Here is a 72089-nt window from a genome sequence, read left to right on the forward strand (position 1 = left end):
CTTTCTTCAATATTCCCTTACTTCCTGTAAGTCAGGCGATTTTTACCTTTGAATGCATAAACGTTAAAAGTGGATTTTCTAGACAGTTAATGTGAACACCTCCCCCAGAAGTTTAAAAATTCCCCAATCCAGTTTGATGAGGTGTAAATCCAGGACCTCCAACAGTTCAGACTGCAGCACCCAGCTATAAACCTTTTACAGTATGTAGATGACCTACTCATAGCTGCCACCTTTACTGCTAAGTGTAGGGAGACCACGGAAAATCTCTTGAGCACCTTAGAAGAACTGGGGTATCGAGTATCAACCAAGAAGGCTCAGTTGTGTCCCAGTCAAACCACGTAGCTGGGGTATGTACTTAAAGAAGGAAGTTGAGCCCTCTCAATACAGCAAGCAGCAGGTGTCCTCCAGATCCTGACCCCCACAACCAAAAAACAGGTACGTGAATTTTTGGGAGCCGTTGGGTACTACAGACTATAGATTCTAGCTTTTGGCAAGATAACAAAACCCCTTTATGCAGCCACGGCTAGGGGAAACCCCCTTGAAATGAACTGAAATGGAGCAAAAGCATCTGAAACTTAAAAACACATTCAAGTCTCTACTCCTGCACTAACTCTCCCTGACATCACCAAGCCTTTCCACCTCTTTATAGCAGAGAAACAAAAGATTCCCAAAGGCGTTTTGATCCAAAACCTAGACCCCTGGAAAAGGCCAGTGGCCTACTTCTCAAAACAGTTAGACCTGGTAGTCACGGGGTAGCTCTCATACCTCAGGGCCATAGCAGCCACTGCCTCCCTAAAAAAGGAGGCAGATAAGTTAACATTGGACTAGAACTGATTAATAACAACTCCCCATAGAGGGAAACCCCAGACCAGTGACTGTCAAATGCTCATCTAACCCAATACCAGGCTTTACTACTAAACCTCCCCTTCATGAAAGATGGGGGACTATGTGTAACCTTTGGAGAAAAATGCTGTTTTTATACAAACCAGTCTGAAGTCATTACAAAAACTCTATCTCCGGTTCCTAAAAATTAAAAAAAGAAGTATTACCACCAGGAAGAGAATAAAAACTGATACCAGTCTCTATTCTCCTGGTCCCCGTGACTCACAGCCCTACTCACAACTGCAGTGGGGCCACTCATCCTCCTTATCCTCCTTCTGGCGGTAGGACCCTGTATCTTAAATCAAACTACTATATGTGTTAAAAAGCAAATAAGCACTGTCAAACTGATGATAATTAAAAACAAATATGAACTATACCTGCCACTAAGTCAGTGGTTTGACCCAGTCTCCAAAAACAAAACAAAACAAACAAACAAACAAAAAACAGTGGGGAGTATTAGGCCTAGTGGATCTAAGCTGAGGTAGAAAAAATACCAGTTAGCTCCTGGCAAATTTCTGGACTACAAGCTTTCGAAAATGAAGTAAGTCTAGTTCACTCCCAAGATAGATGAGAAAGTACTAACTGATTTCTTGCCTCTAGTTCACTCCCTATTTCTTGTTTGGCTAACTCCCTGGGAAAGGACCGGGAGGTACCAACTGTCCCCAGATTCACCTTTAAATAATACCTGGTGGGAAAAGTACTAAAACTAAAATGTATAGCTAACTAACGGCAAAATTCTACTTCTGTACAGTGTTTGCTTGCTACCCTACCTGAATGCACCTGGGCAGTCTGCGCACCAACCAGGATGCAAACCAAGCCTTAAAACTCTGACCACGTAAGCACTCAGGGCTGCTCTCTGAAACCCCTCATTGAAACAGTGAGGCAGTCACTGGCTGGCTCTTCAATAAAGGATTCCTTTGCAAATTCAGCTTGTCTGGTTGTGTGGTCTCTGTGGAACTACTGAACATAACACAATATTTGTCTTTTCTAAGCATTTGAAAATTAGAACATCAATATAGACAATTTTAACACTAAATATTGTCCTCACACGCAACATATATACACGTGTCAATCACCTGCTTCATTCCACATCCTGAAATCTGGGCAAGGTTTTAAATACTTCTATGAGAGAATTGAGTCAGGAATCCCATGGGAAGGAAACCATTGCATTTTTTTTCTTTTGTGTCTCATGTCTTTCATGCGCTGCTTCACAACACTGTAACAGCACTCAGTTTGTAGGTCCCCAGGGCAATCACCACCTTAGCCTTTCTTACTGAAGTCATGAAGAGTAGTAGAAAGGAAAAATGTGTTCAGTATACCTACTTATAAAAGACCACTCCAGGGTGGCGCCTGTGGCTCAAGGAGTAGGGCGCCAGTCCCATATGCCGGAGGTGGCGGGTTCAAACCCAGCCCCGGCCAAAAACCACAAAAAAAAAAAAAAAAAAAAAAAAAAGACCACTCCAGCAGGGCCACAAACATGCTGAATCTGGACGTGTAAGGGAGGGAACTTTTCTTTTCAGCTTCAACATGAAATTGGGGGCAGCGCCTGTGGCTCAAAGGAGTAGAATGCCTGCCCGATATACGAGAGGTGTCAGGTTCAAATCAAGCCCTGTTCCCCTCCAAAAATATGAAATTCAGAGGTGAAGACCCAGATATCGTCTGCCTCTGTATGCAATTCCCCACTGACCTACATCCTTTACAACAGACCTCAGTGGCTATGGCGCCAGCCTCATATACCGAGGGTGGCGGGTTCAAACCTGGCCCCAGCTGAACTTCAACAAAAAAATAGCCGGGTATTGTGGTAAGCACCTGTGATCCCAGCTACTTGGGAGGCTGAGGCAAGAGAATCGCCTAAGCCCAGGAGTTGAAGGTTTTTGTGAGCAGTGTGATGCCATGGCACTCTACTGAGGGCGATGAAGTGACACTCTATCTCTACAACAAACAAACAAACAAAAAAATAGACTTTTTTTTTTACAGAAAAAGGCCCAGATAAACACAATTGATCATATGAAGGAATCAATAAGACACTATTATTTTTCCAGTAATAACCACATCCAAATTTAGATGAGACCTTGGACTCTTCATATGGAGGTTGAAAGGAGGGTGAGAGTCAGAGGTCCTGAGTCTGTGTGTCTTTGGTAGTCTTTCCTTCTTAGATTGGAAATAAGAAATGGCTTATATCTGTCAAGGAGCTTTGAGGAATGCAGGAGTGATCCCCTGGATGAGAAATTTTCCTATTTCCTTTGATACAACTGAACTGATTCAGTTGAGAAATTAACCCACAAACATCTCCCAGAGATAGACTATGAGCTCTGGGCTTCATGACAAAGGAGTCTTCTAATCGTTTTCTTTTTTTTTTTTTTTTTTTTTTGAGACAGCGTCTCATAAAGTCTCCCAACCTTGGCAGAGTTCCTTGGCATTACAGCTCACAACAACCTTGAACTCCTGGAATTAAGAGATTCTCTTGCCTCAGCCTTCCAAGTAGCTTGGACTACAGGTGCTGCCACAACAATTGGCTTTTTTTTTTTCTTTGCAGTTGTCATTGTTGTTTAGGTGGCCAGGGCCGGGTTCAAACCCATCACCCTCTGTGTATGTGGCTGGCGCTGCAACCACTGAGTTATGGGCGCTGAGCATTCTTTTCCTTTTTTTTTTTTTTTTTTAAGATATAGTCTCACTTTGTCACCCTCGGTAGAGTGATGTGACATCACAGGTCACAGCAACCTCTGGCTCTTGGGCTTAGGCAATTCTGTTGCCTCAGCCTCCTCAGTAGCTGGGACTACAGGCACCTGCCATAATGCCCGGCTATTTTTGTTGTTTAGCAGTTTGGCCGGGGCTAGGTTCGAACTTACCACCCTCAGTATATGGGGCCAGTGCCCTACTCACTGAGCCACAGGTGCTGCCCAGTTGCTGAGCATTCTAATCTTACTTTTGCACCAGAATTAGAGCTCACTGCACATGATAAAGAGAATTCCAAATATCAAAGCTCAAAGCCAAAAACAGCTCTGCTACACCAGATAAGATTTGATTCTTCAATGTGAGAGGTAACAGGGGAAGGATTAACCCAGTATTCCCTGGCCAGGGAACTGGGAGCTTCTTGACAGGACTCTGGAAAAGGAAGAATCAATTTTAGGTAACATCTTCAGCTCCTGATTATCCAGCATAGACTAGGGCTTCTAAGGTGTTCACTTAGAGGTGCTCATTCGCTCATTTTATTCACAGAATCTGATTTTAGCTGAGATGGGGGAATTCCTGGAAAAAGAAAAATCATTTCCGTGAGCAGCTTACAAGATAAAGCAGCAGGTAGAATTTTGCTTTTTTGGCGCAAGAAAAAGACATACAGGTAACTTATACAGGGCTTTGGCAGAAAGTGGGTGTCTCAATGGTGAGAAGATTTTAGCATTCTGCATTCAGAGAACATTGGGGGATCAGCGTTGGGGAGTATGATGGAATCAGGGAGGAGTAGGAGAGACAAGTGGCTCAAAGGAGTGGGGCGCCGACCCCATATACCAGAGGTGGCGGGTTCAAAGACATATACCAGCCCTGGCCAAAATCTTCAAAAAAAAAAAAGGAAAAAAGAAAAAGAAAAAGAAATCAATGGTCTCAGGGGGCACCTGCGGCTCAAGGAGTAGGGCGGCGGCCTTATATGTCAGCGGTGGCAAGTTCAATCCAGGCCTCGTACTAAAACTGCAAAAAAAACAATGGTCTATGATAGTGTACAGAAGTGAAATGGAGAAGGACTGTGATGTCTGTGATAGGGATACCCTAAGGTCCTACACTGGGTACAGCAAGCGGCCCTGATTACAGTTCCAAATCACCCAGATTGAAGTTCCCAAAATATCACCTACTGTGTTGCCAAAGGAATGGTGACCTCCCCCAGTGCTATGTCTGAGGCCATTTATCAAGACATAGCCTGGGTGAGGACACAGGAGATACATTTTCTCCTAATCTGAGAGCAGCTCTCTTAGCTCACCTGGTGCAGGAGCCTGTGATCTCTGCAGTGCAGAGCTATGCCATGGCCACCCAGGTGGAATTTCTCTTTTCTCCTGAGGGCTGTTCCCCTACACTGCCTGACCCTAGGGATCCAGCCCTGGGTGGAGAAACAGCTCCAACTGGGAAAGACATGGGCAAGCCACATCCCTGGACAGGAGATCGCAGCCTGTCAGTGAATCAGATGAGACTTGAGTTGCAGGATTCCTGACCCTACTCAGCAGAGGATGTAGCTCTGTGCGAGGACAAAGTCTTCTTCTTATATTTTTCCAGATGATGAGCTTCACAATTTTGGACACACACTAAAAAAAAATGACGGAACTAGTGGAGGTCTTAATACAAGAATTTGGACAATATAATCAGAAAGCTGAACTGTTAGTTTCCTTGAGGACTATGATGACTGACAAATTTTATAATCATGTAACACGGTTTATATTTTTGGATGTTTTGTGACAGTCATGCCATTCTTTACAATTAAAAACATATGAGGGTTTCATTTCATTATTCATTTGCCTCTGTATATTATAAGCAGCAAATTGAATATATATTGTTATTCTATTTCTTCGATTCAGAAAAAGGAGATCTTCTCTCTTCTAGTCTCTGTACATAGAGGACTGTAATCCACTAAGCTTTGATAGCACTTTCTAGTGAGAAATGTTTATATTTCTTTCTCTTTTGAGAAATTATCTTGTTATCGTCATTTACTTTAGATTTTCTTTGCATAAAATCGCAGAAAAGGTATATTAAATGCTTATTGATAATACATATTCCCTCTATATTTATTTTTTATTTTTTTAATTTATTGTTGCGGATCATTGAGAGTACAACAAAACAGATTTCTTTTCCTTCATTTTTTTTTTCTGTTCAACCAACTTTTATTATTCATTAGCCAAGTGTATACTGACCTTTATTGGGACAGAATAAAAGATACCAAAGGAAAAAGAGACAAGAACCTTGCCCTAAAAAAAAATTAAAATCAACTTGATACACACTACACAAGATAGTAATACTTAAAGATATTTACTGGGTAGCATTTGAGTAGTGCAAAATAGCACAGAACAGAGTAAACACACACAAGGGGACACCATCAGCAACTATGACAGGGATTTAAGGAGAGCAATTGGGGGATACATCCTGGAAGGTGGAAAAGCATCAGACATGTGTTCTCATCCCCCAGATACCAGTGGCAAGAAACCAGATTTATGTACTCTGATTGCATTTGTTAGGTAAAGACGCTCTTACAATCGTGTCTTGGCCCCCAAAGGTGTGGCACACACCAAGACCCCACCCCCTCGCTCCTTCCCTCTCTTTGCTCTCTTTTCCCATCCCTCCCTCCTTCTTTCTCTCTCTGCTCTCCCCTTTCCCTACCCCACAGTGCCATTAATTGTCCTCATATCAAAATTGAGTACGTAGAATTCATGATGCTTCTCCATTCTTGTGATGCTTTACTAAGAATAAGGTGTTCCACTTCCATCCAGGTTAATACAAAGAATGTGAAGTCTCCATCTCTCTTAATGGCTGAATAGTATTCTATATTGTACATATACCACTGCTTGTTAATCCATTCCTGGGTTGGTGGGCATTTAGGCTGTTTCCACATTTTGGTGATTGTAAATTGAGCTGCAATGAACCGTCTAGGTCAAGTGTCCTTATGATAAAAGGATTTTTTTCCTTCTGTGTAAAGGCCCACTAATGGGATTGCAGGATCACATGGGAGGTCTAGCCTGAGTTCTTTGAGGGTTCTCCATACTTCCTTCCAAAAAGGTTGTATTAGTTTGCAGTCCCATCAGCAGTGTAAAAGTGTTCCCTTCTCTCCACGTCCACTCCAGGATCTGCAGTTTTGAGATTTTGGGATGTGGGCCATTCTCTCTGTGGTTAGATGGTAGGGATTTGAGGGTGGTTTTGATTGGCATTTCCTAATAATTAGGGTTGATGGGCATTTTTTTATATGTTCGTTAGCCATTCATCTGTCTTCTTTAGAGAGGGTTCTATTCATGTCTCTTCCCATTGATATATGAGATTGTTGGCTTTTTTCATGTGGATTAATTTGAGTTCTCTATAGATCCTAGTTATCAAGCTTTTGTCTGATTCAAAATATGCAAATATCCTTTCCCATTGTGTAGGTTGTCAATTTACTTTGGTTATTGTCTCCTTAGCTGTACAGAAGCTTTTCAGTTTAATTAAATCCCACTTGTTTATTTTTGTTGTTGCTGAAATTGCCAGGGCAGTCTTCTTCATGAAGTTTTTCCCTAGTCTGATATCTTCCAGTGTTTTTCCTATGCTTTCTTTGAGGATTTTTACTGTTTCATGCCTTACATGTAAGTCCTTTATTCGCCTTGAATCAATTTTTGTGAGTGGAGAAATGTGTGGGTCCATCTTCAGTCTTTTACATGTGGGTATCCAGTTCTCCCAGCACCATTTATTGAATAGGGTGTCTTTCCCCCAAGGTATGTTCTTGTTTCGTCTATCAAAGATTAGGTGATTGTAAGATGTTAGTTTCATTTCCTGGTTTTCTATTCATTTTGAAATGTCTATGTCTCATTTTTGTGCCAGTACCATGTTGTCTTGAACACTATGGCTTTGTAGTACAGCCTAAAATCTGGTATTTTGATGCCCGTAGCTTTGTTTTTATTACTAAGAACTGCCTTACCTACACAGGTTTTTATTTTCTGGTTCCATACAAGACCCAGAATCATTTTTCTCCAAATTCTGAAAGTACAGTGGTGTTATCTTAATAGGGATGGTGGTGAATAGGTAGATTTTTGGGGAACTATAAATATTTTAACAATGTTGATTCTTCCCAGCCATGAGAATGGTATGTTCTTCCATTTGTTAATATCCTTTGCTATTTCCTTTCTGAGGATTTCATAATTTTCATTATATAAGTCCTTCACCTCCTTTGTTAGGTATATTCCTAGGTATCTCATTTTCTTTGAAGCTATGGTGAAGGGAGTTGTGTCCTTAATTAGCATCTCATCTTGACAGTTATTGGTGTATACAAAGGCTACTGACTTGTGGACATTGATTTTATATCCGGAGACATTACTGTATTTTTTTGACTCCCAGGAGTCTTGCAATTGTGTCTTTGGTGTTCTCTAGGTATAAGATCATATAGTCAGCAAAGAGGAAGTGTTTGACCTCCTCTCCTCCCACTGAGATGCCCTTTATTTCCTTGTCTTGCCTAATTGTATTGGCTAGAATTTCCAGCACTATGTTGAATAGTAATGGTGACAGAGCACAGGCTTGTCTGGTTTCAGTTGTAAGTGGAAAAGGTTTCAGTTTTTCTCCATTCAGTAAAATATTAGCTGTGGGTTTGCCATAGATAGCTTTGATCATTTTCAGAAATGTGTCATGTGTGCCTATACGCTTCAGTATTCTAATTAGAAAAGGATGCTGGATTTTATCTCCGATCTGGATAGTTTTTGCATGGTATCACACAGTTCTTGGCGAAGTTGTCTCAAAACTGCCTGGTAAGATATTTTTGTTGCAGATATTATAAACACTTTATTATTAGGATGTGTTAATAATATTTAACTTTAACATATATACCTTGAAGATTATCATCACATACATTGCATTGACTCACCTTCTTTTCCTCCTGTGTACACATTCCTGTTGACCACTAAATTTGGCTAAGGACACTAAGGAAAGTGTACCTCCCCGCCAAGTCAGTATTCTACTGCTCAGACAACAGATTCAGTCCTCTATTCATTCCTCCCCTCATGAATGTGAAATGCATAAGGACCAACTGAAGGCTTAAAAGGAATGTGAAATGCATAACAAAAGATTCATATGCATGTGGATGAGATAGTGGTGGCAAATTCTACCCTGTAAAATGGTTTCTTTCTTTTTGATTAGAAGCTCAGATCAGCCTCAAAGTTTTGCTTTATCTGCATCTATTGAGAGGATCATATGGTCTTTGTTTTTGCTTCCATTAATATTGTGGATAACAAGTTTATGGACTTGCATATGTTAAACCAGCCTTGCATCCCTGGGATGAAACCTACTTGATTATGTATGACTTTTTTGATGATTAGCTGTCATCTTTTGGCTAGGATTTTGTTGAAAATTTTTGCATCTATATTCATTAGTGAAATTGGTCTGTTTTCCTTATCAGTTGGGTCTTTTCCTGGTTTTGATATCAGGGTGATGTTTGCCTTTGTAGAATGTACTGGGGAAGATTTCTTCCTCCTCAATTTTTTGGAATAATTCCTGCAGTATGGAAATGAGCTCTTCCTTGAAGGTTTGATAGAATTCTGGTGTGAAGTCATATGAAACAGGGCAGTTTTTTGGTTGGGAGATTTTTTATTGTTTATTTAATCTGAGTGTTTGAAATTGTTCTCTTCAGGAGCTCTATTTCTTCCTAGCTAATTCTAGGGAGAGGGTGTGATTCCAAATACTGATCATTTTCCTTCACATTGTTAAATTTCTAGACATAAAGTTTCGGGTAGTATTCAGAGATGATCTTTTGTATTTCTGTGGCATCAGTTGTAATTTATCCTTTATCAATTCTGATTGAGGTTACTAAAGGTTTTACTTTTCTATTTCTAGTTAGTCTGGCCAAAGATTTATCTATTTTCTCTATTTTTTCAAAAAAACACAACTCCTGGTTTTATTACTTTTCTGAATGATTCTTTTGTTTTACAATTTCATTGATCTCTGATTTAACTTGAGATATTTCTTTTCCTTTACTGGGTTTAGGCTTAGATTGTTCTTCTTTTTTCAATTGCATAAGGTGGCTGGTGAGTATGTTGATAAACTCTCTTTCTGTTTTTTTAATATAGGCATCTAAAGCAATAAATTTTCCTATCAGAACTGCTTTTGCACTATCCCACAGGTTTTGGTAGCTTGTGTATTCATTGTTGCTATGGTCAAGCAAGTTAATGATTTCCTGTTTTACTTCTTGCTGCACCCAACTGTCATTCAACAGAAGGTAGTTTAATTTCCGTGCCTTTGTGTGACATTGAACGTTTTTGTTAGAGTTGAGTTCCACCTTTAATGCCTTATGGTCTGAGAGGATACAAGGTAAAATTTCAATTCTTTTGATTCTGTTGAGGTTTGTTTTATGTCCTAGGATATGATCAATTTTGCAGAATGTTCCATGGGGCAATGAGAAGAATGTATATTCTTTATCATTGGAATGGAGCATTCCAATGGAGCATTCTTTATCATTGGATGGAGCATATATATATATATATATATATATATATATGTCTCAAGGTTGTTCTAGGGTCTCATTTAAGTTTCTTATATTTTTGTTTAATTTCTGTTTAGATGATCTGTCCAGCTCTGTAAGAGGAGATTAAGTCCCCTGTTATGATATTGTCAGATATCATATTGCTCAGACTGAGTAAGGTCTGTTTCAAGAATCTGGGAGCATTTAAATTGGGTGCATACATATTTAGAATTGAAATGACTTTTTGCTGTATTTTTCCCTTGACCAATATAAAGTGACCATCTGGCTTTTTTTACTTTAGTTGTTTTAAATCCACATGTATCTGAAAATAAGATTGCAACTACTCTTTTCTTCTGAATTCCATTTGCCTCAAAAATTCTCTTCCAACCCTTAACTCGGAGTTTTAATTTGTCTTTTGAAGCTAGGTGTGTTTCCTTCAGACAGCAAATGGATGGTTTGTGTTTTTTAATCCAGTAAGCCAATCAATGCCTCTTCAGTGGGGAATTTAAGCCATTAACATTTATTGAGGTAATTGATAAGTGTGGTAGTGTTCTATTCATCTTATTTTGTGAGAGTCCATTCCTTAGTTTTATCTTTTGCATCAGTGTGGAAGTTAGGTTCTGTCCTTGAATTACTGAGTTCTTACCTTGGTGTTGATCCATTGTGATGGTCACTATGTAGAACAGGTTGAATTATTTCCTGTAGAGCTGGTCTTGTTGTGGCAAATTTCTTCAATGTTTATATATCAGTAAATTATTTGATTTCTCTGTCAATTTTAAAGCTTAGCTTAGCAGGATATAGAATTCTGGGCTGGAAATTGTTCTGTTTAAGTACATTAAAGGTAGATGATGACCATTGTCTTCTTCCTTGGAAAGTTTCACTAGAGAAGACTGCAGTCACCCTGATGTATTTGCCCCTGTAGGTCACCTGGCACTTACTCTTGGCAGCTTGCAGAATATTTTCTTTTCTCTTGCCTTTGGACAGGTTCATCACAATGTGTCTTGGAGAAGTTAGATTAGAGTTGAGGCGTCTTAGGGTCCAATATTCCCCTGAAAGGAGTGTGTCAGAATCTTTGGTGATATTTGGGAAATTTTCATTTATTCTCTAGTATGGCTTCCATTCCCTTGGGGCATTCTTCTTCCCCTTCTGAGATTCCTGTAACTTGTATGTTTGAACGCTTCATATAGTCCCATAATTCTGTTAGTGGACATTCTGCTTTCTCTCTGTTCTTTTCTGCCTCTTTAACTATCTGAGTTATTTCAAGATCTTTGTCCTCTACCTTCGAAATTCTTTCTTCTGTATGGTCTAATCTGTTGTTGATACTTTCTATTGCATCTTTAAGTTCCCTAATTGACTGCTTTAGTCCTTCAGCTCTGCTATATTTTTCATATTGTTTATGTCTTATTTGATTCTGTTTTTGGATTTCTTTTTGGTTATAATCCACTTTATCAGCAGTTCCCTTCATTGTTTTCATTGTCTGTATTCGAAATTCTCTTTATTTTATTTATTTACTTTTTTTTGTAGAGACAGGTTTTCAATTTATGGCCCTCGGTAGAGTGCCGTGTCTTCACACCGCTCACAGCAACCTCCAACTCCTGGGCTTAAGTGATTCTCTTGCCTCCGCCTCCCGAGCAGCTGGGACTACAGGCACCCACCACAATGCCCAGCTACTCTTTCTGTTATTTCTAACATTTCTTTATAGGTGAAATCCTTTGCAGTAGCTACCTCACAGTCCCCGGGGGGTGAGGGGGGTTGCTCTGGACTAGTTTCTCCTGCTGACATGAGTTTTCTACTGATTCTTACACATGAGTGATTTCTTTTATCTGTTTCCTTGCCCTAGTTTTTCTTTCACTTCCTCTTGATCTTTAAGTTGCCATGCCTCTGGAGTAGGGTTTTGATGAGTCCTTTTGGTACCAGAAGAATGAAAAGATTGAAGAGCAAGAATGGAAAAAAGAAAGAGAAAAAAAGAAAAAGGAGAGGGGGTGGGTAAAAGAAAATGCTGACAAAAAAATAAAAAAGACAACCACATAAAGAGGGAGATAGGAGCAATATAGGTGTACATTAGGGTAGTTTGACCCACCTTAAAAAACCCCAACGTCGGGGGTTGCCAGGTTGGGTGGTTCCCTTGAGGTCAGCAGCTCTTTGGTAGCCTGTTCAGACACAGTACCAAATCTCTACCAAGTAGAGATGAAAGGCTAAAATGGTATAAATGAAACCAAACAAAGCAAACAGAAAACTTTATGGGATAAAATTGTGGAAAAAAACAAATAATAGTGGTAGAAACACTAGCAAAAATGAAGTTCTAATTGTTGAAAAAAACAACAATGGGAAATTGTATTTAAAGTAGAAAAAAGAAGAAAGAAAAGAAAGATAAAAAAAGAAAAGAAGGGCGGCGCCAGTGGCTCAGTCAGTAAGGCGCCGGCCCCATATACTGAGGGTGGCAGGTTCAAACCTGGTCCCAGCTGAACTGCAACCAAAAAATAGCTTGGCATTGTGGTGGGCGCCTGTAGTCTCAGTTACTCTGGAGGCTGATGCAAGAGAATCGCTTAAGCCCAGGAGTTGGAGTTTGCTGTGAGCTATGTGATGCCATGGCACTCTACCAAGGGCCATAAAGTGAGACTCTGTCTCTACAAAATAAATAAAAAGAAAAAAAGAAAAGAAAAATCTATAGGGAAAATGTTGAAATTAAAAACAAAAAAGCAAAATCAAAACCAAAAAGAAGGCGTTATATATATCTTGCTGGATATTGTTGGGGCAACAGGTGATCTTCTTGGGTATGAGTTGTTAATCACAGTGCTGGTACAGCTGTATGAGATGAAGACTGGTGGCCTCTGTGATTTCTCAAATCCCTCAGGGTGCAGAGCCTAAATATCTCCTCTGCCACTTACAAGTCACTTTAAACTGCTAACCTTGGCTAAGCTGAAGCTTTCCCAGAAAAGCACTTGTCACTGGGATCACTCCTGAAGTGGCTATCCACTTACCCAGTATGCCAAAACTGGTATCATTCTATGCCCCTGAGGGTTAGGGCTGTAAGGTGTCTCAGTCCCCCCCCCCTTTAGACTGCTCTAGACAGCACTAGATTACCCACTCCCGCCTGAACCTTGCTCTGCATCACTGAGGGTGGAGCTTGCTGGGGCAGTTCTCCTACAATGACTCCAGGCAGCCTACAACTGAACACTATTAGCTCCGGACCGGCTGAGTGACTCAGTCTTGGGCTCTAAACAACACTTAAAGTCCTCTGAACTCTTGCCCAAGTTCTCCCAAGGTAGTTTAACTGAGTGCCAAGTAAAAAAATAAAAAAAATAAAACAGCTCACGGGTAAGGCGTTTCCAGTTTTCAATATCACTGCTGTTGTACTTACAGCTGCCAGTGGGATTAGACAGAATGAACACATGCAAACACTTGCCAGTTTTCCGCTGCTCTTGTCCTCCTCATGGGGTCCAGAGGTCTCACGCTGACTCCCTGTGTCCTCAAAGGGATGTTTCTGGGCAGATCCCACCAGAGAGAGATGCCTGGAGTCCAAACTTACTGTGCCCAGTTGCAAGAAAGCTGTTACTTGGCCGCGATCTTAGTATGTTATAACCTCCAGGGAAAAATTCTTTTCCTTACCTTTTCTAGCTTCTAGAGGAGGCCTACATCCCTTGGCTTAAGACCCTCTTCTTCCATCTTTAAAGCCAGCAATGTAACATCTCTTTCATTCTCTCCTTCCTCTTTTTCTCTGATACTCACCTTTCCTTCTTACTTCTTCTCTCATCATATCTCCTCTCTGATATCAATAAAACATTAAAACATCAATCAAAAGACTGCTCCCTCTATACTTTTTTTAAGACAGACTCTCACTTTTTTCCTCTGGGTAAAGTGGTATGGTGTCACAGCTCACAACAACCTCAAAGACTTGAACTTAAGTGATTCCGTTGCCTTAGTCTCCCATGTATTTGGGACAAGTGCCCACCACAATACGCAGCTACTTTGGGGTTGTAGTTGTCATTGTTCTTTGGCAGGCCTGGGCTGGGTTCAAAACCTCCAGCTCCGGTGTAGGTGGCTGCTACCCTTGCCAATGAGCAATAGGCCCCGATACTCCTCTATACTTTTAATATTGATCACTAACAACAACAACAAAAAAAATCCTAAACCTGGTTAATATTATTTGCCTAATTTTCAAATTCTGTTTATTTTGATGGATCTTATTTTATTATACGATGTGAAATCTAATATATGTATTGACCTTTGTGTGACATTTGTTCAATTTTTGTTTTTAGATAGACTCTCACTCTGTCACCATGGCTACAGTGCCATGGCATCATAGCTCAATATCAAATAGTTGATGTAGAGCCATCCTCTTTCCTTGACCTCCTAAGGAGCTGGGACTACAGGTGTGCACCACCACCCTTGTGAATTTTTTCTATTTTTTTGAGACAGAGTCTCCCTATGTCATCCTTGGTAGAGTGCTGTGCCAACATAGCTCACAGTCACCTACATCTCTCTTGGGCTTCAGCACTTCTCCTGCTTCAGACTCCCAAGTACCTGGGACTACTGGCATCCACCACAATACCCAGTTATTTTCTTTTTGTAGTGGCAAATGTTGTTTAGCTGTCTTGCTCAGGACTAGAATCTGCAAGCCATGGTGCATGTGGCTGACTCCACAACCACTATGCTATGAGCGCTGAGGCTAGTTTTTCTATTTTTAGTAGAGAAAGGGTCTCACTTTTGTTCTGTTTGGTCTGGAACTCATGTGCTCAAGAAACCCTCCCACCAGAGTCTCCCAAAAAACTGGGACTACAGGTGATAGTTACCTGTCTGGCCACTTTTGACCTATTTCATTGGCATTTTACACTGAGATCATGCAATACTTTATCATATAAATGTACTAAGTTTCATGTTATACAGCATAAGAAAACATAAGTGGTTTTGATTATTTTTTATTTTAGATAATTTTGCATTTTATCCAATAAAATTCATTTTAACTGCATGTGTGAATCACAAGTCAGATTTTCCTTTAATTTTTCATTCCAACCTTGAGCTTCTCAAACCCACAGTTCTCATTGTACTTGTAAGATATTTTATTATTCCAGTAAATGAAAACAATTTAATGATGATAAACTAGAAATCAGTTTAAAATCAGAACATATCTTCAAAGACAAGTACCTACATGTACACTAAAATTTTTAGTTTACATGTTTCAGCTGTGTTGGCTCCCGAATTTTAACAGTAATAATTGTTGACCTGCAATAGACACTAGTCCTGAGATTTATGAAGTAGGCCTCAGAACTGATCTCAGACTGATATAAATACATGTCAGTTAACCATAAATAAGAAAACAGTAAATAAAAGAACAATGGAAAATGATATAATTTATTCTTTAAAGGTCAAAATGTGTATTTATAAACTCATAGGAAGTATCCAGAAGAATAAACACTGTTAGTAGTTGCTTCTATGAATCACTGGATGAAACTAAAGATTTTCTCCTCATTTACATTGTTATAACTTGACATTTTTATTGTATCAAGACCCTGTTACATACCTCATTCCTGAATATCACTATGGTCACATTTAAAGTACTCTACTTGGAAAGCTAGGTAATTTACCCTTCAATGCAATTTTGTAAGTCTTTAGTTTTCTCAGAATGTCCATCATGGCTGCTGCTGTATTTTCCTTGACATTCAGAATGTCAGTGAAATATCTTTTTAAAAAAATATTTCTTGCTTAGGTGGTGCCACCAGCTCAGTGGGTGGTGCCGGTCAAATACACGAAGGCTGGCAAGTTCTAACCCAGCCTGGGCCAGCAAAAACAATGACAACAGCAACAACAATAACAACAGAAAATAGTAGGGCATTGTGGCTGGCATCTATAGTCCCAGCTACTTGGGAAGCTGAGGAAACAGTATAGCTTGAGAGCAAGAGTTTGAGATTGCTCTGAGCTGTGATACCAGGCACTGTACCCAAGGCAACAGCTTGAGCCTCTGTCTCAAAAAAACAAACAAACAAACAAACAAAAAAAGATTGTTCCCTCAAGCCTGTAATCGTAGGATTCTGGAAGGATGAGCCAAGTGAATTGCCCGAGTTCCTGGGTTCAAGACCAGCCTGAGGAAAAGCAAGACCCTGTCTTGAAAAATAGCCAGGCATTAATTTGGGGGCCAGTAGTCCCAGTTAACTGAGAGAGAAGCAAGAGAATTGCTAGAGCACCCGAAGAGATTGAGGTTGCTCTGAGATATGAGGCCATAGCACTCTTCAGAGGGTGACAAAGTAAGACAGTATCTAACAAAAAAAAAAAGAAGAAATTTCCAAAAGTTTGTTCATTGCTCTGAGTCAAACTCTGACATTCTCCCAAGAACACACAAAAACACACAATAATAAAAATATACAAAATGCAGCAAGACACCAACACAAGTCAATGAGAACACAACTGTGAGACACTGACATACCGAGATTATGGAACCTTGCCGAGTGGTTTGAACAGTGTTGCCACTGTAAGCGCACAGTGGCAAGTTCACAAACATAATTCTCAGATCTCAAATAAATTTCTTTCTAATTAGAAAAAAATTAAAAATTAAGAAAATCAATGGGCAAGGGACATGAATAGAACTTTCTCTAAAGACGACAGACGAATGGCTAACAAACACATGAAAAAATGTTCATCATCTCTATATATTAGAGAAATGCAAATCAAAACAACCCTGAGATATCATCTAACCCCACTGAGAATGGCCCACATCAAAAAATCTCAAAACTGCAGATGCTGGCGTGGATGTGGAGAGAAGGGAACACTTTTACACTCCTGGTGGGACTGCAAACTAGTACAACCTTTCTGGAAGGAAGTATGGAGAAACCTCAAAGCACTCAACCTAGACCTCCCATTCGATCCTGCAATCCCATTACTGGGCATCTACCCAGAAGGAAAGAAATCCTTTTATCATAAGGACACTTGTACTAGACTGTTTATTGCAGCTCAATTTACAGTCGCCAAAATGTGGAAACAGCCTAAATGCCCACCAACCCAGGAATGGATTAACAAGCTGTGGTATATGTATGCCATGGAATGCTATTCAGCCATTAAAAAAATGGAGACTTTACATCCTTCGTATTAACCTGGATGGACGTGGAAGACATTATTCTTAGTAAAGCATCACGAGAATGGAGAAGCATGAATCCTATGTACTCAATTTTGGTATGAGGACAATTAGTGACAATTATGGTTATGGGGTTGGAAACAGAAAGAGGGACAGAGGGAGGTGGGTGGGGCTTTGGTGTGTGTCACACTTTATGGGGGCAAGACATGATTGCAAGGGGGACTTTACCTAACAATTGCAATCAGTGTAACCTGGCTTATTGTACCCTCAATGAATCCCCAACAATTATTAAAAAAAAAAAAAGAAAAGAAAATCACATTTTGAAGACACACCCTCGCCAACATGGCAGTTCATCTACTGAGTGTTCAGGCTGGGGCTGGGGCTGGGCTTTAGCCGGGTACTATTTAGTTGTACAATGTTTGGGGATCTATTTGGAGAGGATTATTCCAGTGTGCCAAATAATCAGTATGGATAAGGGAAAAAATTAAACACTAAAATTTTGAAGTCAACTGCTCCTAGAAAATTCACCAATTTAAGCAGTATCAGAAATCAGGGTAGATCCTATCATCTCCATTCCCTTCTTCGGACACTTCATTTTACACCTGAATTCGGAGAAGCTTTATTTTCTCTTGGTCCAGAAGAGCTGGGTTTGTTCAAAGATAAGGATAATCCTGATGCAAAGGATTGAGTTAAACCTTTGCAGTGACAGCGCTTATTTGCTCAGCTTCTGGTCCTGGACAAGAAGCTGTGTGCACATACCTCACTGATGGCTGCGGGGAGACCAGCAGTAATATGAGGCAACATGATGGTCTGGCCATGACCTCATCAATAGTCTGTAGCATGGAACCATCATTTTGTATGTAAATAACACCAGAATGGCAGTGAGAAGCAGGTGAATATGCCAGAGTCTTTTCATCGTAAGTAATATCATAAATTACAATTCCTGTAATTAAACCTGTGTGCTATACCATATGAGATTAAAGTGTTTATTACTAGAAATATTTTATTGCATCTTTACTCTTACTGTACACCTAAGTCATGAAGTGTATAGTCTAGAGCTCTCCTTGTGAACTGAAGGAAACAAATATATTGAAACTTACATTGATTCAGTTCTTTAATACTTGGAAAATGGATTTGAGAATTTTACAAATAGAATACGGTAGTCCCAGGAAAGAACCCAGTGTCTTCATAGTTGGAATATTGTCATGAAGGTCAATTAGGGAACTAATTAAAATAAAAAATATTGTGGAATCTTCAAATGAACACAGATAGATAATTAAATTTCATTTTCTTTTGTATTTTCCATCATTGCTTTAATGTAAATATTGGTCCAGTAAAGATGACAACACTGTAAAAAGCTTATTTTGAACATATGTTTTATATCAGATCACACTATTTTAGAGTATAGCGTTCAAAACTGATTTTTTACTGTTATCCCAAAATACTCAGCAGATAATCTTGTTCAGGGAAAAACTCTAGTAAATATTTGCTGAATGAATGAGTTAGTCTTCTGTGTCTTACTTTTATTTTCCTTTTACATATACATGTGTTTATAAGGTTTCCACCCTTTCTCTTCACAAAATGAAAATGGCTTAAAATTCAACAATAACAATGTTCAAGACAAGGACTAGAAACAAAATCCTTACAAAGAACAAATGAAGATAAATACATTCAGAAAAGAAATCAGATAGTTGGTGCTATCAAGCAATAACAACAACAGTGACAAGAAAGCAACATTCACATTGTCAAATAGTGGGTCTGTCCACTATAGAATACTTTAACTGTGAGGTTCAGCATGGAGTCATCAGTTAACCTATAACTGTATAATTAAATTATAAATTAACCTATAACCCTATAATTTAATTTAGATTTCCTTTATTACTTTTTTTAGAAAGGTCATTTATATGTGTGTGCTTAGGTATATTCATTATATCTAAATCATATGTATTATACACAGTTATTATAAATGTATTTTAATTAGTATCACCTTCAGTTCTTTCTAATGACTACCCATTTAATCTAACCAGATATTAGAAATCAGAATTAGATATTAGAAATTTGCTCATGTAATTATAATAATATCTGCTTGCCCTACAAATCTTATACAGCCTGTGGTTTCACCCCTGAACAGTGATTTTTTAATAAAAATTGTCTATTCTGGCAATAGTTAAAGAAAGTTTCTGTGTTTGACTCTATGAGTAGAAAATTAAATGGCAGGGCGGCGCCTGTGGCTCAAGCAGTAGGGCGCCGGTCCCATATGCCGGAGGTGGCAGGTTCATACCCTGCCCCGGCCAAAAAAAAAAGAAAATTAAATGGCAATTTCTGAACATGTTAATTGATGTTTTGGAATAATGTATTTTTACTTTTTTATTTTCCAAGAAAGCATTGGGGATAAAAATACCTTTTGGTCCCATAGGCTGTGCAAATAGAAGCTTCTTTGGTCAGCTCCAGTTTGGAAATACATAGTAACTAAGGTGTTGAGTCTGTCTTTGAGTTACTTCATGACTGACTTACCTATAATAAAATAATTCACAAAATAATTTCAAAACAATATATATAAGGCACATGATAAATTAAAGACATTAACTTTTAGCAAAAAAAAAATTAAAAAGTGTCATTACCATTTGCTATTTCGGTAACTGACTTTCAACTGTATTTGTGGCATGTTATTCAACAGCACAAAATTGTGAAAGCCATATCTCATAAATTTGTCATTCAATGCAGCTATGTCTACTAATGATTCCTGTTTCAGAGAGTGTGAACATTTTTGGTATTAAGTGAATCTCTACTGCGGAGGTCCCGAGGTTTTCCAGGGGGAAGCTCTTCCCAGATAGAAAAATTTACCTGGATGTTGATTTCTTCTGGCCATTTCTCCCCATCCTCCAGACACTAGAGTAAACAGCTACCAGGAGTGTTCATAGACTACCTTCATGGGAAGGCTATTGTTTGTCTAGAGAATCAATAATCTTGAGTATTTAATTTAGACAATAATTCTCTCCCCAACAATGGATAAGGAAATCAGGCATCGAAAGAATTTGTGTTCCCGCTGTCCAGTCACTCCTGCTACAGAACCAGATTCTTCACTCAGAGGGGAGAGTGAAGTATTAAACAATAAATATGTAGCCTCAGTATTTCTTATAAAGCCTTGGCCCACAGCTTTCCATAGGTAGAGAGGGTAGACTACACTTTGCACTGGGCATCCCTAGAGACATTGTACCAAATAGTTGGATGCCCATAAAGACATCATTGCCATGGACCAAGTATTACCTGTGGACAATGTTGTGCCCATCTCAGGTTGCCAGAGTGGGCTGAGATCTGCATTTTCTCACTCAGAGTCCTAAGGTCAGATTCCAGTGGCAGGTGGCATCCCTTAAAAAAAATGCACCCACTTTCAACACTCAATTCCTGACTTTCCGACTTACCTCTGCCTGGGTGCCTCTTTTTAGCCTTTGTGTCACGAAGTCCTCTTGGTCACATGACCTCCCTGTCTGCCAGGAGTTTTACAACTGACCACAGTGAAAGAGCTGTTCATTGATTCAGCCTGACAGGAATCTGAGGTGTCTTCCTGAATCTTTTCAGGGAGTCTGTGAGGAGATTAAACACAGACCATTTGCCTCCACTTGAGGGGTGGCTAACTAAAGGTTACCAAGAGCAGATCAAGGCTACAGGTTTATAAAAGAGACACCACTGATGCAGCAGGGAAAAATCCATTGCAAACACCTTACTTGATTGAGAAAGTCACAACTCAAAAAGGGCAGCAAAGAGAGCAGGTAGTCCCCAGTTTGTACCACAACCAGAAATGGTCAAGTTTTGTCATTTCTTGTGAGAGAAAAAATATGTTGTTCAAGGATGGCACCAGTCACACATAAATAGTCTGTCATCTTATCTTAGCAACAAAAAGCCAAGAGGTGTGCAGAGTGAATTAAAGACAGAGGAAGGAGTGAAAATGTCAATCACGCAGTAAGAAAAAGAGGCTAGTGTTTTAAAGAATAAAGTTGACTCCTATTTTTCTTTGCTTCATTTTCAAAGGAGTAACTCATAACCTTGAGTAGTGATCTCAAAACCCATAACTAAGGAAATACAGCTTCAGGCAGGTAGAATAAAATACAAAGCAGCAGATTTAACACTATTGTGGCAGATTGATGCTCAATAATTGATGTTTATCACTTTAAGCAAATACACAGCAATCTGATGAGGTTTTAAACAAATTCTCAAAACAAAACTAACACTTACCTGGACGTTCCCTTTTCAATTAGGCCAACCTGGTCATATACAACATTTTTCATAATTTACCTTTGCAAATGTTATCCCTTATATAGACCATTTCTGACATGGTGAAGCCCTACGTTTGTCAGAAAATTTTCTTCTTGAATCGGCGCCTGTAGCTCAAGCAGCTAAGATGCCAGCCACATACACCAGAGCTGGCGGGTTCAAATCCAACCCGGGACTGCCAAACAATGACAATTATAATCAAAAATATCTGGGTGTTGTGGTGGGCGCCTTAGTCCTAGCTACTTGGGAGGCTGAAGCAAGAGGATCGCTTAAGGCCAAGAGTTTGAGGCTGCTGTAAGCAGTGATGTCATAGAACTCTACCCAGGGCCACAGCTTGAGACTGTCTCAAAAAAAAAAAAATATATATATATATACACACATATATTTTTTTTCTTCTTAAACCATCACTTATTTTAGGAGAAATATTGTTATTAGGTTTTGTCATACACAAAATCGTTGTCTTTCCTTTTAGTGTGACTTGCCGCCCATGTTTCTTAATATTCATGAGTTTCTTCATATCTCTCTAACACATACTGGTTTCTTCTTGCTTTAAGTTTTTTTCCTGCTTTGAATGAAAATGCAAACCCCATTAAGTCTTTTCTATTTAAAGACCTGGGAAGGTGGTTTTACAGGATTTCGGTCTCTAGGTTAAAGTTTAGACTTCATCAAACAATGGGGTAGGCCAGCTGGAAAGCACTGAAAAAAATAAACAAGGCATCATCAACCAGGGAGCAGAGGGATTTTAGAGTACCTTGTAGGTTTATATTTTGCCTTCCATTTTAAAGAAAGATGTGAGAGAGAAAGAGAGTCCCAGAATATTCAGGAAGAGCAGAGGGGTGGCTCTCATGTTATGAACAAGTTTGTTTACTGTGACACAAAGAGACAACTATGCAACAACCAGCCTTCTCAGCATCTGAAAGTGGGCCTTGTGCTGAAGCTGGAGTGTGTCCACCAAACCACAAGAGTTTCAGAAAGTCAGAGCTGCTTCAGGGATTTCACAAGGTCTGGAAATCAAATTTGATCCCCTATCTCCAGAGGGAAATGTCACTTCCAGGGCATCTCTCTAGTACTGAGGGGATGGTCCCAGCAGAGGCTGCTTCCTGAGCCATTCCTGACTCCAGGAACCCATTGTCATGATGCCGGAAAGGCTCTGGCCTGGTGGCTTCTTGCCTTACCCTAGAGTAACTCTGTTCCTGACAACCTTCTTTCCTAGTGGTAGCAACAATTTTAAAAGCTTCGTACTGCTCTTGGGGACTGATGCTGACTTGGCTCTCTCTTGTGCCTCTTCATCCCAATTCTCCTTATCAAGACCTTAAAAATGTGCTTTAATGTTTTGCTTGTGGAGCTAGAGACCCCTTTGTATGCTTTCCAATATTAAATCCAACTGGGAGATGACGTTCATTGTGGAGATGAAAAAACAAAAAACAAAAAAACAGTGCTCGCTTCGGCAGCACATATACTAAAATTGGAACGATACAGAGATTAGCATGGTACCTGCGCAAGGATGACATGCAAATTCGTGAAGCATTCCATATTTTTTCTTCTTAGTAAAGTATCTCAAGAATGGAAGAAAAAGTACCCAATGTCCTCAGCCCTACTATGAAACTAATTTAGGGTTTTCACAAGAAAGCTATAACCCAGTTACAACCTAAGAATAGGGGGAAGGGGGAAAGGGAGGGGAGCGAAGGGGGAGGTGGGTAGAGGAAGGGGATTGGTGGGATTACACCAGGGGTGCATCTTACAAGGGTATATGTGAAACTTGGTAAATGGTCTGTAAAGCTAGTGAATGATGCCCTATGATCATATCAATGTACACAGCTATGATTTAATAAATAAAATAAAATAAATGAAAATGAAGGAAAATGGAGCAGGGGTAAGGAGCTACATTACCTGGAAAGCAAAGAGAGTGAGAGCTGTAAGTGTAATAAGTACTGTGCATCAGGCAGCGTGAATTCAGAATGTCTAATGTTCCATTACCTTATCTTGCTGAAAATGTACACTTTCCTCCCAGATTTTGGCACTAAAATGTCACATATGGGGAACAGATGTCAAGTGTGTGTTCCCTGGTTTTTGGTTCCAGGTGACAAAGCATAGTTACTGATACCAACAGCATAACAAATGAGCAGAACCAGTAGATACAAGTGAGCAAAAGGCCAAAGTTTATTAAAGCACAGTGCACTCCAGAGAAGGAAGACATCTACCTTATCAAGTGGAGAATACCTTGGGTTAGTGAGATTTTTCCCCTTCATGATAATTTTCCAATCTATCTTAAGTGGTGCGGTGGTGGTGGTGGTGGTAATATATTTACTATTTTTACTGGAAAGGGGGACAAATTCCGGAATGGACTGTCCTCCCATTTCTATCCCTGTAAAGCAATTTCTAGAAGTTGTCATAGTATTTGTAATCTGTGATAAAAGTGACAAGAATTTTACTGTGTTTATGAAAATGGGTCACTTGAGGCTACTGTCACCTTACTTGTATGCATGCTGCAAAGACCTGTTTTTGTGGCTTTGGCCATATCTCCACACTGGGATTTCTCTAGCTCTGCAAGTCATTTTTGTAAAGCAAACATCAGTTTAGTTTTTGAAAGCCTTCCTGAAATGCTTTTCTTTTTTTTTCCAGAAAAATCAAATTTATTTTAAAACTGTTGAAAATAGAAGTTAATAACAATTTTATTACAACTCTCACAATTTTCTTCTGTGAAAATACTCTGTAACCATCTACAATGGCCATGTATTATTTTGTACAATTTTAACAAGTAGATAGATTTAAACATGAGGTGTCTGAATAATTACAGATACTTTTTTTTCTTTAATACATTGTGTTTTAAACTCTGGCTGTATTGAACTCCACACATACCACAGTTGTGGTAACTTGAAGTTATCTGTTCCAACTTTCTGCCTATGAAGGAATATTTTCCATAGCATTCTTGACAAGTACACTTCTGGCTTGAAATTATTTTTCCTGAAATGCTTTTCTTTCTTGGCAGCCCACTCTGGTAATTTTCTTCCTTCTTATTATGGACAAGGGATGCCCTAGAACCATCTGCCCCTGTCTCTCCCTAGTTCTATCAAACAGGATAAACACAACTTTAAGACATCATTGAAATATTTGCAGGGTATTTCTTTCCTATGAATTATGATTACAAAAGAATGAGAAATAAAGCCTGGTTATAAGATTCAACATTGTGTTCACAGTTGTAGGGGTTTTCTTTGTCATGAATTTCATAAAGAAACGTTTGAGCAGAAGTTAAACACTTGTCACCTTCTTCACATTTATAGCTTTTCTGTTTAACATGAATTCTACTATATACAGAAAACTAGAATTACTGGTATAAAGCTTCCACACACCTTCATATTATGATTTTTCTCTGACATGATTTCTGTTATGTTTACTAAGGGCCAAGAATCAGTTAAAACGTTTGCTATGTTATTCTCATTTATAAGATCTCTCTCCAATATGAATTTTCTTACGTCTAGTAAAGTTTCAGCTCTGCTTAAGTGCATCGCCATACCATTCACAGTTGTAGTATTTCTCTCCAGTGTAAATTCTTATAAGCTTCATAAGTTATGAAAACCAAGTAAGGTACTGCCAGATTCTTCATATTTCTAGGGTTTCCATGTTATCTCATTTTTTTTTTATTGTAAAGGCTGGTATGACCCTGAGTTAAAGGGTTTGCCACACTATTCATATTTCTAATGTTTCTCTCCAGAATGAATTCTTTTATGTACAGAAAGGGTTGAGGACTGGTTAAATGCTTTTCCATTCTTCACATTTGTAGGGTTTCTCTCCAGAATGAATTCCTTTATGTACAGAAAGATGTGAGTACTGGTTAAAGGCTTTGCCACATTCTTCACATTTGTAGGGTTTCTCTCCAGAATGAATTCTTTTATGTACAGAAAGGGTTGAGGAATGGCTAAAGGCTTTTCCACATTCTTCACATTTGTAGGGTTCCTCTCCAGAATGAATTCTTTTGTGTATAGAAAGATGTGAGTACTGGTTAAAGGCTTTGCCACATTCTTCACACTTGTAGGGTTTCTCTCCAGAATGAATTCTTTTATGTACAGAAAGATGTGAGTACTGGTTAAAGGCTTTTCCACATTCTTCACATTTGTAGGGTTTGTCTCCAGAATGAATTCTTTTATGTACAGAAAGGGTTGAGGAATCCTTAAAGGCTTTTCCACATTCTTCACATTTGTAGGGTTTCTCTCCAGAATGAATTCTTTTATGTACAGAAAGTTTAGAGAAATCATTGAAGGCTTTTCCACATTCTTCACATTTGTAAGGTTTCTCTCCAGAATGAATTCTTTTATGTACAGAAAGATGTGAGTACTGGTTAAAGGCTTTGCCACATTCTTCACATTTGTAGGGTTTCTCTCCAGAATGAATTCTTTTATGTACAGAAAGTTTAGAGAAATCATTGAAGGCTTTTCCACATTCTTCACATTTGTAAGGTTTCTCTCCAGAATGAATTCTTTTATGTACAGAAAGATGTGAGTACTGGTTAAAGGCTTTGCCACATTCTTCACATTTGTAGGGTTTCTCTCCAGAATGAATTCTTTTGTGTATAGAAAGGATTGAGGACTGGTTAAAGGCTTTTCCACATTCTTGACATTTGTAGGGTTTCTCTCCAGAATGAATTCTTTTATGTACAGAAAATTGTGAGTGCCCATCATAGGCTTTTCCACATTCTTGACATTTGTAGGGTTTCTCTCTAGAATGAATTCTTTTATGTACCGAAAGAGTTGAGGACCAGTTAAAGACTTTTGCACATTCTTCACATTTGTACGGTTTCTCTCCAGAATGAGTTCTTTTATGTGCAGAAAGAGTAGAGGAATAATTAAAGGCTTTGTCACATTCTTCACATTTGTAGGGTTTCTCTCCAGAATGAATTCTTTTATGTGCAGAAAGAGTAGAGGAATGATTAAAGGCTTTGCCACATTCTTCACACTTGTAGGGTTTCTCTCCAGAATGAATTCTTTTATGCACAGAAAGGTGTGAGTAGCGGTTAAAGGCTTTTCCACATTCTTCACATTTGTAGGGTTTCTCTCCAGAATGAATTCTTTTATGCATAGAAAGGATTGAGGACTGGTTAAAGGCTTTTCCACATTCTTGACATTTGTAGGGTTTCTCTCCAGAATGAATTCTTCTATGTATAGAAAGGGTTGAGGAATTCTTAAAGACTTTTCGACATTCTTCACATTTGTAGGGTTTCTCTCCAGAATGAATTCTTTTGTGTACAGAAAAGTTTGAGGAATCCCTAAAGGCTTTTCCACATTCTTGACATTTGTAGGGTTTCTCTCCAGAATGAATTCTTTTATGTACAGAAAGGGTTGAGGAATGGTTAAAGGCTTTTCCACATTCTTCACATTTGTAAGGTTTCTCTCCAGAATGAATTCTTTTATGTGCAGAAAGAATAGAGGAATCCTTAAAGGCTTTTCCACATTCTTCACATTTGTAAGGTTTTTCTCCAGAATGAATTCTTTTATGTACAGAAAGGGTTGAGGAATCATTAAAGGCTTGTCCACATTCTTCACAATTGTAGGGTTTCTCTCCAGTATGAATTCTTTTATGTACAGAAAGATGTGAGTACCGGTTAAAGGTTTTGCCACATTTTTGACATTTGTATGGTTTCTGGACAGAATGAATTCTTTTATGTACAGAAAGAGTTGAGGAATCCTTAAAGGGTTTGCAACATTCTTCACATTTGTAGGGTTTCTCTCCAGAATGAATTCTTTTATGTACAGATAGGGATGAGTAATGGTTAAAGGATTTGTCACATGCTTCAAATTTGTAAGGATTGTCTACATTATAAATTGTCTCATAGTTATAATATTTTGAGCTCTGGCTAAGATACTTGTCATCATTCTCACAATGGGAAATTTTCTCTGCAGTATGAAGTCCCCTGTGTTTAGACAGTCTTGAGCAAGATTTAAAGACTTTGCAACATTCTTTACATTTGTACTGCTTTTCCACAGAATGGGTTATCTCATGTTTATGGACGTTTGAGCATAGTTTTAAGACTTTTTCATATTTTTTACACTTCAATGTTATTTCTCCAGTATATAACATCTTATGTCTATTTACATTTGATAATTTTCTGACAACTTTGAAACATTTACTGCATTGGTAGATTTTACCATGCATAGCTGTTAAACTTTCATCTAGTCCATTGTAACATACGTTCTGCTGCTTATACTTATACACTCTATCCCAGTCTTTTATTGAGTTTAAATTCTCAGGGCCATCATTTTCATATCTTCTCAGGATTATCTCTGGTAATAAAATATTCATGCCCAGCACTTGTGAATTGCTCTGGGTGGAATGATTAGATATAACTGAAAGAAATTTAAAAATAGAAAATTATGCCATTGATTTTCATCACAATTGAATAAATATACATTACAAATTTTGTCTGTAAAATTATGCCCAGCACAGTAGCAAGGTGGCACAGGACAGCACAAATGCCCTAATAATTTTCAAAATACATATAAGTAAGAAGTATATACTATATTTTAGGGACTATAAAAGCGAAGTGAAAATTTTCAGCCCAACAGGTGACCACAATGTGAAGAGGCATATACAGGCCGGGTACAGTAGTTCATGTTTGCAAACATAGCACTCTGGGAGAATGTGTGAGTGGATTGCTTCAACACAGGCATTCAAGAGCGATCTGAGCCAGAGTGAAACCCTGTTTATACCAAAAATAGAAAAAATTAGTGGGGTGAGTGGCAGACACCTGTAGTCCCAGCAGCTCAGACCAGTTACATTTCCCCATCTGAAAACAGCATTGTCCATATGAAAGTAAACTTTTTTCTCAAAAGAAAAATAGAGACCTGCATTAACTCTATGTGCTTTTCAGAGCTTTTCTAAAGATAGCTTATGTGTCCCATGAGTTAGAGTGCTGAAGAGACTGCAGAGAGTGCAGTTTGTTTTGTTTTTGGCTAGGGGTGGGTTTGAACCCGCCACCTCTGGCATATGGGGCTGACACCCTACTCCTTTGAGCCACAGGTGCCACTCGAGAATGGTGCTGTTTTTATAAAACTGATGGGGGACCTGAAACTAAAGGTAAAATATTGTTACAGCACCAGAGAGACTCCAAGACAACTGATAGATTCAGGTCTAAAAAGGGATTACAAGTTCTTAGGAGGAAATGTGGGGAAAATGCTTCAGCTAGAAAATAGCTACACTATTTTGCAAACAAAACACTTTCAGAATGTATACTAAATTGCCTCTGTCTGATAATGTGTGTCAGAGTCCTGTAAGGTAAAGCCACATCATGCATTGTGTGAAAGGTGCCTTATGTGGCTAGGCGCCCATAGTACAGCGGTTATGGTGCCAGCCACAAACACGGAGGCTGGCGGGTTTGAACCCAGCCTGGGCCACCTTAACAACAATGACAATTACCAAAAAAAAAAAAAAAAAAAAAATAGCCGGGCACTGTGGTGGACTCCTGTAGTCCCAGCTACTTGAGAGGTTGAGGCAATATAATCCCTTAAGCCCAAGAGTTTGATGTTGCTGTGAGATTTGACGCCAGGGCACTCTACCAAGGGTAAAGAAGTGAGACTCTGTCTCAAAAAAAAAAAAACAACAAAAGAAAGGTGACTTTTGTGATCCTCAAAAGTCAATGAAAGATTAAAACATGTAAAAAATAATAGGGTGACAAAACCAGAGGAAACAAAATAAATAATGTACAATGAACCATACAAAAAGAGAGATGTATATATTACCTAAGAGTTTTATCTTCATGATGGTAAATGGATGAAATGGGAATGATACAAACTAACTAAAGTCATAAAAATGGAGATATAAACACAAAAAGTAAAGCTTTAAAAAAAAAGATAAATTCCTAAGTTGAAGAACACAGGGAAAAGACTGAGAAAATTTAAAAGAAAAAAAAATACAGAACAACAAGCGCACCGCACTTCAGCTAGGAGAAACACAAAGAAACCCATAAAAAGACACATGAAAATCAAAGATTTGAAAGCCACACAAGAGTATCTTGAAAGCCATGAAAGGAAACAGATGTGTCACCGCTAAGCACGCTCTACTGAGATTACTAGTGGATTTTTCAACACACACCTACCATATCAAAAAAGACTTGGATTATATAGTCAAAGTGCTGAAAGAACAAAAATTTCAAAACTCATACACTGTATCCAGCAAAACATCCCTTCAAGATAAAGAAAAAATAAACATTTATCAGGATAAATGAATGCTGAAAACTGCCAAAGAAGATATGTCAAAGGAAGCCCCTTTCATTGAAATCATAAAATTATGCTTGGGAACGATGCTAAATTAGGTAACAATAAGTAAATCTGAAAAAAAAAAACAAACTAAGTACATTTAAGTAAAATGTTGTAGTATTATAATGACAGGGCAGGAAGCACTTTTAGTTTTAGTTTTTTTGTTTGTTTGTAGAAACATAGTCTCACTTTATTGCCCTTGGTAGAGTGCCATGGCTTCACACAGTTCACAGCAACCTCCAACTCCTGGGCTAAGGCGACTCTCTTTACCTCCACCTCCCGAGTTTCTGGGACTACAGGTGCCTGCCACAATGCCCGGATTTTTTTTTGTTGAAGTTTGGCTGGGGCCAGGATTGAACCCACCACCCTTGGTATATGAGGCCAGTGCCCTACCCACTGAGCCACAGGAGCTGCCCTAATTTTTGTTTTTTGAGACAGAGTCTTAAGCTGGCACCCTGGGTAGAGTGCCATGGCATCACAGCTTACAGCAACCTCAAAGTCTTGGGGTTAAGCAAGTCTCCTGCCTCAGCTTCCCAAGTAGCTGGGACTACAGGCACCTGCCATAACACCAGGGTATGTTTTGATTATAGTTGTCATTGCTGTTTGCCAGGTCAGGGCTGGATTCAAACCTGCCATCTCCGGTGTATGTGGCTGAGGCTGTAGCTATTGAGCTACAGGCGTCGAGCCCAGAAACCTTTTTTTTTTTTTTAATTTTCAGACAGAGCCTCAAGCGGTCACCCTGCGTTGAGTTCTATTGCATCATAGCTCACAGTAACCTCCAACTCCTGAGCTCAAGGGATTCTCCTGCCTTCACCTTCCAAGTAGCTGGGACTACAGGCACCCGCCACAACGCCCGGCTATTTTTTTTTTTTTCTGCAGCCATCATTGTTGTTTGGCGGGCTTCGGCTGGATTCGAACCCGCCAGCTCAGGTGTATGTGACTGGCACCTTAGCCACTTGAGCCACAGGCACTAAGCCCCAGAAAGTCTTTTAATCATGCTTTAAAATTGAAAGACAAAAACATAATCTTAACATGAAACTTCTGTTAGTGGTATAAGTGTTCAGTGTAAGAAGATGAAATTTGTGACATCAGTAAGTTGAAAGAAATGCAGAGCGCGGTGGCTCACGCCTATAATCCTATCACTTGGAATGTCAAGGCAGGTGGATTTCCTGAGCTCACTGGTTGCACGCCAGCCTGAGCCAGAGAGAGACCTCATCTCTAAAAATAGCTGGACATTATGGCAAGCACCTGTATTCCCAGCTACTAGAGAGTCTGAGGCAAGAGAATCGTTTCATCACAAGAGTGGTAGATTGCTGATAGCTATGACACCACTGCACTCTAGTGAGGGTGACAAAAGTGAGACTGTCTCAAAAACAAAACAAAACAAAACCAAAAACTAGTCAGGCATTGTGACAGAGGCCTGTATTTCCAGCTATTGGAAAGACTAAAGCAAGACGATCTCCTTCATCCAAGAGTTTGAGGTTGCTGTGAGCTATGACGATGCCACAGCACTCTACTCAGGGGCAAAGAGTGAGACTATGGCAAAAAAACAAAACAAAACAAAAACCATAGAACAAAAAAATAAGGAATATGAAGAGTTATAATTTTTGCATTCAATTGAAGTTAGCTTGATATGAGTCTAAATAAAATTAATAATATTGTTATATCTTTAAGAACTTTTTATAATTTCCCTTCTTCAAGGTGTTCAGAAAGAAAATATCTATAGAATTCATCTGAAGTAAACTAAGAAAGCAATCAGATTATTTACAAAAATAGTAGTAGTAGTAGTAGTAATAGAATAGGCCCCTTTACAAAGAATCCTCACTATCTATTACATATACTCACAAACCTCATTTAGGTATATCACGTATCTTGTATAATATAAACATGTATACACCATTGATTCCAAACATAAGAAATAAATCATGGCAAAAGCAAAGGAAGAAACAGCTGTGTGGTCATTTTTAATTTTAGACCCTAGTTTTTTTTTTTTTCTTTTTTAAAATTTCAGATTAATATGAGGGTATAAACAATTAGATCACACACCAGGCACGGTGGCTCACACCTATAATCATACTACTTTGGGAAGGTGGATAGCTTGAGCTCATGTGTTCCAGACCAGCCTGAGCACAGCAAGACCCCCATCTCTACTAAAAATAGAATAACCGGGCTCGGCGCCTGTAGCTCAAGCAGCTAAGGCATCAGCCACATACACCTGATCTGGTGGGTTCGAATCTAGCCAAACAACAATCACTGCTGCAACCAAAATATAGCCAAGTGTTGTGGCAGGCACCTGTAGTCCCAGCTACTTGAGAGGCGGAGTCAGGAGAATCATTTCAGCCCAGGAGTTGGAGGTTGCTGTGAGCTGTGATGCCATAGCATGCTACCCAGGGTGACAGCTTGAGGCTCTGTCTCAAAAAAAACAAAAACAGAACAAAACAGAATAACTGAAGCAAAAGAATCACTTGAGCCAGAGAGTTGGAGGTTGCTGTGAGCTAAGATACCACGGCACTCTACCCAAGTCAACAACTTCAGACTCTCTCAAAAAACAAAAATTAAAAAATTAGGTTACAGTGTTTGCATTTGTTAGGTAAAGTCCCGCTTATAGTTGTGTCCCTCACCCAGGAGGTGTGCCATATACCCTTACATAACACCCCATTTTTAATAATCAACTAAAGGTTAGAAAAAAGATTAATAAGGTGACAGACAACTTGAACATGGTGTATTACTCAGACCTAACAAACAAACATGACAGATCTCTCTAGTCAAAACTAGCAAAATAAGGCTGGCCATGGTGTCTCAGGGCTGTAATACTAGCACTCTTGAAGGATGAGGCTGGAGAATTGCTTCAGGCCAGGAGAGGTTGTGAAGAGCCTGAGCAACAGTGAGACCTCTTCTCCAAAATATAGCTGGGCACTGAGGCGGGTGCCAGGACTCCCAGGTACTTGGGAGGCTGAGGCAAGATACTCGCTTTATCCCAGGAGTTTGAGGTTGCTGTGAACTATGATGATACAGCACTCTACCAAGAGCAACTCTCAATTAAAAAAAAAAAAAATGAAAGGGCGGAGCCTGTGTCTCAGTGAGTAGGGCGTTGGCCACATATACCTAGAAAATCAGGTTCAAACCCAGTCCAGGGTAAACTGCAGCAAAGAGTCAGGCTTTGTGGCGGGCGCCTATAGTCCCAGCTACTTGGGACTGAGGCAAAAAAAATCACCTAAGCTCAAGAGCTGGAGGTTGCTATGAGCTGTGTCATCACAGCACTCTACCAACAGTGACAAAGTGAGACTCTGTCTCTAAAAAAGAAAAAAAAAGAAAATGTGACATAGGATTGAACTGACATTTTTCTTTTTTTTTTTTTTTTTTCTTTTGTAGAGACAGAGTCTCACTTTATGGCCCTCGGTAGAGTGCCGTGGCGTCACACAGCTCACAGCAACCTCCAGCTCCTGGGCTTAAGCGATTCTCTTGCCTCAGCCTCCCGAGTAGCTGGGATAACAGGCGCCCGCCACAACGCCCGGCTATTTTTTTGTTGCAGTTTGGCGGGGCCGGGTTTGAACCCGCCACCCTCGGTATATGGGGCCGGCGCCCTACTCACTGAGCTACAGGCGCCGCCCCTGAACTGACATTTTTCAAACAATATATATAAATGGCTAACAAGCATTAGTAGCTGCTGAAGAAATGCAAAGCAAAATCAGAATGAAATATCATACATCATACTCAGAATGAACACTAAAATAAAATTGTCCCACTGAGAATTTTACACTTGATCTTAGCCAAAAGGCCGAGAAGATTCCCACTGAGAATTTTATTTCTTTTTTTGGAGGGGGGACAGAGTCTCAATATGTTGTGCTAGGTAGAGTACTACGACATCACAGCTCATAGCAACCTCCAAGTCTTGGGCTTCAGTGATTCTTTTGCCTCAGCCTCCTAAGTAGCTGGGACAACAGGTACCCACCACAATGCCTGGCTATTATTTTGTTGCAGTTGTAGTTGTTGTTTATTAGGCCTGGGCTGGGTTCAAACCGGCCACCCTTGGTGTGTGTTGCGAGTGCCATAACCACTGGGCTATGGGCACCAAGCCCCACTGAGAATGCAGAAGTGATTATGTGGGCATCTCCAACTTCTCCCAGCCATGATCTGGGGCTGTTCTCACCTATCCAGAGACCTAAAGGGAGATACTTACTCATGACAATGGAGACAGGCCTGAAGACCTTGGCACTTTTTTTGTGTGTGTATATGAGATATTTATATATCTATTTGTGTGTATATGTACAGACAGACAGACACCCAATTGACCACCTCCCTACATTAAACACCTTTCCAAGTTCACCTAATGTACGTAGACTGGGTATGCACTACAAGTACATATCAGAACACTAGGCCAAGGTCCTTATGCTAATGACCTATGTGTGTTGACAAGATTTTTACAATCCTTTGGGTGGTCAACTTACAAAGGTCTACTGTGTTTCTGTGTATGTGTGTGCGTGTGTGTCCATAATACAGTCCTGATAAGCAAAACCTAAGCAAGAGATACGTATAAAGGGTTATTTATGACAGGTATGGTGGCCCGTATCTGTAATCTTAATCATTTTAGGAGGCCAAGGCCAGTGGATCACCTGGTTCAAGACCAGCCTGAGAAAGATCAAGACCACTTCTTTACTAAAAGTAGAAAAACTACCCAGGCACTCTGGAAATGTGTCTAGTCTCACCTACCAGGGAGGCTGAAAAGAGAGGATCACTTGTACACAAGAGTTTGACATTGCTGTGATCTACAATGCCTCTGAAGTCAACCCCAGGGTGATAGAGGGAGAAAATGTCCAGAAAAAATTTATAAGACTGATTTTGTAACAAGAGAGAATTTAATATATGCTTGAGAATACTGTAACTCCCCAATGACATAGTATACGTAAGAAATGTACAGAGTAGATACATTTAACTATGTTAATGTTGAGAAATCAGGGCTTGGCGCCTGTAGCTCAGCCACATATACCAGAGGTGGCATGTTCAAATCCAGCCACGGCCTGCCAAACAACAATGACAACTATAACCAAAAAATAACCTGGCGTTGAGCAGGTGCTTTTACTCCTAGCTACTTGGGAGGCTGAGACAAGAGAATCGCTTAAGCCCAGGAGTTGGAGGTTGCTGTGAGCTGTGATGCCATGGCATTTCACCCAGGGCAACAGCTTGAGGTTCTGTTTCAAAACAACAACAACAAAAAAGTTGATAAATTGGGATCAGCACCTGTACCTCAGCAGCTACGTCACCAGCCACATACACCAGAGATGGCGGGTTCGATCTAGCCCCGGCCTGTCAAACAACAAGGACAACTACAAACAAAAAATAGCCTGGTGATGTTGTAGGCACCTGTAGTCTCAGCTACTTGTGAAGCTAAGGCAAGAAAACCCCTTAAGCCCAAAAGATCGAGGTTGCTGTGAGCTATGATGCTACTGCACTCCACTGAGGGCAACAGCTTGAGACTCTGTCTCAAAAATATAAAAAGAAATAAAACAAAGTTGAGAAATTAGAGCATACACAACTTAAATTTTTTATCACAGTTCATGTAAAGAAAATGTTGAAATTAAATAACGTGAGTTTTTTTTAATATTTGGGGGAGATTCTTAAGTGCTCTGATAAAACACCTGGCTAGTTTTTGGTTGTAGTTGCCATTGTTGTTTGGCAGGCCCAAGCTGGATTAAAACAAACCAGCTCTGGTGTATGTGGCTGGCTCCTTAGCCACTTTAGTTATAGGCACCAGGCCTAAAGAAAATTTCTCAAAAATGTTTCAGAGATCCTCAAAAATACAGAAATATTTTTATATTCTGAAAATCAAACAGCAGTCCAATTTTGCAGTCCTGGATAAGCCATAGAAAGTTCTTTCTTTTCACTATAAACGAGAAAGAACATCACTGAAAACTAAACTTCTTCTAAAAATTAAAAAGAAAAGGCCAGGCTAGGCTGATGCCATGGCATGCTAGTCTGATGGCAACACAGTGAGCCTTTGTCTCAATGAGAAAATAAACATAAGAAATGAAAACAAGAACAGAGGTGCCTTTATGTAACAAGAGAAAGAAACCCAGGCTTCCGAGAAATCATTTCCAAATAACCTGAGCTTCCATAATCACATTGCGTTGTTTGGTTTCCTCCTTCAACTTTGGACCTCTGCCCCGTGTTATCTGCTTCATTCACTCCAACCTACCTGGGTGATTGACCACTGTCTGGTGAGTCTTCACCTTCCAGGGTTCTTTCCTTTGCTCCAGACAGGTGATGAGCTCGGGCTTAGAGATGGCAAGCCCTGTTTCATTAGAAAAAAAAGATAACATGACGCTTGTCGGGCTTCATCTGTTAACAATCTAGTAACTTCGTAGAATAGAGAACACAACATTTTAGAGATCCCAAAAGAATAATCTAAAAATTGAGGTTTCTGACAGATACTTTACAGTATTTTGAAAGGATTTAAAATGCTCCACTACCCAGTACTATGCAAATAAAATTTGGTGCTAGAAATGAGGCTTAAAGGAAAGGGCAACAATTCTAAGCCTCTGCATTTCTGAAATTACCATCAATGTAGGGAAGGATATAATGCCAAGATAACATCTGAAATATTTTCTTTTCTACACCAAGAACTTATGTTTTCCTTAGAAACAACAATCTGAAACTAATGCAGTCAAAGAAGAATCTCCACAAAACCCACCTACAGAGAAATGCTTAGTGTATAGTAGGAAATGTGTATGTAAGTTATCCTCACCTAGGAAGACCAGGTGACTGTAGGTCTCTAACATGACATCCCGATACAAATTCTGCTGAGCAGGGTCCAGGTAGTCCCACTCATCCATAGAGAATTCTATAGACACATCTCTGAATGTCAACAGTTCCTGAAAAAGAAGAAAAAAACTAACAAAAACCATGTTTATCATGATGTCATAGGATGTTTTAATTTCATTTTTACATAAATGAGTGGGTGAGAACTTCTTTTGACTTACATGACTGACTGGTATTATGTAGTAAGTACAGCAGAGAGATAGTCCCTCATGTGCTCTCTAACACTGAGGAAAGAGGATGGGATAACATCCATAACCCCAGGGTAGATAATGTGCTTTTTGGCTTTACAATGCAAAAATCAGGCCAGCAATACAGGCATGTGGATTCTTGTGCCTGCTTACATCGTACACTATAACCTGTACATATTTCTTACGTGAAAATATCATGGTGAGGTAAATGGAAGCCCTAAGATTTTAATGTGTGCAAACATGAACTGAAGATTTTGTGGGTTGTGTTTTTTTTTTTTTTTTTTTTTGAGACATAGTCTCACTATATCACTCTTGGTAAAGTGCAATGGTGTCACAGCTCACACCTCTGGGGCTTCAGAGATTCTCTTGCCTCAGCTTCCCAAGTAGCTGGGACTACGGGCACCCACTACAACACCTGGATATTTTCTTCTTGCAGTTGTCACTGTTGTTTAGCTGGCCGGGGGGCCGGGGTGGAACAAGTCAGCCTTGGTGCAAGTGGCTGGCAAGTAACCACTGTAATATGAGCGCCAAACTCAAATGCAGTTTTTTACTCAGAAGATATTGGGTAAAGCTTCATTTTTGAATTTCCAACAAGCTTAATGGGGATACCAATATTTTTGTCCTTTGATAGTATTTTATCACACGTGAGACTGGATTTATCCCAGTTGAATGGTGACCCAGTAAACGACCATTAGAGCCTATATTTTCCAAACAAGGTATAAAAAGAGAATCTCAGAAGGTGCATATGAGTTGATACTCTCCCCAAAGCACTTAATCATATTCTGATAAAAACCAGTGAAAAAAATTTTTTTCGAAGTTGAAAATACAGGCTTGGCAATTGTAGTTCAGCTGCGAGGTCACCAGCCACATACACCGGAGCTGGTGGGTTCAAATCCAGGCTGAGCCTGCTAAATAACAATGACAACTACAACCAAAAAATAGCCGGGCACTGTGGCAAGTGCCTGCAGTCCCAGCTACTTGGGAGGCTGAGGCAAGAGAATCGCTTAAGCCCAAAAGTTGGAGTTTGCTCTGAGCTGTGATACCAAGGCACTCTACCCAGAGTGAGAGCTTGAGACTCTGTCTCAAAAAAAGAACAACAACAACAAAAAAAAACCAAAAACACTAAACATACAGATATCTGCCCTATTTTCTAATCTCTAATGCTATCTTTAAAAACTCTCCTTAGCATCCTAGAAAGCAAAGCTTTTCTAATACTTCTGATTTTGAGAACTTTTACTCTAGGCCGTCTTCTGTAAACTGCATGTGTATCACCTTACTTTACAGAGCACTGAGAGCGTTTCTGGACCAAAACTGAACAGTACTTAGTCCCCCGCTTTGTTAACATCCAATGACCCAACATCATCCACCCCGGGTATCCACTCATTTCCATTTAAAATAGGCACAAAACTCGGTGCTTGTGGCTCAAGTGACTAAGGCATTAGCCACATACACCTTAACTAGCGGGTTTCAATCCTGCCCAGGCCTACCCAAACAACAATAACAGCTGCAACCAAAAAAAAAAAGTTAAAATAGGCACAAAGGGAACATTTGCAGAATTACAAAACATAATTTATTATAAACATAAATTTGTGATGAAAATTCTCCAGGGCATACGGGAATTTGGATGGAGAGAATGGAGAGAAGACACTGCTGTATACGGAGGGGAGGAGGACTTCTCAGAGCCGCTTCACTATTACAAAAAAAGGGCAAAAGAGTATTTGAAACAAACTCATTACGCAGGAACATCTCACATAGAGAAGAAAAGATTTCCAACTTCAAAACGTGAGATATTGCAGAAGAAAAGGTAGTCACAACCCTGCGTTAAGACACATTTAGCTGAGAAGCAACCAGTTCCTTCTTTCCCTGAGTGCCCTTAATTTCCTTCTCAGGTGAGATTACCCGGATATTTATTCCACCTGCATCCTGGTAATATGGCTTTAAAGGCAATGGCACAGCCCCTTCACCTGCTCCCTCCACATCCACAGGCTGAGCAACTTTGAAGCAAAACAAAGTGTGCATATATGTATATATATATATCCTTTCCAGTTCTTTATTACAGGAGACAGTCTGGAACAAGGAGATTTCACATAAAAACCAAAGTGTGACTTTCATGTTTCTTGCCCTCAAGTGCCCTACCCTGCTAGCAATTACGGCTATGCCAAGGTAATATTGGTGGTGCTCCTGTTCCCATGAAGCAAAAGCAGGTCAGGCCCTGTGACCTCTCTTGGGAAAAGAGCCTCAACACATTTTAAAACTCTCATGCTTGACACTGGCCTAACCTTAACATCACATGGGGGTAATAATTAAAACCATGTGGATGAAACAACACAGACTAACAGAAACTGTGAGAAGGTGGAATCACAGATGATGGCATTTCTTCAAACTGGACATGGAATCCTATCTGGAAGCCTGGGATGAGAACCACTCAGGGAAGCATCGCCTCCCAGGCTTTAATACGCACACAAGTTATTCAGTATCCTGGGCCCCTCTAAGTACGGGATCCTGCAAGAGCAGCAATTACTCTATCTTAAAGCAAATTGTCACCTTTTTTTACAATGGCTATTTATGTCCTTGTTTAAGAATTTCAGGAATGGGCTCAGCACCTGTGGCTCAAACGGCTAAGGCACCAGCCACATACACCTGAGCTGGTGGGTTCGAATCCAGCCTGGGCCCACCAAACAACAATGACAGCTGCAACTAAAAAATAGCCGGGGGTTGTGGTGGGCAGCTGTAGTCCCAGGTACTTGGGAGGTGGAGGCAAGAGAATCGCTTGAGCCTAGGAGTTGGAGGTTGCTGTGAGCTGTGATGCCACCGCACTCTACCCAAGGTGAGAGCTTGAGGCTCTCTCTCAAAAAAAAAAAAAAAAAAAAACAGAATTTCAAGAATGGGCGTTTAGCAATTAACCAAAGAATTAAGATTGCAGAACTTCCGGTGAAGAAAAATGCTGAGCAGTTAACCTCCACTTCTGTCATCTTAAAGCAGACTGCCATATGGCAAGTAACCTTTGCAACAAACCAGGGGGACCTACCCATAGAAAGCTCCTGCACATAGCTTCCCAGGCTCATTTCTCTTTCACAACCTTTTGGTCAGCTGAGGAGCATGAGGTGGTTTTTGCAACATTAGTCTGCCATCTCCGCATGTTGCTCTTTTTTTATTTTTTATTTTTTTGAGACAGAGTCTCATTATGTCATCCTCTGTAGAGTCCTGTTACGTCACAGCTCACAGCAACCTCAAACTCTTGGTCTCAAGCAATTCTTTTACCTCAGCCTCCATAGTAGCTAGAAAAACAGGTGTCCACCATAATGCCCTGGTATTTTGTTTTGTTCAGCAGGCCTAGGACAGTTCGAATCCACCATCCCCAGACCATGTGGTCAGAGCACTAACCACTGACCGACAGACACTGACCCCTTATGTTGCTCTTGAATAATCTGCTTTTTTCCCTACCAACTCTGTTAGGCTGAGTTTGGCTTTTGGGAAGAGAATTTGAATAAAATTTTTCACTTTTTGAGCGAGTCTATGAAATGGCTTCTTCAACAATTCCCCCTATTATTGGTGTTACTTGTCCTAGACTAGAGCAGCACTCAGCTAGAGAACACAGCTGAGTCCCTTCTACCCAGCACTTTGTTAATAACACAAATACTTTTGGTCTAAGTTAAGAACACCAATCATAATCTTGAAACATGGCATTCTCTGCTGGACCTTCAAAGTTTCCAAGGGCTAGAGAAGGTAGCAGTGTCTGACGAAAGAACTGGATTTAGAATTTGGAACTACAGATTTGGGTCCTGGAGAACTGGGGAGCAAGCTAGTGCCCTGTGTACATCCAAAGGAATTCAGAAAGAAGGAAAATGGAAATCCTCAAGTACCTTAATGCACATCTGTAATTCAGTATTTGTTTCTGGGCCCCATCATCTCTGTATAAGTTGTGGGTCTAAAGATATCAGGGTCATTATATGACAGAGAAAGAGGGTTGATTGTTGTTCTATAAATGTATTTTTGAAGAAATCTACAGATTGTCCCCAAAGTCACCCCAATGTCTCTATATGTATGGAAAATCAGAAATTGGACCTAAACATATTTTTACACAATATTCATTACAAATTTTACAAAGAGGTAGCCAACACATAGAGAACATTTTGTAAATATTTTCTATAATTTCATAATAAATATTTTGTAAATAAAGGTACCTTTAGCTACAATTTCCCGTTTCCCTATCTATGGTGACTTCTGAGGTAATTTTCAGTGGGGGCAGTGCCTATGGATCAGTGGGTAGATCGCCGGCCCCATATGCCAAGGGTGGAGGGTTCAAACCAGACCCTAGCCAAACTGCAACAACAACAACAGAGATAGCTGGGTGTTGTGGCGGGTGCTATAGTCTCAGCTACTAGGGAGGCTGAGGCAAGAGAATCTCCTAAGCCCAGGAGTTGGAGCCTGCTCTGAGCTGTGATGCAACAGCACCTACCAAAGGTGATAAAGTGAGACTCTGTCTTAAAAAAAAAAAAAAATTGGGGGAGGAGGACACCCTGTATTGAAACTGCCCTAAATGAGAGATTGAAAATAGGCAGTCCTTCTGTAAAGACTGCCCTCAGATAATTCATACAGGAATTTCTTGCTGGTAACCCAAAAGCAAAAATGTGCAACCCAACTTTTGGTTGGCAGCCCAAATCTACCTCCTAAAACTAAAGTCTGTTTGATTGCATACTAATAATGTTTTGTACAAGTTTATCTTTGCAGGTGTAGGACAGAGACAAGATCAACCCAGGGACCTTTACCAAAAAAAAAATTTTTTTTTTGAGACACCGCCGCATGATGTCACCCTCAGTAGAGTACTGTAGCAACACAGCTAACAGCAACCTCAAAATCTTGGGCTTAAGCGATTCTTTTGCATCAGCCTCTCAAGTAGCTGGGATTAGAGGTGCCCACTACAACGCCCAGCTATTTCTTTGTTGTAGTTGTTACCCTTGTTTAGCAGGCCTCGGCTGGGTTGGAACCCACCAGCTTCAGTGTACCTGGCCGGTGCTCTAACCACTGAGCCATGGGCACAGAGCCAGAAAATTGATTTTTCCTTCACTCTCTTTTTCTGTTCAAGTTTGAATTCAGATTATCCTGTGTAAAATGTAAATTTCCTACACTTTACAAAAATGTAAATATTTTACCTCAGGATCCATTGCCCTAGTTCGTCTATATGCCTTCTCATGTTTAAATACTGAAGTTCCCGACCGTTCATTCTGAAAAATAAAAGATACATCTGTTATTTGCATTTTTTTTTCCAGTAATGTCCATAAACATTGTCTTAATAATCTTCCACTGATTTATATCTGCCTCAGTAACTTCTTTTGGTGTGCCAGTGCTAGGAATGATAGCCAAGGGTGGGATATGCTCAGGCTTCTTTCTGTTCCATGCAGAGAGATGAGATTGCCTTTGCCTGGGACAGCAGCGTGGCTGAAGAGCCAGGTTGCTGCTACAAATTCAAGATCTGAGGGTTGGGACAAGCCAGAAGTCTCTTCACACTGGTGTGGGGTTATGATGGGACATTCTAAACGTGAAGGACCTATGAGTTTGATTCCAGTAGAAATATGACCACATCCCTGTCTAGTCTTCATGTCCATAAAAAAAATGGGTGTCACAATAGGGAGAAGGAATCCAACCTCAGAACTCCTCCTCTCAAAGACCCTAGTCCCCTCTGACAACAAGAGGTGATGTGTAATCACTGCACAATTTGTGGTGTGACAGCCTGTGGGCAGGAGACCTCATACTCCTTATTAGCTGGGACTACAGGCATGTACCACCATGCCCCACTAATTTTTCTAATTTTTTGTAGAGATGGGTTCTTGCTATGTTGTTCATGTTGGTCTCAAACTTTTTCTTTTTTTTTGAGATAGAGTTTCACTTGGTCACCCTCTGTAGACTGCTGTGGAATCTTAGCTCACAGCAAACTCAAACTCTTGGGTCCAAATGATCCTCTTGTCTCACCTTCCCAAGTAGCTGGGATTATAGGTGCCCACCACAATACCTGACTAGTTTTTAGAGACAGGACCTTGCTCAAGCTCAGGCTGATCTTGAGTTCGTGAGCTTAGGCAACCCACCCACCTTGGTCTCCCTATTGCTGGGATTAGAGGTACGAGCCACCATGCCTGGAGAGGTCTCAAACTCTTGGACTCAAGTGATCCTCCCACCTCAGTCTCCCAGTTGTCTTTTATTTTCATGGAATCTTTCCAAAGCTAAGCTCAGGATTCCCATTTGAAATCACCCTAAAAATATTATAAATCTCAGAACCTTATAACATTTACTCTGCAGAAACAAAGTAAAACCATACTTTTTATAAAATGAAATATATGACTCCATATTTAATATTCACTTCTGTCTTGGCTTTAGGAATATTTTCATATTCTTCAAGGGCTATGGATGATTACATTTTATACTTAATGGAAAAATGAAGCTAAAATAAATGAGCAAAGCTTTTCAAGACACAAAATTCAGGGAATGAGACTGGTGACTGGAATATAGACATGCCCCTCTCAAGTGTCAAGTAAGGTCGCCCTATACCTTGAATCCTTATCCTATACCTCCCACCCTTATTCTGATCACAGAATTGCTCAGTGGCCACCCTCACTGGAGAAACTGCACTCTTGCTTTCAATGCACATGAAGTGTGTATTGGGTTGCAGATTTTTAAAAGACTTTGCTGGGGGTGGGGTATATTTATCCTTTGGTATTTGCTCCCTTGAAATATTTGAGAAATAAGTTGTGCATTTTCCCCTGAATACCAGCATCTGATGGGCTGACCGGGAATGTCTCTCTAAGAAATGAAAACTGAGGCTAGTACCAAAAAACTTAAAGTCTTTATGGATTAGCTTTTTACATGAAGAATATACCAGAAGACTTCTCTCAACCTCAAGGACACTCATTTGCTCCTCTGAGAGGCTCTACTCCCATTCTTCAGACTGTCTTCTGGGAGGAAATGTCCCAGGGACTGATATTTATGGAACACTAAAGAAAATATGAATGCTATGGGGCATCTTGGGTCATCCTCAGAGAAGTATAAATTTCAGGACTGGGAAAAGACAGGAGTGTGAATGAGGATCTGTCATCCTGTACAGTTACCAATAGGGAATATCAATTCCAAGACATTCTGCTAAGCTCTGTGTTCCCAGGCAAGACAAAAGGAGTAAGGCACAAAATTTTTACCATGGAGTATCACAAGACTATTGTCCGCATTTTTTCTTATGTGAAATGTAAAAAAGTTTAAAAAATAATCACCCCCCAACTTATGTAAACAAATAATAAACACAAAAATACTGCCAGTGTTTGAAATGGGCAATAAGAAAAAAAAAAGTGATAATGTAAATTGGATGGGAAGTTCTGTTTGAAAAAGTGAAAATGAAACTGAAAATTGAGTATTTTACTCCAAGACCTAGAAGAATTGGGCAGAAGAAACAAAAGTGGTAAATTTAGAGTCTGGTTCACAAACTTTGGAAAATGCTGGGGAAAACAAGTCCCCTTGTAGAGTGTTAAAATATATATGAGGCAATTTGGCCGAAAATACTCTACTGCTCTGCATTTATATCCAAGGAACTCAAAATCCAGCACCAATTTATTTCTTATTAGGTGCTAATGCAAGAGCCAAGGGAAAAACTTCCCATGAATTCTTCAAAGTTTCCCCAATTACCAACTCACAAATGGAAGAGTAATAAAAGGCATATGAATTTACTCATATACTACATATGTGATGAAATCATGGAGAGATTTACCCCAAACTCCCACTGGGAAACAGAAGTTTAAATTCTCATTTTCAAAACAGAAGAAAGAGATGGGAATTTTTTTGAGAGACAAAAAATGATTAGAGAGGATGAACTGATTGGGAAGAAGGAAACAAACTTGTTAATGCTTCTTTAGGATCTGAATGCACCAGAGAGGCAGAAATCATGTTGAGGAAAAAACCTTCCAGGAGTGGTTGTATTTTCTATCGGCACTAAATAAGGAGGTTATAGGAAAGCAAAAGAAGGCAACTGTTTTTATTTTGGTAAGACACTTTGTTACATAAGGACATGTTAGAGAGTCTACCTCTACCCTGGTGGTGAGTGAAACAAGGCTAGGTTTTAAGGACCTTGACATTCAGGATGATTTCTGAAAAGGTTTCCAATTTTGAAAAGCACTCAGCATGCCTAAGCTACAGTTTTTTAAGAACCATTTTCTGCACCCCAACATCAACTTAGAAGGAAAACAAGTAGACTTTACCAATCACAAACGACTAATTATCTTCTGATTACAAAACCAGGAAAATTTCAACTGAAAAGTCCAAAAAACTTCAATGCATAACTGCAACCAGTTATTGACTTTGATTTGCATATGCACCTTGGAAAAACCTTTCCTTCAATTGTACAGCAGGTCTTGAAATAATAATCTCCACATAGAGGATCCTTATAAAAACTTCAGAATCTTTAAAAAATATTTAAAGTTAGGGGAGGAGCAAGTTGTCAGGCGAGTAACAGCTTCTTTGCAACCGTACACAATGAAATGGGGGAAGAGAAGAATCCAGGCATCTCTGGCTGGTGGGATCTGACCAGAAACATCTCTTTGGGGACACAGGGAGACAGCAAGAGATGTCTGGACTCCACGAGGAGGACAAAAGCAGTGGACAACTGGCAAGTAGTTGCATGCGTTTGTTCAGTCAGAGGCTGCCTGCCACTGTACAGCAGCAGACAGACTGCAAACGGGAAAGACCTTACCTGTGGTCTGTTTAATTGTTTGGACTTGGGCACTTGGTTGAATTACCTTGGGAGAACTTGGGTGAGAGTGTAGATAACTTTAAACATTCTCTAGGGCTGTGCACTAAGCCAGTGAGATTGAAAAAAGCTAATATTGTTCAGCTGTCAGCCGCTGGCACAGACATTGTGGGAGAACTGCCTCTTCAGGCTTCTTCCTCAAGGACACAGAGCCTGTGCAGCCATTATGGGAGAACTGCCCTGTAGGATATGCCCTCAGGGTCGAAGAGGAAGGATGGAGCTGGAAGACCTTGGGCAAGTAATCTAGTGACTGAGTACAACAAAGGCAGTGACTGAAACGATGGGGAAAAGTGGAGATTTCAGTACTTGGCAGTAACAGTGCTGCCTTATATTGGCCCTCAGAGGCATTAACTGAGACCAATTTTGGAACACTGGATAATCGGGCAGCCACTTCAGGAGAGATGCCAGCAACAAGTGCTTTTCTGGGAAGGCTTCTGCTTAGCTAAGGCCAATGGTTTAAAGTGTCTTTGAAGTGGGCTGAGGAGAGATTTAGGCTCTCAACCCTGCCAGGTGTAAGAAATCAGCAGAGGCTCCCAGTCTCCATCTCGTACAGCTGTATCAGCGTTGTGATTAACATCTCATACCCCAGAAGACCACCACTACAGGACAATATTCAGCAACATATATATGTATATTGGTTTGTTTTTGTTTTTGGTTTTTATTTAATGTTTTTAATTTTTTTTTAGTATAACATTTTCCCTCTAGATTTTTCTTTTATTTCTTTTTCTTTCTTTCTTCATTTTTCTAGTTTAAATATAATTTTCTATTCTAGCCTTCTATAACAATTAGAACTTCATTTTTGCTAGAGTATCTGCCCCTATTATTTGAATTTTTCCCACGATTTTATCCCATAAGGTTTTTTGTTTGTCTGTTTGGGTTTCATTTATACTATTTTTTTCTTTCCTGTCTACTTAGTGGATGTGGAGTACTGTGTCTCAATAGGCTGACAAAGAGCTACTGACCTCAAGGGAACCACCCAACCCCACAACCCCACAGGTTGGGGGTTTTTAAGGTTGAGTCAAAGCACCCACTGGACACCTTTATTAATCCTGTCCCCCTCTTTCTGTGATTCTACATTTTTTTATCAATATTTCCTTTTACTCAACCCCTCTCCTTTCTCTTTCTAAATCTTTTTTCCCTTCTTGCTCATAAATCTGTTCATCCTTCTGCTCCCATACCAAAAGGACTCATCAAAACCTTAGGTCAGAGGCACAGTAACATAAAGAGCAAAAGGAAGTGAAAGAAAAATTAAGGCAAGGAAACAGGTAAAAGAAAACACTCATGCAGAAGAATCTGCAGAAAAATCCTGGCAACATGAAAAACCAGTCCAAGGAACCTCACCAAGGGACCGTGAGGTAGCTACTGCAGAAGATTCCACCTATAGAGAAATGTTAGAAATGACATAAAGGGAATTTAGAATACAGATGATAAAAACAATGAAATAAATGGTAGAAACAATGAAGGAAACTGCTCATAAAATGGAAAATGACCAAAAAGAAATCCAAAAAACAGAATCAAATTAAGAGATGAATGCTATGCAGAATATAGAGAGGATATAGCAGACCTGAAGGAATTGAAGCAGTCAATTAAGAAACTTAAAGATGCAATAAAAGTATTACCAACATATTAGATCATGCAGAATAAAAAAATTCAGAGGTAGAAGTATCTTGAGATAACTCAGATAGTTAATGAGGCAGAAAAGAGGAGACAGAAAGCAGAACATTCACTGTCAGAACATTCACTGACGGAATTATAGAACTTTGGGAAGAGTTCAAACATATGTGTTATTGGTATCCCAGAAGGGGAAGAAGAATGACCCAGAGGAATGGAAGCCATACTAGAGAATATTAAGAATGAAAATTTTCCAAATATCACCAAAGATTCTGACGCACTCTTTTCAGACACCAGGTTGCCTTAAATCTAATAGAGCTTCTCCAAGACACATTTGATGAACTTGTCCAAAGTCAAGACAAAAGAAAAGATATTACAAGCTTCCAGTACTAAGTGCCAGTTGACTTAGAGGGGCAAATCCATCAGGGTGACCATAGACTTCTCTAATGAAACTTTTCAGGCCAGAAGAAAATGGTCATCTACCTTTAATCTACTTAAACAGAAAAATTTCCAGCCTAGAATGCTATATCTCACTAAGGTAAGCTTTAAAATTGATAGAGAAACCAAATCTTTTACTGTGATGTAAACATTGAGGAAATTCGCCACAACAAGACCAGCTCTATAGGAAATACTTCAACCTGTTCTACACACTGACCATCACAATGGACCACCAGCAAAGTAAACACCCAGAAATTAAAGGACAGAACCTAGCTTCCATAATGATGTAAAAAAAAAACAAATACTAAATGCACTTTCACAAAATAAGATGAATAGAACACTACCAGACTTGTCAATTATCTCAATAAATGTTAATGGCTTGAATTCCCCACTGAAGAGGGATAGATTGGATGACTGGATTAAAAAACACAAGCCATCCTTAGCTGTTTGTAGGAAACACAACTAACCTCAAAAGATAAATTAAAACTCAGAGTTAAGGGTTGCATGACAATTTTGCAGGCAAATGGAATCCAGAAGAAAAGAGGGACTGTTATTTTCAGCTACATGTAGATTTAAAGCAACTAAAGTCAAAAAAGACAATGATGGTCACTTCATATTGGTCAAGGGAAAAATACAAGAAGCCATTTCAATTCCAAATATTTATGTACCCAACTTAAATGCTCCCAGATTCTTAAAACAGACCTTACTTAATCTGAGCAATATGATATCCATAACACCATAATAACAGGAGTCTTTAACACTCCTCTCCAGAGCTGGGCAGGTCCTCTAAATAGAAATTAAACAAAGATATAAGGGTCTTAAATGAGACTCTAGAACAACTGTGCCTGATAGATATATAGAACACTCCATCCCAAAGATAAAGAATATAAATTATTCTCATTGCCCCATTGAACATTCTTCAAAATTGATCGTATCCTAGGACACAAAACAAACCTTAACAGAATCAAAAGAATTGAGATATTACCTTGTATCTTCTCAGACCACAAGGCACTAAAGGTGGAACTCAACTCCAACAAAAACATCCAACCCCACACAAAGGCACAGAAATTTAACAACCTTATGCTGAATGACAATTGAGTGCAGGAAGAAATAAAAAAGGAAATTGTTAACTGCCTTGAGCATAACAACAATGAAGACACAAGCTACCAAACTTGTGGGATACAACAAAAGCAGTCCTGAGAGGAAAATTGATCGCTTTAGTTGCCTACATTCAAAAACAGAAATCATATCAACAAACTCACAAGCCATCTTATGGAATTGGAAAAGAAGAACAATTCAAGCCTAAACCCAGCAGAAAAAAAGAAATATCCAAAATTAAATCAGAGATTAAAGAAATGTAAAAACAAAACAATCATGCAGAAAATTAATGAAACAAAAAATTTTTTATGAAAAAACAAGAGACTAATTAGAAACAGAAAAGTAAAATCTCTAGTAACCTAAATCAGAAATGATAAAGGGGAGGCTCCTCATCCATAGACAGTGGTTACATTGTTAGTCGCATACAAGAAGGGTGTAGGGTTCAAACTCAGCCCAACCCAGATAAACCCAGTTCAAACTCAGCCCAACCCAGTTGACAACTGCAACAACAACACCACCAACAACAAAACAGCCGGGTGTTGTGGCAGTGCCTGTAGTCTCTCACCTACTCAGGAGTCTGAGGCAAAAGAACGACTCAATCTCAAGACTTTGAGTTTACTGTGATGCCTCAGCACTCTACAAGGGTGATATAGGACACTCTATCTCCAAAAAGAAAAGAAAAAGGAAAAATGATAAAGGGGAAATAATAACTGATGCCACAGAGATACTCTTGCGTTATCTCCAAATACTACAAGAAATTCTATGCCCAGGAATTTGACAATGTGAAGGAAGGAAATGGATCAATATTTGGAATCACACCCTCTCCCTAGACTTACCCAGGAAGAAATAAACATCTTGAACAGATCAATTTCAAGCACTGAGACCAAAGAAACAATAAAAACTCTCCCAACAAAAAAAAATGACCTGGTCCGGATGGCTTCACACCAGAATTCTATCAAACCTTATTCCCATACTGCAGAAATTATTCCAAAAAATTGAGGAGGAAGGAATCTTATCCAACACGTTCTACAAAGCATACACCAGCCTGATACCAAAACCAGAAAAAGACCCAACTAAAAAGGAGAACTTCAGACCAATTTCACTAATGAACATTGATGCAAAACTTATTACCAAAATCCTAGCCAACAAATTACAGGATATCATCAAAAACAGTGATACATCATGATAAACTAGGTTTCATCCCAGGGATGCAAGGCTACTTTAACATATGCAAGTCCATAAACATTATTGAACGTATCAACAGAAGCAAAAACAAAAACCACATGATTCTCTCAATAGATGCACAAAAAACATTTGATAAAATCCAGCTTTCTTTTCTAATTAGAGCACTGAAGAATAGGCATAGTTAGCACATTTCTTAAACTGATCGAAGCTATCTATGACAAACCCACAGCTAATATTTTACTGAATGGAGTAAAACTGAAAGCTTTTCCACTTAGAACTGGAACCAGACAAAGTGGTCCTCTGTCACCATTACTATTTAACATAGTACTGGAAGTTCTAGCCAATGCAAAGGGCAGCCAAATGAAAGCAGAGGAAGTCAAACTCTCCCTCCTTTCTGACGATATGATCTTATACTTAGAAAACTCCAAACTTGTCAATTAAAAGACTCCTGGAAGTCATCAAAAAATGCAGTACACGTTAAATCTACTAAGTGTAGAAAATAAATGCCTTAATACAATAACTAAGAAAATGCACTGAAGGCTATGTTAACCAGTTTGATGAAGTATTTCAAATTGTATATAAAACCAGCACATTGTACCCCATAATTCCTTTAAAGTACACAGCTATGATTTAATTGAAAAAAATACAGTAATGTCTCAGGATATACAATCAATGTCCACAAGTCAGCAGCCTTTGTATACACAAAAAACAGCCAAGATGAGAGGCTAATTAAGGATACAACTCCCTTCACCATAGCTTGAAGAAAAATGAAATACCTAGGAATAAGCCTAACTAAAGAAGTGAAGGACCTCTGTAAAAAAAATTATGAGACCCTAAGAAAGGAAATAGCAGAGGATATTAACAAATGGAAGAACATACCATGCTCATGGCTGGGAAGAATCAACATTTCTTAAAATGTCTATACTTCCCAAAGCAATCTACTGATTCAATGCCATCCCTATTAAAATACCGACCAGCATACTTTCAAAACTTGGAAAAGATGATTCTGTGTTTTGTATGGAACCAGAAAAATACCTGCATAGCTAAGGCAGTTCTTAGTGATAAAAACAAAACCGGGGGCATCAGCATGCCAGATTTTAGGCTGTGCTACAATGCCATAGTGGTCAAGATAGTATGGTACTGGCACAAAATTAGAGACATAGACATTAGGAATTGAATTTAAAAAAACAGGAAATGAAATTGACATCTTACAACCACCTACTCTTCAATATACCAAACAAGAACATGCACTGGGGAAAAGAATCCCTACTCGATAAATGGTGTTGGCAGAACTGGATATCCACGTGTAAAAGACTGAATGTGGACCCACACCTTTCTCCACTTATGAACTGATTCAAGATGGATAAAGGACTTAAATTTCAGGCACAAAACAATAAAAATCCACAAAGAAAGCATAGGAAAAACAATGGAAAATATCTGCCTCAAGAAAAACTTTATGAAGAATGCCATGGCAATTGCAACAACAACAAAAATAAACAAATGAGACTTAATTAAACTGAAAAGCTTCTGAACAGCTGAGGAGACAATAACCAAAGCAAATATACAATCTACACAATGGGAAAGGATATTTGCTTATTTTTAATCAGACAATGTCGCGGACCGCCAGTCGAATGAGTCTCAGTCCGAGGGCTTTCAGGGCGAGAACGGCTCAGGTTGATTGAAAGGGCGACGCAGGAAAATGACAAACTGCCACACACCAAGGATGATGAAGAAAGCAGTTGTGTTTTACTGATTTTTAGGCATGGTATTTATACATTTTTGACAATGTCTTACAAACTACAAAAGATATTTTTATGACTTGCTGATGCTTACAAAGTTCTTATCGAGTTTTGTAGATGGGAGTAGTCAACTGTCTTTTCTTAGACAATGTTTCTGCCCGTAAGGGGGAACAAAGGACTGCTGCTTATCAGCAGTTACTCTTTTACTTCTCTTTATCTATGTTTAAACCTTCTTTCTTTGTAAAACTGCTTTGTTCACATTTTGTATTTTTATATTTTTATATTTGATTATGATTTTTATGTTGTTAGTGAATTGATAGTGAATTATGTATATGTTTTAAGTGTATAGTGACAAAATTATAGAGAAAGCAATTTCATAGAAAACTTATTTCAAAGAAACAGTTTCAAAGGGACATAAGGTAGAGATAAGAGACCGGAGGGAGCGGGTATCTGGTAGGAACATCTTAACTTATCATCCCTGCATTCTCTTGATACATTGTTTCAATTAACTGACCTTTATGGTGGGAACGTGTTCCCTTGGAGACATTTAGTCTCCATTGTATAGATGAAGTCATGGATTAGTAAGTCATTATGTTTATTCTTAGTTTCTGAGGACATTCAAGCAACAATTAACCATTCAACTCAACAAACAAGTTTCAAACAGGTTTCAGGGTAAAGGTTATTCAGGCCTTTATGCCGCACCTCATGAATTCTTACGTTCACTAAAAGGCATGCTAGGCAACTTATGCGCTGCTGTTGCAGGCCAGGGGGACCGGGGGCAACGCTCCGGGGAGCACTCACCGCCTTACCACAGTTTTTACAACGCGGACAGAGCCATCCCGCCACGGCTTGATGCCGGGGGTGCGGCATTTCCCCCTTTTTTGTTAATGAAACGTAGCTCAAAGAGGTCTTGGCGAACAGCCTTTAAGGAGGAAAAGACACAACGAAGGAGACAAGGTAACAGTAAAACAACACAGAATATCAAGCATCCAATAATGACAATAAACACAATGTACTGAATCCAGGACACAGGATTTAAAGATTTAAGATTGTCAGAGAGGGATTGAGCCAGTGAATCAAGAGAAGTGCTAGGTAAATGAGCTTCACTGATGGCAGTGATATCTTTTTGAAGAGTATGTAAATCATGTGTAATATCATTGTCCTTCCAGACACCCTGTAGATGAGCTTTAGTTTTGTCCCAGGAAGTGGACATATTATAAGGTAAAGGAGTTACACAAATAGCAGGAAAGGCAGAATGACATCTGGTTTGAAGTTTATGTTGTATAAACTTTATATCTTGTCCTAAGGCTAAAACTACTTCTTCTAGGATGTTAAGTTTTGCTTCAAGTTTATTATCTATGCTGGCTTGAGTCATTAAAGCTAGAGTTATGTTGCTGCTGAGAGAATTAACAAAGTGAGCTGTGTGAACTTCTTGAACCAAAGCAGTAGTGGCTACCGCAAATGTTGTGACTATAGAAATTAAAGCTAAAATACCGAGAATTAAAGCAGCTACAAACCTCTTAGGTCGAATTAACTGATTAACAGTATGTAAAACTTGTAAAGCAGAATTATCATACCAAGGATCATCTTGTAAATCAACAGGTAATAGTACATAAGAGGGTCTTTTAACAATTAAAACAGAATTAAACAAGCGTTCATTGAATAAATCAGTAGAAGTAAGACAATTTGTAACTTTACAAGCGGTACAAGAAATATGATAAGAGTTTTTAGATTGTGTAATAGTTAAATACTTATTTGGAGCTAAAAGTAGAGCATATGGATATCCAACACAAGTTCTTACTGACATTGCATTTGGTTTTGGCATATTAGGTTTCTTTTTTAAAATTAAGTTGGATGCAGTAACAAGTCTAAATAAATCATAGTGTATTTGAGTTTTATTTTTGTCTTGAGCTACCCATATGGGCTCAACTAGACCAGGTGTGAACCATCGTCGTATTGGTTGGGGAGTACCAGACCACTGATACTGATGAAATTTATCTAATTGGTTCGAGAAATATTTATTATGATCAAAACAAGAAGTAGGAGAATAATCCCAGATGACTGTGTTTGAATTTATAGGAGAATGCTTGTTGGCAGCATTTGGGAATCCACAGGAAAGCCAAGTAGGTGTTTTAGTTAATGATGATTCCCAGAATTGATTTTTATTTCTATATTTTTCTTTACAGTTAGGGAGAGGTAATGAGTTAACAGATAAACAGGTTTCATTATAATTAGGACTTCCAATAGTTTGTAACTCATATTCCCAAACATAACGTCTATTTGCATCATGAGGATCTGGAGCATCAGTTAAAAATACCCTGTAGCTAGTAGGTAAACAAAAAGGAGGTGTGTTGCCTCTTAAAGTAAAGCAAATAGGCAAGGAGTCGGCTTTGCCAGTGAAATTAATTAAAGCCGCAGCATGATGTCTGGATTCTGAGTCAGTTAAACCTCCTAAGCGGATAGAATCATTAGAAAGAATTTTTATGGGGTCTGGATCTAGCCAGCCCACAGGGTGTAGCAGAGGAGGATTAGGCACATAAGACCAATAAGCTGCAGTTTCTACCTTAGGAGTAGAGATTAGTGATAGAAACGCAAGAAAGTACATTGTAGGAGTTAGAGGGTTTCCTTGAGATATGAGAAGTTGTTTAGCTTGTTTCACCAGGGCACGGATCTGTGTCCACGTGGTCTTGGAGGGTTTCGGTGAAATTTCCACAGTCGTCCTCATTTGTGCAGATAGGATCTTCATCCGCCGCAGGCGTTGTCTTCTGCGCCGGGGTCTCCGGAGGAGCCGGTTTGATGAGCCGGTCTGGAATCCAGACGGGAGAGTCGGCATCCTGTGGAAATATGCAAGCATAGCCTCGTCCGGAGGTTAACAATACATCAGGGCCTTTCCATTGGCCCGATAATAAATCTTTCCAAAGAACTTTAGGAAGGGTGGCAGCCGATTGTGGCTGCCAATGGGAGAGAGCAGGGGTTAAATTGTTGGAGTTTACATTAAGGTGATTTAGGACGAATAAAGCATGGGTTAAAATATGATGAGGAGAGAAATATTTATGAGCTTTTTGTAGGCGTTCAATTTGTAATTTTAATATTTGATTAGTTCTTTCAACAATCGCTTGACCCTGAGGATTATAAGGGATCCCCGTAGAATGAGCAATTTTCCACTGTATACAAAATTGTTCAAATGCTCGAGAGGTATAAGCTGGAGCATTGTCTGTTTTTAATTGATGAGGAACACCTAGCTGCCGAAAGCAGTAAAATAGGTGTTGTACAACATCTTTGTAGGCCTCGCCAGGTCTTGCAGAGGCACAGATAAAATGAGAAAAAGTATCAACAGTAACATGTACATATTGTAATTTTCCAAAACTAGACACATGTGTTACATCCATTTGCCATAATACATTGGGGCGTAAACCCCGAGGATTAACACCAAATTTTAAAGGATGATGAGTAACAGGACAGGATTTACACTTTAAGACTATTTGTCTTGCCTGTTCTCTAGTAATTTGAAACATTTTTCTTAATGCGTTAGCATTTTGGTGATGTAAGGCGTGGCTTTCTTCAGCGTCGGCCACTGATGCCACTATAGTACGTGTTAATAAATCTGCAGTGGCATTTCCTTGGGCCAAAGGGCCAGGTAAGTTAGTATGTCCTCTTATGTGACCAATATAAAATTGATTATTCCTTTGCTGAATTAAAGTTTGTAGTTTCTTTAATAAAGGTAGAATAGTTGAGGTTCCTGTTAAAAGAGCAGTTTCAAGAGCTGGAAAAAGAGAAGCAATATATTTTGAATCTGTGTACAAGTTAAACCTTTGTTTGAAATTATTAAAGGCCGAGATTAGAGCCCATAATTCTGTTTGTTGGGCAGAGGCTTGTGTGACCTCTTTAATAAGAGGAGACAGGCCTGGGCTAAAAACTACAGCTCGACCTGTAGAGGAGCCATCTGTGAACAAGGTTATTGCGTCAGACAGAGGCTGTTTGGAACACATAAGAGGAAATATAAGTGAAACTGTTTTTGTAAATTCAATTAAAGGATGTTTAGGATAATGGTATAAGATTTGACCTGCATAGCCTTGTAAGGCCAATACCCAATCATCATTATTTTGAAATAGTTGTTCCACTTGAGTTTTATTATAAGCAGTTACAATTACATGAGGATCTTTACCAAATAATTCCCGTGATCTTTTTCTTCCTTTATCAATTAATAAAGACACCAGGTATGGATAATCAGCAACAATCTTTGTCTGAACATGTGGTAAATGAATCCATTCTAAAATACCTTCCTGCCATAGGCAAGCTGTAGGAGTATACTCAGTAGAAAAAATGAGTAAAGACCATGGGTTTTGATAATTAATTTGTTTAACCCTAGCTTGAGTTAAAGCCTGTTCAACAACTTGTAAAGCCTGCAAGGCTTCTGGAGTTAAATGTCTAGGGGAACGGGGATTAGAGTCTCCCTGTAAGATAGTAAACAAAGGACTAAGGGTTCCCGTAGTAATCTTCAGAAAAGGTCGAATCCAATTTATTTCTCCCAGTAATTTTTGATAATCATTAAGAGTTTGTAATTTATCTCTCCTTATTTGCACCTTTTGAGGTGCAATATAGTCAGAGTGAATCCATTGTCCCAGATAACTTAATGGTTTATCTCTCTGAATTTTCTCTGGGGCAATGACTAAGCCAAATTTAGTTAATTGTTCTATAGCCTTTTCTAGCATTAGCTGTACTTTTGGCAGCTCAGGATGAGCTAGCAAGATATCATCCATATAATGAATTATGTAAGCACTAGGAAATTGTTTTCTCAGTGCTGCTAATGCAGCCGCCACAAATTTTTGGCATAAGGTAGGGCTGTTTTTCATGCCCTGTGGTAAAGTTTTCCACTGATATCTTTTAAACGGTTCCTGTAAGTTTAGAGAAGGAACACTGAAAGCAAAACGAGGACAGTCCTCAGGATGTAAATTAATAGTAAAAAAGCAGTCTTGCAGATCTATAATTATAAGTGACCATTGTTCTGGTACTGCTACAGGAGACGGAAGCCCAGGTTGAAGGGAGCCCATGTCTTCCATAATGGCATTTACTGCTCTTAAATCTTGTAAAAGTCTCCATTTGCCAGATTTTTTCTTAATGACAAACACAGGAGTGTTCCATGGACTAGTGGATTCCTCTAAATGACCTTTATCTAATTGTTCTTGTACTAAAATTTGTAATGCCTGTAACTTTTCTGTTGTTAGGGGCCACTGACTAACCCACACAGGAACATCTGTTAACCATTTTATCTTACAGGCATAGTTTTCTGCAGTGGCCCCTATGAAAAACACTGATCGTTCAGTTGATCCCCTGTGACTAGTTTCATGTCTAGGACATGTAAAAGATCTCGTCCCCATAAAGTATAGGGTAGAGAGGGTAACACATAAGGTTGAAAGTAAATTTTCTTGTCCTTATATTCACATAACAAATGAGATGTACTACGCATGACACCAGAAACAGAACCGAGACCAACTAAAGAAGACCCAGTTCGATGAACCGGCCAGGATCTCGGCCAGTCGGAGGCAGCAATGCAGGTTACATCAGCGCCTGTGTCCATCAGGCCCTTAATGGGCCTGCCTTCTATTTTCATTTTTAACATCGGTCTATCATATAAATCATGTATAAGAGCCACACAATCTTTATCAGTAAATCCAAACTGTCCCTCTCCCCTGGCATCATGTAAGTGATAAGTGGGGAGTGGTATATATGGCAACAATAGTAATTGAGCAATTCTTTGTCCCTTATGAATTTGTGTAGTTTCTACTAGAGACTTTACCATGACTTTAATTGTATTTTCAGTATCAGAATCGATTACTCCTGGAACAACTTCAAAATGTTTGGTGTAATTGGAACTTCGTCCCAATATAACACCAACAGTACCTGGTAATAACTTTCCTTTTATTCCTGTGGGAACTAACACAACACCATCATGTTTGGATATGATTATATCTTTAGAACTGGCAAGGTCTAAGCCTGCACTGCCAGGAGTCCCACGTGGGAGATCATGAATTGTCCATTCAGGTGGTATACAATTAATAGTAGATGTGGGCTCTAACTTAGGTCGTACTGCGGTAGAAGCAGGAGACTCTCCCTTGGAGTCGGGGCTAGGAGAACGCCCCTTATCTAGTTTTTTGTCTGGTTGGTATCAATAAAGTTAGCACCCTTGTCTGACAAGGGGGTTCCATCTTTATGAAATTTAGATTTACATTCATTTCTCCAGTGCCTGCCCTTCTTACAACGAGGGCATGGTCCCGGGGGTAATCCACGGGACTTATTATTATTATTATTAGCACCGGTGGATTTCTTACAATCCTTCTGTATATGACCTGGCTTCCCACAGTTATAACAAGTGGGCAAGTCATGTGGGGGATTACACCCAAAACATGTATTACTGGGGTCTCTATCAAAAGCACCTTTAACATATGAACTAAATTTTTGACCCCGCATAGCTGCAGCAAACGCCATTCCCTGGACAATTGCTGGTGAGGCATCCATGCATGCTTTAATATAATCTTGTAAGGTACCTGTTTTCCTGAGTGGACGTATTAAGTCCTGACACAGCGTATTTGCATTTTCCCAAGCTAATTGCTTGAGTAATAATTCTGTGCCTTCTGATGGTGGAAGCATTCTATTAATAGCTTCTTCCAGGCGAGAAATAAAGTCAGGATAGGACTCTTCCATACCCTGTTTTATGCCTGCTAAAGTTGTGCCCTTGGTTCCCGGAGGAGGTATTTTTCGCCAAGCGGAGACTGCATTATGGCTGACTATCTCTAAAAATTGTCGGGGTAGTTTAATTTGATTTTCAAAAGAAGCAAATTCATCTGTCCCTAGAAGCATGGACAGCGTGGGCTGTGCTTTTCTTCCTACATGTTGATTAATACTTTCTCTACATCTATCTTCATACTCTGTTCTCCATAAAATATAATCACCTGGGGAAAGCGTGGCTTTGGCCGTTTGCTGCCAATCATACGGGGTAAGCCATTGACTGCTAATTGATTCCACAATTTGTAAGGTATAAGGGGCAGAAGCTCCCGATGTACGGACAGCCTGTTGCAGTTCTTTAAGCGTCTTTAACGACAGAGGTTCCCAGGTGGGTGGTGCCCTATCCTCAGTGGGAAAGCGTACCGGGAAAGCAAATGTAAAATCTCCCTGCTGACGGGCTTCTCGCACCGCTGCTTGAAAGCCCGCGGGCGGCGGAGGGAGACAAGGAGGTACGCGGGGAAGCGGAGCTTGTGAGGTTGTCTTAGATGTGACTTTTGGGACACGAACAGCCGGGTAAGCTCGGCGGGGGTGAATAAAATCATTCATTCTGTCCCTCTCATCTGGTTTAGTAAATTCATCGACCACATCCCACTCGTCACTGTCTGAGGAATTATCGACCGGTGGGAGTGGTGGTAGAATGTCTTTGAGCGTTGGAGCCGAAGGGACAACGCTCTCAGTGTTTGGTACCGGTTCAGGATCTTTAAGAACCTCGGGGGGAACCTCATCAGGAATCGGTGCCCCTTTAGATTCAGGATCACCAACCTCCGAATCAGTTTCTCTTATAAATGCTTCTAAAAAGGTATTGTCAGCTAAAAGTTCTCTAACTTGTAACCATAAAGGAAAAGCCTGAGGGGGCAAGACCTTCTCTCCATGTTCTTGCATGTATTTCCGCATTTCGCGTCCCACTCTCTTCCAGTCGGAGAGAGAGAGAGAGCCTTCCTCCAGAAACCAAGGACTAACCAACTTTATGAAATGCATAAGCTCCTCCAACCGTTTGAGAGACACATGAAAACCATTTTTTTCTAACAAACGCTGTATCATGACACTGAGCATGTGTTCTTCCTTACCCAATGTATGCCCCATGTTGTCCTGCGGATTACTCACACTTAACCGGTCAGCCTTTACCGGCGGGACTGCAGCTCCCTGGTGAGAGTCGCCTTCAATCTGAAAAAGAGAGGAAAGAAAGAAAAAGAAAGATCACCTGTCCTTCAGGTCCCTGTTCGAGGCGCCAGCTGTCGCGGACCGCCAGTCGAATGAGTCTCAGTCCGAGGGCTTTCAGGGCGAGAACGGCTCAGGTTGATTGAAAGGGCGACGCAGGAAAATGACAAACTGCCACACACCAAGGATGATGAAGAAAGCAGTTGTGTTTTACTGATTTTTAGGCATGGTATTTATACATTTTTGACAATGTCTTACAAACTACAAAAGATATTTTTATGACTTGCTGATGCTTACAAAGTTCTTATCGAGTTTTGTAGATGGGAGTAGTCAACTGTCTTTTCTTAGACAATGTTTCTGCCCGTAAGGGGGAACAAAGGACTGCTGCTTATCAGCAGTTACTCTTTTACTTCTCTTTATCTATGTTTAAACCTTCTTTCTTTGTAAAACTGCTTTGTTCACATTTTGTATTTTTATATTTTTATATTTGATTATGATTTTTATGTTGTTAGTGAATTGATAGTGAATTATGTATATGTTTTAAGTGTATAGTGACAAAATTATAGAGAAAGCAATTTCATAGAAAACTTATTTCAAAGAAACAGTTTCAAAGGGACATAAGGTAGAGATAAGAGACCGGAGGGAGCGGGTATCTGGTAGGAACATCTTAACTTATCATCCCTGCATTCTCTTGATACATTGTTTCAATTAACTGACCTTTATGGTGGGAACGTGTTCCCTTGGAGACATTTAGTCTCCATTGTATAGATGAAGTCATGGATTAGTAAGTCATTATGTTTATTCTTAGTTTCTGAGGACATTCAAGCAACAATTAACCATTCAACTCAACAAACAAGTTTCAAACAGGTTTCAGGGTAAAGGTTATTCAGGCCTTTATGCCGCACCTCATGAATTCTTACGTTCACTAAAAGGCATGCTAGGCAACTTATGCGCTGCTGTTGCAGGCCAGGGGGACCGGGGGCAACGCTCCGGGGAGCACTCACCGCCTTACCACAGTTTTTACAACGCGGACAGAGCCATCCCGCCACGGCTTGATGCCGGGGGTGCGGCAAGACAAAAGCTTGATAAATAGAATCTATAAAGAACTCAAATTAATCCACGTGAAAAAAGCCAAGAATTCCATATATCAATTGGGAAGAGACATGAATAGAATCTTCTCTAAAGAAGACAGACGAATGGCTAGCAAACATATGAAAAAATGCTCATTTTCCCTAATTATTAGAAAAATGCAAATCAAAACTACCCTGAGATATCATGTAACCCCAGTAAGAAAAGCCAAAATCTCAAAACTGCAGATGCTGGTGTAGATGTGAAAAGAAAGGATTACTTTTACACAGTTGGTGTGACTGCAAACTAATACAATCCCCTTTTGTCATAAGGACACTTGCACTAGACTGTCACAGCTCAATTTACCATCACCAAAATGTAGAAACAGCCTAAAAGCCCCCCGACCCAGGAATGGATTAACAAGCTGTGGTATATGTATACCATGGAATACTATTCATCCATTTAAAAAAATGGAGACTTCAGTCTTTGTATTAACCTGGATGGAAGTGGAACACATTATTCTTAGTAAAACATCACAAAAATGGAGAAGCATGAATTCTATGTATTCAATTTTGATATGAGGACAATTAATGATAACTAGTGACGTGGTGGTGGTGAGGGAAGGAGATAGAGAGAGAGAAGGAAGAGTGGATGGGGAAAGAAAGAGCATAGAGGGGGCAGGAGGGAGGTGAGTGGGGTCTTGTATGATATAGCTTTTGGGGGCAAGGCACAATTCTAAGAGGGACTATACCTAACAAATGCAATGCGTGTAACCTAGTTTCTTGTACCCTCAATGAATCCCCAAGAAATAAAAAAAAAAAAGGTATTTAAAGTTGGAGAACTCTTGATTCCACTCCCCAGAGCTACTGAAATAAAATTTGTGCTAGAAAGCAGATTTAAAGGTATGTTTAACAATCTATGCCACTGAATTACTGAAATTACCATTAATCTAATGAAGGATATAAATTGGCTCAAAAATTGGTAAGATTAATGCCAAAATAAAATATCTCCAAAATTTCCTTGACTATACCAAGACTTCCTTAAGTTTTCCTTAGAAACAAGAACTTGACATTCATGCAGTCAAAGAAGAAACTGAATAAAAAACATTCTACAAAGAAAGAATATGAAATGCTTAGTGTAGACTCAGAAGTGTGTATTTAAGTTATCCTCACCGAGGAAGACCAGGTTTCTATAGTTGTCTAACATGACATCCCAACACAAATGCTGCTGAGCAGGGTCCAGGCAGGCCCACTCATTAATAGAGAATTCTACAGACACATCCGTGTATGTCAACACTTCCTGAAAAACAAACATATTTGCCAAGAAATAAGGGGTGATTGAATTTCACTTTTAGTTAAATGAGTGAAGAGAACTGTTGCTGATGTATATGAGTGACTGGAATTATCTAATCAGTATAGAAGAGACAAATTCCCTCAAGTGTTCTCTAACACTGAAGGGGACGGCATAGTGTCAACACAACCAGTGTAGACACTATAGTTTTTTGGTTTGCACGGTAAAAATAAAAGGCCACCAATACAGGCATGTATATTTTTGTGACTTATCTATATCATTCCATGTAAGCTGTGTGTATTTTTTTATATGACAATGTCATGGTGAGGTAAATAGTACCTCTAAAATTTTAACATGTATAAGAAAAACAGGAGATAGGCCAGGCACAGTGGTGGTTCACATCTATAATCCTATCACTTTGGGAGGCCAAGGGAGTGGATTGCTTGAGCTCACATGTTCGAAAACAGCGTAATAGTGAGACACCATCTCTACTAAAAATTAAAAAAAATGAGTCAAGAGGATCACTTGAGCCCTAGTAGAAGGTTACTGTGAGCTATAACGCCATAGCACTCTACCCAGGACGACAGTTTGAGACTCTGTCTCAAAAAAACAAACAACTGAAAAAAAAAAACTAAGACCAGAAGATCTTGATAAAATGTAGATTTTCATTCAGAAGATATGGGATGAACATTCCATTTCTAAATTTCCAACAAGCTAAACAGGAATGATAATGCTTCTGTCCCATTAAAATATTTTGTCAAATATGCAGTGAACTGTACATACTGGATTTACCCCAACGGATTTCTGAACCAGTAAACAAAGATGACAAACTTTGCTTTCCAAAGCAAGGTATAGAAAAGAGAATCTAAGAAGAAAGGGATGCTTCCTCAATAAATGTTTTGGTTTGTGCACATTAGTGATATCTCCCCAAGTACTTATTAATAGTACACAAGATGTACCGGGCAGCACCTATGGCTCAATGCGTAGGGCACTGGCCCCATATACCAAGGGTGGTGGATTCAAATCAGACCCTGAAAAATTTGCAACAAAAAAATAGCTGGGCATTGTGGAGGGTACCTCTAGTCCCAGCTACTCAGAAGGCTGCAGCAATAGAATTGCCTAAGCCCAGGAGTGGAGTTTGCTGTGAGCTGTGATGCCACAACACTCTACCCAAAGCAATAAAGTGAGACTGTCTCTAAAAGAAGTTAAATAAATAAAGAAAGAAAATATACAGAACCCTACAATGGAATATGTGTCCAAGAAAACCAGAACTCAGTGAATAAAATTAACCTCACTGTAAACAGGACAAATTAGTATTAGGTGGTGATTCACAAATGCAAACACGATATCACTGCTGTGACAGTACTGGACAGAAAAAGTAAATCATAATCTGATAAAAACTCGTTGGAAAAATCCAGTTTGGACAAAGTTTAAGGTACAGATATCGGGAATGTTTTCTAATCACAAATTCTGTCTTTAAATATGTCCTTCTTAGCATTCTAGAAAGCAAATCTTCGGTAATTATTCTGTTTCTCAGAACTTTGTGTTACTTTAGGCAGTTCATGCCACCTTCTGTAAATATACATGTATATCAACTTCTTTTACATAGACCCCATAGAGCTTCCAGATGGAAGCTAAACAGTACATATTTCCCATTTCTGCTAATGTACAATGATCTAACCTCATCCACAGTGGAAATCTTGGACATCCACATTTTCCCACTTTCAACAGAAAGAAAGAGAACATTTTCACTATTGCAGGATATGAGTTTAATGTGAGAATTTTCTAGGGCATATGGCAAGCCTGGATGGAGAAAAGGGAAAGAAGACTGTCATATGTAGAGGAGAAGAATTTTTGGAGACTTTTCACTATTATAAGGGGAAAAACGTATTTGAAACAAACTCATTAGGCAGGAACATCACAAGTAGAGATGTAGAGGTTTGAAAATTCTAACATGATAGTGCAGGAGAAAAAGTGGGCACAACCCTGGACCTTGGACTCATTTACCAGAAAAGCAATCATTTCTTTCTCCTTCTCCTCCTTCCCTTGATTTCCTTCTCAGGTGACATTATCTGGACACATTATTCCTGCATCTTGATAATATGCATATAAAAACATCAGCCCAAACTCTTCAACTGCTACCACCACATCCACAGGCATAGGGACCTCCAAGTACAGTGAAAATTTCACCCTTACCTATTCTTTATCATGAGAGACAGTAAAGAAGGAGGTTCTATGTAAAGAACAAAATGTGAGTGTCTAATTTCTTGGCTTCCAGTTCCCTCCCCTGCCAGAAATTTCTGCTACGGAAATGGGAAATGGAGCCTGTGCCCTCTTTCTGGAAAAAAATAAATAAACTCAACTGTCTTAAATGTATATGGAAACCCTCATGCTAGACATTGGCCTTCCCTTAGCATCACAGGGGGCACTTAATTAAAACCATGTGGATGTAACAACCCACACTACTTGAATCTGTGGGCAAGCAGAATCGCAGATGATGGTACCTCTTCAAACTAGCCAGAGAATCCTAACTACAAGCCTGGGCTGAGAAACACTTAGCTAAACATCACCTCTCTGAGTTTAATATGCATACAAGGCATTTCACAGTATGCCCACTGGAAGCATCTGATTCTGCAACAGCAGCAGTTACTCTATCTTCAAGCAAATAATCAGTTTTCTTATAATGCCTATGATCTTCCTTAAGAATTTCAAAAAGAAGGCCAGCCCAATGGTTCAAGCCTGTAGGCCCAGCACTCTAGGAGGCCCAAGGCAGGTGGCTTTTCTGAGCTCAGGAGTTCCAGATTAGCCTGAGCTAGTGCAAGACCCTGTCTGTAAAAATAGCAGGGTGTTGTGGTGGGCACCTGTAGTCCCAGCTACTCGGGAGGCTGAGGCAAGAGGATGGGTTGAGCGCAGGATTTTAAGGTTGCTGTTAGCTGTGATGCCATGGCACTCCAATGAGAGTGACAAAGTGAGATTATGTCTCATTAAAAAAAAAAAAAAAAAACAAGAATTTCAGGAAGTGTTTTGAGCCATTAACTACAGAATCAAGATAACAGAACTTCCTATGAAGGAAAATAGTGAGCAGTTAACCCCCATTTCTGGTTTAGTCTAGCTGGTATCAGCCAGAAAACCAAAAGGCAAGAAACCATTTCAATGAGACATGGAGACATACACACAGAAAGCTTCCACACAGTTTCCCAAGCTCTTGTCCCCTTTCACCGCCATCTGGTCAACCTAAAAACATGAGGTGGTCTTTGCAACATTAGTCAGCCGTCTCCTCATGATGTTCTTGAATTAATTGCTTGTTCTTCCATCAACTCTTGCATTGTGACTTATACTTTTCAGGAGGGAATGGTCAATCTTGGGTTTGTTTAAAATTTTACAGGTTTTGAGCGAGTCTTTGAAGTGGCTTATTTAACAATTGCCCCTATTGCTGCTGTTGTTACTCCTTCTAGACCAGCGATTGTCAACCTGTGGGTCGCATCCCCTTTTAACTGTATTAAAGGGCCACAGCTTTAATAAGAAGGTTAATAAGAGGTTTAATAAGAAGGTTGAGAGCCACCGTTCTAGACTATAGCAGCACTCAGCTAGAGAAAGCAAACCCAGCACAGAGTCCTCTCAGCTCAACACTTTATACATAACAAAAATACCTTTGGTTCAAGGAAGACCAACAATCACAATCTTGAAACATGACATAGTTTGCTGGCACTTTAAAGTTTCCAGATTCTGAAGAAGGTAGCAGTGTCTGAGGAAATACCTGGACTCACAATTTGGACCTGCAGATTTGGGTCTTGCACATGTGGGGATGTAGTTAGTGCTCTGTGTACATTCATGAGAATTAGAGAAACAGAAAAATGGGAATGGGGACATTCTCAGGTGTACTCAATGCACATCTGGGATCCAGGTTGAGCTTCTGGCCTCCTAGTCTCTGGATCAGTTTTAGGTCTAAAGAGATCAAGGTAATTGAAAGACAGAGACAGAATAGGTGATTGTTGCCCTATAAAGGTAGTTTGTAAAAATCTACAGGTTGTCCCAAAGTCAACATACATACAAAAAATAGAAAATTGTAGCTAAAATATATCTTTGTGAAATACTCATTACAAAATTTTACAAGGAAGTAGCAACACACAGAAAATAGTTTTTAAATGTTTCATAAAATTTTGTTGTAAATAAAACTATATATAGCTGCAATTTCCCTCTTTGCCTATGCATGATGACAGTAGGGGCAACTTTTGGGACACCAAGTACTGTAACTACTCAAGAAGGGAGATGGAAAAACGGTAGAGAGACCATTGTAGCTTCATTACTTGGTACAGAATGCACATTGCTGTACAACTGGGTGTTGTGACTGTGAAGTGGAGCTAGAAAGTGCCCTCTGGAGTTACACTTGGTGGGAATCACCTTTGTTCATATCAGTTCTGATAATTCTGGATGGTGTGTAAAAATACTTTATAACTAGGGGGCGGAGACAAGATGGCTGACTGAAGCAGCTTTCCAAAGAGGCTCTCATCCAGAAGGAAAGTTAAATGACAGAAATTTAGCAAGTAACCTGACGGATCAGAGCTGCACCAAGAGAGAAGGTTGAAGAACACAGATCAACCTTGCTGAGGTGAGCTGCGACCCCAAGGATACAAAAAAAGGTATAAAATCCACCACCAAGTAGACGGGAGTCCCCTTCCTCATAAAAACAACTCGGAGTACCACATAAACAAACGAGCAAAGTTCAAAAGTCTTCCCATCATACTCCACGGGAGAGATCCTCTAAAAACTGGACCAACTTCTTCTACTATGGTGCAATGGTGCTCTCCTGCCAGGCATAAAACAGTGTAAAATGGTATATATTCTCTACTTATAATTCTGAGCTCCCAGCACTCCCCTACACTCTCACTCTGAGGTCTGGAGGCCTGTCCCCCAGGAGTCAAAATTCGTGGGTGATTTCTCAAGGGGTGCGGACAGGGACTGGACTGCAGCTGGTCTGTGCTGATTCTGCAGCATGGGAGTGAGGAGAGGACTGTCCACTGAGAAGGAACCATGCTGGAGCAGAGGTGCCCCCAAGGCTCAGAGAAGCAGTGGTTTTTGGCAACTATAGGGCTGACCCTAGATGTTCTGGAGTCACACTCCCTGTCTCTCTGGGCAACCAGAGGAGGTGGGGCATCTTCTCAGGTGGCAACCACAGGCAGAGTGGATCTGGGACAGAGACACACACCCCTTGAGCAAGTGTTTGCCTTAGGCAGTACTGGCCTGGGTGGATCACGGGGACTAGAAAACATATGTACAGTGCAGATAGACTCCCAGGGCAGGGCTGACATAGATGACTTCTTTACTGAGCCTAAGATGCACCCAGCCCTCAGGAAATCATCAGGCTACACAAAGGAAAGCAGGAGGCTAGAACTGACAGCTAACCATGCTGCGAATACAAACTACCAGGCAGCAGCAAAGACAGGGCCTGAGGCACAGGTTCTGTGAACTCAAAACAGCTTTTCTTCCGCAGGGGAATTTAGGGGGACAGAAACAAATCCCGCAACAATGTTCTGTTCTGTCAGTAACATCAATCATGGGATGGCTGGAACTCAGTGAACATCCCCTGCCTCCGTCAAGCCCCAACTCTCCCTGCCGGATAGTAGCAGAGTAGCCGCCTGGCCGAGGAGACAGATTTCCTTGTGATTCAGGCAGGTGCAAACCCCTGGAGTATCTGCTCATTGGAGGCAACTGGCTCACAGTCCTGTGGGGTTATCAGTGACTGGGTGTGACAGAGATGCAAGGTGGGGAAGGAGGCATCAACCTCCCCAGACTAATCTACTTGCTGGGTGGGTCCTCCTGACCCTATGGAGCACCGGAGCAAGTCATATATGACTTGACAGCAGATCGCTGCAATCTAGTTGTCAGAGACCTTTTAAACTCTTCCACCTGAGACAGGTGCTGACTGAGACAATTGATTTGGACATTTTGAACTCAGTCAACCTCCCAAGGACTGTCCAAGGGGTGCTCTAGGTGTGGTTGTCGAAAGGTTTGATTTTCCTTTTCCAATTGTTGCCTGTCGGGGGCGGGGCGACTTAATTACTAGTATTTCTCAACAGCTGAGACTTCAACCCAGAGTAACTGTTTCACTAGGGTCAGACAGAAACCAGTTAAAAACTAGACAGGGCCACTTAGCTCCACCACACCAAACAGGTCCCAAGTTTCTTAATTAATTTTTTTTTTTTTTGTAGAGACAGAGTCTCACTTTACTGCCCTCGTAGAGTGCCGTGGCGTCATACGGCTCACAGCAACATCCAGCTCCTGGGCTTACGTGATTCTCTTGCCTCAGCCTCTCGAGCAGCTGGGACTACAGGCGCCCGCCACAACACCCGGCTATTTTTTGGTTGCAGTTTGGCCGGGGCTGGGTTTGAACCCACCACTCTCGGCATATGGGGCCGGCGCCCTACTCACTGAGCCACAGGCGCTGCCCAGGTCCCAAGTTTCTAAGGCAACAGCACTGTACAGGTCCTAGGCAAAGCTCCAGGGAAAAAGGCAAATGGTGTAAAATAATCATGGGACAGAACCAGCGGAAAAACTATGGTAACATGAATAACCAGAGTAGATCAACAACCCCAAGCAAAGATATGCCAGATGTAACTGAAGAACCCATTCATAAACAGCTGGCCGAGATGTCAGAAATTGAATTCAGAGTTTGGATTGCAAACAAGGTTAAAAGAATGAAGGAAAATTTGCGATTAGAAATTCGAGGAGCAATTCAAAAGTCAGAATTAGAAATTCGAGGAGTAATTCAAAAGTTGTCTCAAGAATTCAACAAATATAAAGACAAAACCACCAAAGATTTTGACTCATTGAAGCAAGAATTTGCAGTCTTCAAGATATGAAAAATACAGTAGAATCCCTCAGTAATAGAGTGCAGCAAGCAGAAGAAAGGATTTCTGACATTGAAGACAAAGTTTTTGAGCACTCCCAAACTCTCAAAGAGGAAGAGAAATGGAGTGCAAAAATGGATCATTCGCTCAGAGAGCTCTAGAATAATTCGTATTAGGCTAATATCCGCCTCATTGGAATCCCTGAAAGCGATGAAGTGGCTTCACAAGACATACAGGCCCGTCTCCATGAAATTATGAAAGAGAATTTTCCAGACATGCCAAGAGATTCTGAAATTCAGATAGCAGTTTCAGTACCCCACTATGACTCAACCTGAACAAGACATCCCCCAGACACATCATATTAACTTCACTAAAATTAATATGAAGGAGAAAATTGTGAAAATAGCCAGGCATAAGAAAACCATAACATAAAAAGGGAATAATATTAGAATGACTGCAGATCTCTCTGCTAAAACTTTTCAAGCCAGAAGAGGGTGGTCCTCAACTTTTAATCTCCTAAAACAAAGTAACATTCAACCATGGATGAACTGAGCTTCATCAATCGAACTAAACTGAGTTTCATTTATGATGGAGAAATTAAATACTTAAATGACATTCACATATTTAAGAAATTTGTCATAACAAAATCAGCTCTTCAGGATATTCTCAGACCTATCGACCATAATGACCAGCCCAATCCTCTACCACAAAAGTAAACTCACTCAGAAAATTTTGATCAAACTCCAACGTCCACAGTAGCAAAAGGATTAAAAAGGACTTTCAAAAACTTGATACCCAAAATTTTACCAGACTTATCTATATACTCCATTAATGTGAACAGCATAAACTGTCCTCTAAAGAGGCACAGTTTGGCTGACTGGATACAAAAACTCAGGCCAGATATTTGCTGCATAGAAGAATCACGTCTAAACCTTAAAAGATAAATATAGACTCAGGGTGAAAGGATGGTTGTCTGTATTTCAGGCAAATGGGAATCAGAAAATAGCAGGTGTTGCCATTTTATTTCCAGATACAATAGGATTTAAAGCAACAAAAGTAAGGAGGGATAGGAATGGTCACTTCATATTTGTTAAGGGTAATACTCAATATGATGAGATTTCAATTATTAACATTTATGCACTCAACCAAAATGTGCCTCAATTTCTAAGAAAAACTCTAACAGACATGAGCAACTGGACTTCCTCCAACTCCATAATAGTTGGAGATTTAAACACTCTTTGGCACTGTTGGATAGATGCTACAATAAGAAGCTGAGCAAAGAAATTTTAGATTTAAATCTAACCATCCAACATTTGGATTTAACACACATCCACAGAACATTTCATCCCAACAAAACTGAATACACATACTTCTCATCGACCCACAGAACATACTCCAAAATCATTCACATCTTAGGTCACAAGTGTAACCTCAGTAAATTTAAAGGAATAGAAATTGTTTCTTGCATCTTCTCAAACCACCGTGGAATAAAATTTGAACTCAGTAACAACAGGAATCTGCACACTCACACAAAAAAATGCAAGTTAAATAACCTTATGCTGAATGATAGCTGAGTCATAAATGAGAGTAAGAAGGAACCTGCCAAATTTTTGGAACAAAACGATAATGAAGACACGAATTATCAAAACCTTTGGGATACCGCAAAGCCAGTCATAATTTATACCACCGCAGGCCTTCCTTAAGAGAATGGAAAGAGAGGAAGTTAATAACTTAATGGGACATCTCAAGCAACTGGAAAAGAAAGAACATTCCAACGCCAAACCAAGTAGAATAAAAGAAATAACTAAAATTAGAGCAGAATTAAATGAAATTGAAAACAAAAGAATTATACAACAGATCAACAAATCAAAAAGTTGGTTTTTTGAAAAGGTCAATAAAATAGATAAACCTTTGGCTAACGTAACTAGGAAAAAAAGAATAAAATCTCTAATTTCTTCAATCAGAAATGAAAAGATGAAATAACAACACTCTTCAGAAATTCAAAAAATCCTTAATAAATATTACAAGAAAATTTTATTATCACAAATATGAAAATCTGAAGGAAATTGACCAATACTTGGAAGAACATCACCTTCCAAGACTTAGCCAGGATCAAGTGGAAAGGTTGAACAGGCCTATATCAAGTTCTGAAATAGCATCCAACATACAAAATCTCCCTAAAAAGAAAAGCCCAGGACCATATGGCTTTACGTCAGAATTCTACGAAACCTTTAAAGAGGAACTAGTACCTATATTACTCAACCTATTTCAAAATATAGAAATAGAAAGAAGACTACCCAACACATTCTATGAAGCAAACATCACCCTGATCCCCAAACCAGGAAAAGACACAACAAGTAAAGAAAATTACAGACCAATATCACTAATGAATATAGATGCAAAAATATTCAACAAGATCCTAACAAACAAAATCCAGATATATATCAAACGATTTATACATCACGACCAAGTCAGTTTTATCCCAGGGTCTCAAGGCTGGTTCAATATACGTAAATCTATAAATATAATTCAGCAAATAAACAAATTAAAAAACAAAGACCATATGATTCTCTCAACTGATGCAGAAAAAACTTTTGATAATATCCAGCATCCCTTCATGATCAGAACACTTAACAAAATTGGTATAGAATGGACATTTCTTAAACTGATAGAGACCATCTACAGCAAACCCACAGCCAATAACGTATTGAATGGAGTTAAATTGAAATCATTTCCACTGAGATCAGGAACCAGGCAAGGTTGTCCATTGTCTCCACTGCTTTTTTTTTTTTTTTTTGGGCCGGGGCAGGGTTTGAACTCCCCACCTCCGGCATATGGGACTGGCGCCCTACTGCTTGAACCACAGGCACCGCCCCGTCTCCACTGCTCTTTAACATTATAATGGAAGTTTTAGCCATCACAATTAGGGAACAAAAGGCAATCAAGGGTATTCATTTAGGGTCAGAAGAGATCAAACTTTCGCTCTTCACAGATGATATGATTGTATATCTGGAAAACACCAGAGATTCTACTACGAAACTCTTAGAAGTGATCAAGGAATACAGCAGCATCTCAGGTTACAAAATCAAAAGTCATAAATCTGTAGCCTTTATAGATACCAACAATAGTCAAGCTAAAAAAACAGTTAAGAAGTCTATTCCATTTCACAGTAGTGCCAAAGAAGATGAAATATTTGGGAGTTTATATAACAAAAGAAGTGAAAGAACTCTACATAGAGAACTATGAAACTCTAAGAAAAGAAATAGCTGAAAATGTTAACAAATAGAAAAACATACCATGCTCATGGCTGGGAAGAATTAACATTATTAAAATGTCCATACTACCCAAAGCAATATACAATTTTAACGCAATCCCTATTAAACCTCCACTCTCATACTTTAAAGACCTTGAAAAACTAATACTTCTTTTAACATGGAATCAGAAAAAACCTCGAAT

At 39.6% G+C, this 72089-nt stretch overlaps 1 protein-coding gene, 1 long non-coding RNA gene and 1 other non-coding gene across 3 annotated transcripts; 1 reads left to right on the forward strand and 2 right to left on the reverse strand.

Annotated features, from left to right (window-relative positions):
* Positions 1–4648: 4648 nt before the first annotated feature.
* LOC128573118 (uncharacterized) lies at positions 4649–13780 on the reverse strand. Its single transcript, XR_008376314.1, has 3 exons — positions 13446–13780; positions 5775–5822; positions 4649–5171 (listed from the first exon to the last, which is right to left on the reverse strand). It is a non-coding gene; the product is annotated as an uncharacterized LOC128573118 (long non-coding RNA).
* Positions 13781–22818: 9038 nt separating this feature from the next.
* Positions 22819–22922, forward strand: LOC128573167 (U6 spliceosomal RNA). Its single transcript, XR_008376336.1, has one exon. It is a non-coding gene; the product is annotated as a U6 spliceosomal RNA (small nuclear RNA).
* A 1631-nt stretch (positions 22923–24553) lies between these two features.
* On the reverse strand, positions 24554–41812 carry LOC128573102 (zinc finger protein 595-like). The gene is made up of 5 exons (XM_053573295.1): positions 41787–41812; positions 36372–36498; positions 35823–35918; positions 26201–27721; positions 24554–26032 (listed from the first exon to the last, which is right to left on the reverse strand). The coding sequence occupies exons 1-5, from the start codon at positions 41796–41798 to the stop codon at positions 25134–25136; spliced, it is 2655 nt and encodes an 884-aa protein (XP_053429270.1). The 5' UTR covers positions 41799–41812; the 3' UTR covers positions 24554–25133.
* Between the last annotated feature and the right edge of the window lie 30277 nt (positions 41813–72089).

The sequence above is a fragment of the Nycticebus coucang genome, chromosome 20, assembly GCF_027406575.1.
Source record: "Nycticebus coucang isolate mNycCou1 chromosome 20, mNycCou1.pri, whole genome shotgun sequence".
Lineage (NCBI taxonomy): Eukaryota > Metazoa > Chordata > Mammalia > Primates > Lorisidae > Nycticebus > Nycticebus coucang.

Bases quoted from the DNA above. Each gene is read 5' to 3' on its own strand.
- LOC128573102 (XM_053573295.1), bottom strand. The intron at 35,919-36,371 runs GTGAGGATAACT...CTAATGAAACAG, and splicing joins CAGTCACCTGGTCTTCCTAG to GGCTTGCCATCTCTAAGCCC. The intron at 26,033-26,200 runs ATAAAAGAACTC...AATTTTCTGTAC, and splicing joins TTCCTCTACTCTTTCTGCAC to ATAAAAGAATTCATTCTGGA.